Raw genomic sequence first — 72,089 nt, forward strand, 5'->3', positions numbered from 1 at the left:
AAACGGCACTGAAACACACCCATGAAAAATCAACCACTTGGAAGTCCAGTAGCTTCAACTAACTGTTCCATTGGATTCCAGAGAACCGCCTTTTAACTGATTTACAGAAAAAATGCATCTAAGTTAGTGTTCACAATGGATGGTTTTGAAAATCAACTAAAACACAAAACAGTAGTTTTACAATAGTTTAATTGTTTCAAAGAGTTCAGTACATCAGCTAATACGCCATGTTGTCATATAGCACTTAGTGTATAAGATGTCACAGTCGAGGCTCCATGCCTGCTATTATCTTCCACCCTATGTTTTAGAGTTGTGCCAGGGTTGCATAGACGATTCAAAAGTTTATGGCTAACAGAGTTACTATGAAGGAAACATTATGGGAGATTAATGTGATGAAACTGGAGCAGGCTAACTGAAGGTCTGGGTTTGTAATTTGGTGTCAACAAGTCTATGTGTAGTTCCTTGAGCTCTCTTAAAGAAACTGTAGCAGGGGTTTCTGTGTACACTGTTCATTTCTCTTTTAAGCTTGTTTGTAAGAACCAGAGTGGGTAACTTTGAACCATTCCTTAGCTTAACAATCTGGCCGTTGAGCCAATGGGCAGATGACCATTCATCACCTCAAGTATACTTGCCCCCCCTTTACCTTTTGCATTACTATATGTGGCATCTTAAGTGTTGGTACATCCACTTAGCTTGCCTATGTAGCTTGGCGCTTTGTTCATTTTGTTTCTGATTCTTAGCTAGCCCTTGAAAACATAGCTTCGTCTGTAGTGCTTTTATACAAAAAAATTTATGCTGCTAAAACCGTTTATTCTGTAGAGATAGATAATAAAAGAGAAGCAGAGTGTGACTTCTCATGCATAAACACAAGGTAAAGCCTTATTTCACCCAAAGATGTTATAGAGAGCTCAGCATAGGTCAAAGAACAACTGGGCTTTGCACAGTGTGGAGGAGAAGTGAAAAATACACACACACACACACACACACACACACACACACTCACCACACACACACTCACCACACACAGCACAGACACGACAGACTTTACATACTCATGATGTAGTTTTGTGTGCTAGAGAGAGACCTCAATAAACAGAAAGATGCCTTTGATCTACAAAGGAGTGTTTCGCATGCTAAAGAGGCACAGCCTGTGTTTTCACAGCATGAAGTTGTGTTATGTTTTTCACAGATGAGTATTGAAGACTTACAGATAAAGAATGGTTTCCATGGTGATGCTGGAAGGACATGACAGCCAGCCCTGACCTGACTGCACTGTGTTTTTCCCTGCTCAGAAATGAGCTTCTGCATCCTAGTCATTAGAATGCTCAACCTGAGTGAAACTTTATATCTGTCCCCTGTGGTGGCTATAGAGAGGTAATATGCAGCCAGGCATCCAGTAAGGGCCCTTGACCTTTGCCATGAGATGCCTGGGAGATCCTATTGGCCAGACAGAAAGATAAGAGTGGGATAATAGGCTGTGAGGAATTAACAGCTGCCTTTGTCCCTGTAAAACCTGCTTATCTGTGGGAAAGGGGATGAAAGGGTCTTGCATTATTACATAACAGGAATGAAAAGTATTTTCTTGCCCAGATGGATATTTGTAATGTGTCCCCTTGTCATGTTTGCTTCAAAACTCCACTTTACCCACCGTACCCCCCACCCCCCCACTTTACCACGGCATGCCGTATTAGCTCTAAAGCTGTTTGCTGTCGTTGAGCTAGCATAAGAATAAATGCATTTCATTTAAATTGGATCTAAGTCTCTGGTTTCTTCTGTGGAATCAAATGCCACAGCAATGCAACTAGTACTATGTAAAACAAAAAATATGTAGATGCATTTCTAAGCATTGTCCTTCCTTATATACTGCATGTCTTTACACACATTTTGTAACCCAAAAGGAAGAAACTGGAATGGGACCTTTATTACAACAGGAGGGAAGTCAGTATCCAAACCAACTAGGAATCCCAGGCTGTAAAACTATAGCAAGGGGGAGTGTTGGCATAGGTAGGAGAAGAGGCCAGTGTCCTGAGACTGCCTACCACAGGGCTTTACTGAGGTGCTCCTGCCATGGTGTATGCTCACCAGTGATGTCAGCTGTCAGTAAGTAGGTTAGCTGCTGCTGGTGGAACTTGTGCTGCTGCTGGTGTTGCTGGTACTGCTGATGCTGCTTCTGTTGTAGTGCATCCCAGTGGGGATGTTCACAGGCTGCAAATAAAAGCTTTGCTGGTTCTTGGAGGACAGGTGTGCAGCTCTAGCCCAGTCTTGTCTGTTTGTGAGGGCGTGTGGGCTCCTGTCCCACTGCAGCAGCTCATTGTACAGTTTTGTTGAGGCAACTGCAGGCTGCAAAGTGCCACTCTTCTGTGGCACTTTAGCCCTCCGATGAGGCTGATATTTATAGTTTGGGTACTTCTCTCTGTGTAGGGTCTTCAGTCTCTGTGCCTCCTGGAAAAAGGGCCTTTTTTCAGCTTCCGTAAGGCTTTTCCACCTGTATCCCAGCTGCTTGCTGATCTCTGTATTTTGCATGCTGGGATTCTGCTGGGCCAACTTGCGCCTCTCACCACAGGACCACACCATAAATGCATTCATGGGGCACTTGACATGGCTCTCCATGCTCTCAAGACAGTTGTCACCAGTCTCAAAGCTTGTCTCTTCTCCAGAGCTTAAGATATCCTGTGGCTGTGGGGCTGAACACTAACAAGCAAGATCTGAAATGCTGAATATAGTGGAAGAATTATGATTGCAACCAAGAACACACAAATCAGATGAGAGAGGCAGAGATTCACACACACACACACACACACACACACACACACACACACACACACAGAGAGAGAGAGAGAGAGAGAGAGAGAGAGAGAGAGAGAGAGAGAGAGAGAGAGACAGAGAGGAGCTAAAAGCTACTATCCAAAATGTGTTTGTAACAAAGATTTTAGTATTTAAAGTGTCTAAGAAAATACTTGTCCCTCCTCCCTCAGGACCTCCCTAGTCCAGCCCAACTAATCTACCTTGAATCCACCCCAACAAACCTACACATTGTCAACCAAAACCTCTCTAGTTTGTGAATGGTGTAGACTGCACTCCTTAAAAATCTGTCTCTTTCTCTTTGATCATTCTGTCGCAACAAGTATCATACTAATGAGTTCTTTTGCCCCGTAGTGTATATGATATTTAGGATGGACTACCATCAGAAATAAGCAAGCATGCAAAAGTAGTGGAGAGGGTTAAAGATAAGCATGAAACCTATCATTTGTCTCCTTGTCCACTAAGGCAGGCAGCATGGAAAACACAAAGAAATAGTCTATCCTGGATCAATAGCCCAGTATAAATACCTATGCCGTGAAAGACAGAAACAAAACAAAATAAAACCACTAGTAGTGCACAGACTGAGGTTTGGAGTTTGAAGCTACAAGAAATAAATATCAGCAAAGATTTCAAGACCTTTGCTTCTTTTCTTTGACGTATCTCAATGCATCATAAAAGTCATTGGTACAAATTTCTTACATAGTAATATTATAATTATTTTTTATTAGGATTGGTTTTCTTACAACCTACAGTTGTTGCTGGCAGTTTTCTAATGTTGGTCTGAGAACTCTATTATTTACAGATATGCACACACACACACACACACACCATAGACACATAACTACTACACAAGTACTGCAGAGAGACTCTGATCCCAGACGCTAGAGAGACATTTGCCTCACCTCTTTCCAGGTCCTTGTACAAGACCTCTGGCAAGACCTCTATGTGTGTGTGTTCTATTCAATTGATCTTCCTGCCTGTCTCTATACCAATATCAAACAGTTTTTATCACAATTGCTCTGTAGTAGAGCTGGAGCTCAGGGATGGTGATTCTGCCAGGAGATCTTTTGTTGTGGAGAATAGTTTTTGCTATCCTGGGTTTTTTGTTATTCCAAATGAATTTGCAGATTTCTCTTTCTAGCACTATGAAGAATTGACTTGGAACTTTGATAAGGATTTCATAGAATCTGTAGATTGCTTTTAGCAAGATGGCCATTTTTACTATATTAATTCTGCCAATCCATGAGCATGGGTAATCTTTCCATCTTCTGCGATCTTCTTTGATTTCTTCCTTCGTAGGCTTGAGGTTCTTGTCATACAGATCTTTCATTTGTTTGGTTAGAGTCACACCAAGGTATGAAATATTATTTGGGACTGTTGGGAAGGGTGTCATTTCCTTAATTTCTTGTTCAGCTTGTTTATCCTTTGGCAGTTTTCTAATGTTGGTCTGAGAACTCAATTATTTACAGATATGCACACACACACACACACACCATAGACACATAACTACTACACAGCTACTGAACTTTCTACTCTTAAAAAAGGGTCATGAGTCCTTCTGGACTGCAGAGGGACTCTGATCCCAGAAGCTAGAGAGACATTTGCCTCACCTCTTTCTAGGTCCCTGTACTAGACCTCTGGCAAGACCTCTGTGATTTGTTTGAGGTCTACGAAGGCTATTGATTCTTCACAAGGAGAATGTGACTGGCCCAGCAGATAATCGATTCTTTGAAGTGGACTCACTGACTGCAAACTCCTTTTTAAGAATTGCAAAGCTTTGCCTCATACTCACTTACATAATTACAACCTTCCAACAACATGCAGGTTTATATGGCTGTGTGTATGTGTATGAGGGTGGCTCTGACACTGGGGTATGGAAAGCACTGATTAAGTCAAGAGGCTTTTACAAGGTGAAAGCTAAATGCTAGATAAGAATTTCTCACAAAAACTTAAGACCCAGGGGGTATAAGAAACTTCAAACTCTTTGAAGGTTTACTGTAAACTACAAGTGACTCTGTATTCTACTCAGGAAGATTGATGACATCTGTAAATTGATCCTCTGAATCTGTTACATGAGAAACATTGTACCTGATTGATTTTGCATTTCCTTGTGCCAAATGGTTATGATAATTGTGCCTGCTTCACTGGTGACATTTTTGACAAGGTAATACCAACTCTTCCAGTATAAAAGTCCTTGCTTTACAGCTCCTAAATACATTCAGATTCAAACCACCTCTGTGTGTGGTTGTTTCTGTCTGTCACTGCTGAACCTGCTCCTCTCCTGAAATCCAAAGTTCCCCCTGGGATCTGCATCTTCCTGGCTGGGACTGTCCCTGGCAACAATTCACAGATGAGATGATGTCCAAGAAGAAGGAAGAACAAAGTATGGATACTCTGGTCCTTCACAGAAGGATACTTTCTCATAAATACTTTCTCAGTTCATGCTCCTGCATGTAGGCTGGGTGCTTCACCAGGGGCCTACTATCAGGTGTACCCACTGCTGAGAAACCCTGGGTTAGGAATGTTCACCCAGGGTTGTACAGGTACCTCGTCCTGTTCCTCTTCCTGTTCCCTCCCTCCCTCTCCCTCTCTGTCTCTCTCTGTCTCTCTGTCTCTGTCTCTCTCTGTCTCTCTGTCTCTCTCTGTCTCTCTCTCTGTCTCTGTCTCTCTCTCTCTGTCTCTGTCTCTCTCTCTCTGTCTCTCTCTGTCTCTCTCTGTCTCTCTGTCTCTCTCTCTCTCTCTCTCTCTCTCTCTCTCTCTCTCTCTCTCTCTCTCTCTCTCTCTCTCTCTCTTAAAGGGTCTGAGGCAGCAGAAGAAACTCGACTTTGTTCATAAGATTCCATTAGAAATGAACTTGCCCTAACAGAGGCATGGCCCTGTCCCTGGCAGCTGCAAAACAGAAACAGCAGGTGCAGCTGGCTGATAACCTAGTAGGCTAAGAAAACATAAGTCTTTCCCAGGTCAAGATGCTCCTTTTGATCTAGGTTCTCTCCCTGTGGTTTAACCAGGTGCTGTAAATCAATTAGCTTAAAGACCAGCATTCCTCTCCACTCTCCTGTAATGCCAAGTCTTGGAAATCCCCACCTGCAGTGTTTTTCTCCTTTATAAACCCCCTCCATTGCCATAAGTGTGACTTTTCCTGCTTTTTAAACCTACTTTCATTGTAATTTGTAGAGATGCCAAAGCATAAGACTTACATAGTGAGCTTGTAAAAAAAAAAATTAAGATTCTGAGATAATATTAAAGCACTGTTGGGTCTTAGCACAGGCTCAAAGGGAATCAGAAATTGTGACATTTGCTGAGAGACAATGAGGGTTCTGGGTGATCTGTGTGAGCTAAGTATTTAGTTGGTATAATTGGAAGTAAGGCCATGTCCATCTTTCTCTGAAAGAATTGCTCTTGATTTAACCCTTAGGTAACTGATGTTGGTGATAAATGAAGATAAAAGGAAAATAAAAAGAAAGGATATGAGTGTTCCTAGGTATGGTAGAAGAGAAGGTTTATTGTAGAAAGGGAGAGCCTGGACAGGGACAAGGAATCTGGGAGAGCCTAGATTAAACATTACCCTGGATGTGGCAATGTGATAAGACGTGGGAGTGCAGAGTGGAGGGGACCAAAGGCCAAGAAGGGAGGCAAAGGCCAAGAGATTGTCAACAAACTTGAACAGTCAAAATGGCATCCCAGAGGTTCTAGGAAGAGGGAATCCCAGCCCATTAACTGGGCTGCATTGGTACAGGGAAGGAGATGGGATATGCCAGTCAGAAACTCCTTCTAACAAGTACAGATTAAGGGAACCAGGGAGAACTTTGTATCCATCTTCTGCTTTGATATGTTGATGGGCAACTTACACATTTGTATCTGACTTGGAACTTAACAGGCGGGATCCTTACTTTTGCTAAATATGTTTCATTATAATTTCTTGAGATTTGCTCTGTGTTTTTCCACCAAATATTCAGTAGTGCTCGTATGTATGGCCAATTTAAGGACAGACTTAACTTTGTGTAGAATGGAATCTGGGGATTTATGTGTTTAGGTGTCTAGTTGCTTTCCAATTCTTTCTAGTTTTCTTTGTGAGTCTTCTAATTAGATGCTTCCTTTCTGAGGTTGTACCCACTGTTACATGACACATTTTGTTTTTTCTAGAGTTTTGAAAGTTTATATATCTGCTGGTTAATTATGCATGCACATTATCCGTTAGAGTTTTACTGAAGGCTTCCGTCTTAAGGTTTTACTGCTCTGAAAGACACCATGATCAAGGCAAGTCTTACAAAGGACAGCATTTAATTGGAATTGGCTTACAGGTTCAGAGGTTCAGTCCAGTATCACAAGGTGGGAGCAGGGCAGCATCCAGGTAGACATTGTTCAAGAGGTTGTAAGGGTTATACATCTTATTCCCAAGGTAAACAACACTAGACTGGGTTCCAGGCAGCTAGGACTGTGATCTTAAAGCCTATTCCCACAGTGACACATCTAGTCCAAAACCACACCACCTAATGGTGCCACACCCTAGGCCAAGCACATATAAACCATCACAGCTTCTTTCTTTCTTTCTTTCTTTCTTTCTTTCTTTCTTTCTTTCTTTCTTTCTTTCTTTCTTTCTTTCTTTCTTCCTTCCTTCCTTCCTTCCTACCTTCCTTCCTTCCTTTCTTTCTTTCTTTCTTTCTTTCTTTCTTTCTTTCTTTCTTTCTTTCTTTCTTTCTTTCTTTCTTTCTGTCTGTCTGTCTGTCTGTCTGTCTGTCTCTCTGTCTGTCTGTCTTTCTTTCTTTCTTTCTTTCTTTCTTTCTTTCTTCCTTCCTTCCTTCCTTCCTTCCTTCCTTCCTTCCTTCCTTTCTTTCTTTCTTTCTTTCTGTCTGTCTGTCTGTCTGTCTGTCTGTCTGTCTGTCTTTCTTTCTTTCTTTCTTTCTTTCTTTCTTTCTTTTTCTTTTATATTTTTGGATATGATTTTTCCAGACAGGGTTTCTCTGCATAGCCCTGGCCGTCCTGGAACTCACTCTGTAGATCAGGCTGGCCTCGAACTAAGAAATCCACCTGCCTCTGCCTCCCAGAGTGCTGGGATTACAGGTATGTACCACCACCCGCCTGGCTACCATCACAATTTCTAAATCAATTTTGACTTGGCATAGCTTCATAAAACATTTTCAAGAGAAAATATGTCCATTTCCTAGAATTTTGTTTTTCTTGTGATCTGTAGCTCTTAAATATCAGTTTAAAGACCAAGGCCAAGTAATCTGAAGTACAGCAACTGCCAGAGGAGTTAATTAGAAGTTTTCTTTTTCTTTAATATTTTTGGAACCCCAGAGTGCTGGGATTACAGGTATGTACCAAATCCGTAGTCTAGCTTTTTGTGAGACATCACTTGTATCTGGAAGTTCAAGACCAGTCTCGATAAGAGCTAGTGGCTGCTACCCCAAAATGTCAAGTTGCTAGATCTTAGTACAGACTTCAAAATCCTTAATCTTTCATGTCAAAGTAGGGTAATTTACTATTTTTAGATCAGCAAAAAATTATTGGGTTTCACAATCACATCTTTGTGCATATGAATCATCATATCATTTTCTGAATTATTCCCATTCTCTTCTGTATTCCCAGGTATTCCATCTTCTCAAGCTGTTTTCCTTTCAAGTTCCATAATTCAAAACACATATAAACACACATAAATACACACATATGCACACAAGCACCCATGCACACACACATGATACCACACACATACACATACACATGCCAGACACACACACACCTACCAGACACACACACACACACACACACACACACACACACTCACTCACATGCACACACACTTTTATCTACTTCTACATGTGAGAGAAAATCCATTTGTCTAAATCTGGCTTATTTGACTTACAATAATAATTTCTAGTGAATTTCATACACATTCCTGAAATCTCATTAATTTACTTTCTTTTCAAGGGGCAGAAATATAGGTTACATATGTATTTCATATATTCAATATTCTTTTGTCCATTGGTGGACATCTAGTCTGGATAGCCTGACAACTGGGAAGAGCACAGCAATAAATATAAATGTGTGGTGCTATCCTCCCCGGGTGCTCTCAGACAACCATTACACTAAGCACAGGGTCCCCACTGGAGGAGCTAAAGAAAGGTCCCCAGGAGCTGAAGAGGTTTGCAGCCCTATAGGAGGAACAACAATATGAACCAACCAGTACTCCCAGAGCTCCCAGGGACTAAACCACCAACCAAAGAGTACACATGGAGGGACCCATGACTCCAGCTGCATATGCAACAGAGGATGGCCTTGTCGGGCATCAATGGGAGGGGTGGTCCTTGGTCCTGTGAAGGCTCGATACCCCAGTACAGGGGAACACCAGAACAGGAAAGCAGGAGTGGGTGAGTTGGGGAGCAGGGGGAAGGGGACATGGGATAGGGTGTTTTCAGAGAGAAAAACAGAAAGGGGATAACATTTGAAATGTAAATAAAATATCTGATAAAAAACAAGTGCTATCCTCTCTTAACTCATAGGTTGCATTTCCTTGTAATATTTCAATTTTCTCTAATTACTAGAATGCTTTCTACCAAAAAATAGACCTGTTTCCTCAAAACTAGAATTAATTAAGTTAAAATTATCAGTGTTGTGTCATGAAGGATTAAAAAATTAGTGCCTTCCTTCTGTTGGTCAGCATGCAGAAGAATGTTCAGTGGATATTAATTAGCCCAGAAGCCCTGAATGCCCAAGGCACAAATTGCATAACAAATGACTCCCATGAAGAAGTATGGAGAGGGTCCTGATCCTGGAAAGGATCAATCTAGCATGGGAAGGGAATATAAGGACAGAGAAAAAGGAGGGAGGTGATTGGAGAAGGGATGGAGAGAAGAAGGTTTATGGGACATATGGGGAGGGGGGATCCGGGAAAGGGGAAATCATTTGGAATGTAAACAACGAATATAGAAAATAAAAATATTAAAAGAAAAAAAAAAAGGAGCCTGATATGACTGTCTCCTGAGAGGCCCTGCCAGAGCCTTACAAATTCAGAGGCAGTCAATCATTGGACAGAGTATAAAAAAAAGATGAATCATGGTATGCACTCACTAATAAGTGGATATTAACCTAGAAAACTGGAATACCCAAAACATAATCCACACATCAAATGAGGTACAAGAAGAACAGAGGAGTGGCCCCTTGTTCTGGAAAGACTCAGTGAAGCATATAGAGCAAAATCAGAACAGGGAAGTGGGAAGGGTTGGGTGGGAAAACAGGGGGAGGGAAGGGGACTGATGGGACTTTCGGGAAGTGGGGGTCCAGAAAAGGGGAAATCATTTAAAATGTAAATAAATATATCAATAAATTAAAAAAAAGAAAAGAAAAATATTTTTAAAAAAAGTGGGGTATGGAACTAAACAAAGAATTTTCATATGAAGAACTTCGGAGAGCTGAGAAACACCTTAAGAAATGTTCAACATCATTAATCATTAGGGAAATGCAAATCAAAACAACCCTGAGATTTCACCTCACACCAGTCAGAATGGCTAAGGTCAAAAACTCAGGAGACAGCAGGTGTTGGCTAGGATGTGGAGAAAGAGAAACACTACTCCACTGCTGGTGGGATTGCAAGATGGTGCAACCACTTTGGAAATCAGTCTGGAGGTTCCTCAGAAAACTGGGCATGTCACTTCCTGAGGACCCTATTATACCACTACTGGGCATATATCCAGAGGATTCTTCAGCATGCAATAAGGAGACATGCTCAACTATGTTCATAGCAGCTCTATTTGTAGTAGCCAGAAGATGGAAAGAACCTAGATGTCCTTCAGCGGAGGAATGGATACAAAAAATGTGGTATATTTACACAATGGAGTATTATTCAGCCATTAGAAACAATGAATTCATGAAATTCTTAGACAAATGGATGGAGCTGGAGAACATCATACTAAGTGAGGTAACCCAGTCTCAAAAGATCAATCATGGTATGCACTTACTGATAAGTGGATATTAGCCTAGAAACTTTGAATGCCCAGGACATAATACACAAACTAAATGAAGTCCAAAAAGAATGGAGGAGTGGGCCCCGGTTCTGGAAAGATTCAGTGCAAGAGTATAGGGGAATTCCAGAACAGGGAAGTGGGAAGGGGTGGATGGAAGAATAGGGGGACGGAAGAGGGCTTATGGGACTTGTGGGGAGTGGGGACCAGAAAAGGGGAAATCATTTGCAATGTAAATAAAAAAACATAAAAAAAATTAGTTCCTAAGATTCTCAGAGTGATTTTTGTTTTTGAAACTGGATATTCATAGAGTCAATACCTGACTGAATTTATTGTTCTGCCAGAAAGTAATTATTGGTAATCGGTAATTGTCCTTGTCTATTGCAATCCTATCAGCTCCCTGTTGTCAGGTGTTGGTATTGGAATATAATTATGTTTAACTAGCGACATTGTATTGATTCAAGTTTGGAAGAATTTAGATGGCATGGAATGGCATTGTTAGATAGCAGCATATTGTCAGGAGATACACAAAGCTTTCCCCAGATTACCATATCCTATAAATTGTGCCTTTAGAGTTTCTTAGAAATGCTTTCCCTCTGCTATTAAAGATAGGTTTTATGGTAGGCTTATACATGAGCAGTAATGATAAGAAATTACTGTCAGAAATGAGGATTTGTGTTTAACTTTGGATGACATATACAGTGTTATGTCTATGCATATGATTTAAATTTTCTTCATAATGACTGTAAATTTGCTTTATTCTGTTCATACTGAAGTTACAGTGTAACACACTTTAATGAATGTTCTTAAGAATGTGTGCTTCCAAATGTATCAAAGAAGCATTAGTCTTGATTGAAATGGTACTTTCCCTAAAAATGAAAATGTTTCAGTTTTAATTGCCATATAAAAGTAGTTATGTTTTAGATTATCAGCTTCCTGAGTCATACAATATATCTGAATTGAAAATAATAGGCAAGGCATTTATTTCTGAAGTGTTTGCCTGAGTCTATTATGATACAGTTCAATGTCATTCTGTCAAGAACATCAGACAAATGTTAGGTATTTTATGCAAGAGTTTTCCCTCTGTGTATCTATGTGCCAGGTTTAGAAGAGAGTGGGAGATTTCCCTGGAACTAGGTTTACAGGCCACTTTGTGTTGCCATGTGTTTGTTAAGAACAGAATACCGAACATGGTACTCTGTTAGAGCATCAGTGGCTTTTAAGTCCCTTAGCCTATTCTCTAACCCCTTAGGTATATTCTTTGAGCAGCCCCTGGTGCTCTGTAGGATGAGGTGACTTAGCCATGAAACCCCAATGTCATCCACGAAAGTTCTACTCTCTGAGGATTCTTTTTTTTCATTTTTTTCTATATTCTTTGTTTACTATGTTTTTATATATTCTCCCTCTCTAGATATCCTATATATATTTTTTCTATATTCCTTGTTTTCTATATTCTTTGTTATATTCTTTGTCTGTGAGCAGACACCATGACTTATAAGGCAAGACTTATAAGTACAACATTTAATTGAGGCTGGCTTACAGGTTCAGAGGTTCTTCTAGGTGGATCAGGGCAGCATCTAGGCAGCATGGCACAGGCAGAGCTGAGAGGTCTACATTTTTATCTGAAGGCTGCTAGTGGAAGATTGATCTTCAGGTACCTAGGGTGAGGGTCTTAAGCCCAAGCCCACAGTGACACATCTACTTCAATAAGGCCTCACTTTCTAATATTGCCACTCCCTGGGCTGTGCATACATAAACCAACACAGAAGGTTTCCATGCCATGTATGATTGCCAGATCTTTGAAGTCCATACAAATTTTGTGTGAAAGCAGGCCAGTACTCTGCTGAAATGCAGAGGGGTTTTAGCAGGTGGCATAGCCACCTGATTTCAGAGATTCCACATGGACCCTGTAGGACAGGGAGTTAAATCTTCCTTGCAACAACATGGGCATTATTAGGAGACTGGCTGATGGGACTCCAGTAAACACTCTAGCTTCACAGTTATTCAGGTAACTGCCATTTGTATGAGTAGGAACACCCCAGAAACACCTGTGAGTGACTAGCAAGGCTTCTAGGGCAGTACAGTGGAGTGTGGGGAGCTCACCTTAATGGAAGAGGTCCAGGAGCAATATGGGAAAGGCAGTAGTGCTGATATCCTAAACCCAATTGTCACATACTGATTATTGCCCACCATTCCTCAAGGCGGCCATGCTGCAACCTCTGAAGCCCTTGGCATGGGGCACCTCGGCAGCAACAAGTGGCAACATTCTGGGGATTTGAAGCACTCCCTGGTGAAGAGGCCTTACTGCTGATGGTGGAAGTCCAGGAGGTGGTGGAGGTGGACACCCAAGTGCAGGAAGACCAGAGGCAAGAAGAGGATGAGGCCAGAGACAAGGTTCAGGAAGGCCTGTGGGAACAGCCTGGGAGTGGTCCAGCAAAACACCATTACCCATGGAGGGACTGGAGCTACTGCAGTCCTAAATAGGCTCAGTCAATGCCCAAGCCAGCAGTGTGCAGGAGAGGCTCAAGAGACATGTAGCTGAGAGGAACAGTAGTCACCTGGGAAGCAGACAGGCTGTGATCCAGGGCATCCCAGGCTGCTGGGCCACATCAATATCCTTAGTGGTGTTCACACTTCAGGGGAGAGCAGATGTGTAAGAAGATATTGGGTAGGGCATCAGTGGAGATGGAAGGTCACCGTGTTTGCTGTTCATGGTGGCCTATGCTGTTGAATGACTGAGACCAGAGCACTTGGCATAAAGAAGACTTTCTCCGCAATCTTGCATGGCTTTGGATATCTTACAAATGTGATTATTATGGGGATAATCTGCTTACGTGTCTCTGAGTATAGGCATGCTTGCTTTAGTGCATGCCTGCATGGATGTATACGTGAATTTCTGCTTTTCCTTTCCTTCTGTGTGTGTTTCTGTGTGTGTGTGCATGCACACACTTGTGTGCATGTGAGTGCCTGTGTGCATACATTTGAGTGTGCACATGTTAACCTGTGTGACTGTGTTTGTCTGTTGTGTGTGCAATAGAGAAGGACATTGTCTTACTTAGGGTCTGACTGCTGTGAACAGACATCATGACCAAGGCATCTCTTAGGAGGACAACATTTAACTGGCACTGGCTTACAGGTTCAGAGGTTCAGTCCATGACCATCAAGATGGGAGTAGGGCAGCATGCAGGCAGGCATGAAGCAGGCAGATCTGAGAGTTCTATATCTTCACCTAAAAGCTGCTATCAGAATATTCACTTCCAGACAGCTAGGGAGAGGGTCTTAAGCCCACACCCACAATAACACGCCTACTCCACAAGGTCACACCTCCAAATAATCCTACTCCCTGGTTGAGTTTATACAACCCATGCCAGCCAGGTCAAGGAAAAACATTCAGACTTCCCAAGGAAATCTTGGAACATTATTTGGGAAATAAGGCCAGCTGCCAGGTTTCCTGATTCCTTCTCAAACACATGACTGATTTCATAAAATGTTCTTAGCTAGGCCCCTGCCACAATGGGCACCCTTTCCACAACTATATCCTATGTGGAGACTGCGAACAGTGCACTCTTCTGGGAGCTTCTAGGGGTCTCCTGCCTTTGCAAGGTCGATTTGACTAGCTTGTTTCTCCCAAGAGTCATGTGTCTTGGCCTCTCAAACTCCTGTCTTCCATCCTTGCTGCATATGGTCCAAGGACATTAGCATAATGCACAGGGAAGCACTTTTCAGATTGCTCCCAGGAAACTGTTTCTTAGCACAAGACCAAAGAGCTGAAGATTCCACATCCAAATAAACATTTTCTCAAAAAATAAATAAAATAAATAAATAAAAAAGAACGACCTTGTCTGCTGTAAAAATGGAAACCTGAGGAACTGGTACAGGAAAGAAAATAAACATATTAAAACACACACACACACACACAGAGAGAGAGAGAGAGAGAGAGAGAGAGAGAGAGAGAGAGAGAGAGAGAGAGAGAGAGAAAGAGAGAGAGAGAGAGAGAAAGTGTGGTGGGGGGAGAGGAGTTCTCCCTAGAAGAAAAGTTTAGAGATAAACCACTAAACCACTATTAAGCACTCTTGGAAATTTCCTGGGTAATAATACTTAGCTTCAAGGATTGGGAAAATGAAGAACTCTAAAAACACCTATCTCTAAACTGGTTTCTTTTGGGAACTTAACACAGTCCTAGGCAATGAAGTTTAGACATGACAAGGACACACTCTTAATGGACCTTCCTGGTCAGACCCAGGTGTAGTAAGAGAATGTTTTGGGTCAGCTGCAGTCTTGTTGCTTAATTCCTGCCTGTGACCCTCATAACCAAATGTCCATCATTCTTGTCCCCTTCCACTGCTACATTGGTTCTGGACAGCCTTGACTTTAACCTGAATATCCTTATCAACACTTCAGGGAATAAAACACCTGCCTCTGCAGTTCAGTGTACAGAGCAGCGGTTCATTGAAAGGTACACATATAGTTTACAATTGTGAGGGACCCTAGATAAACATGAATAAATGTGTTGTGAGGCCGTGTGCGTGTGCTTTTGTGTGTTTTCTGGGTCTGTGTGTGTCTATTTGTATGTGTGTGTGTGTTTGTGTATGTTTCTTACTGTGAAGGTTTGTTTATGTTTATTTTGCCCCCTTTCTCCCAAAATGTAGCTTGTCCAAGCTAGCCAGGGAGAACTTGTTTGGTAAACGTTTATGAACTGCTATGGGGATCAACTTTCTCAACTTGTACCATGAGGCCATCTTCTCCCAGTGGTCTCTGGATTATGCTGCAGATTTATCCAAACAAGTACTGGGCTTAAGACACTGGTTTTAGAAAATGACTCCACCATTTCTGCCTTCACTATTGATTTTACTATGGGTTAAAGAACGACAGGACAACCTCCATTCTCCTTATTGGTCAGCTTGCAGACTTGTTTCCAAAGTCTTGGTATTTGTATTTGTATTTCTCAGGTAAAATGGGATTTAAGTTCCTGTAGTTCAGACTGTTCTTCAAACCAAACAACCACAAAGTCCTTCTGAGAACCAGGTGGACTTCACTTGAGAAAGGAGACTCTCCCAAACTGGCAGACGACAACCTGGTAAAACAACACAAAGGAAAACACAACACAACACAACAAACTCAAAAATCCTGGTAACCATGTGTTTATACTAAACTCTAACAGCAAAAGTTAAGCTTTCCTGCCTTGCAAAAGTCAGGAAAGACCTACATAAGATTCTCCCTGCAGCAGCTGGGGGTGCCTTGCTCACTCCTGACCCTGAGGAGTGCAAGTATTGGGGCTGGTTGATCATTACAATTCTGGCTGTGTAGATTGTGGTCTCTAGAGGGCTTGCTTGGGTCTCCCCTCTGACACTACAACAACAGTGAGTGACCCATTCCTGGTAATGATACTCGGTGGCCCATAATGTGTCTTCATCAGCCAGTGAGTGAATTTCCTTCTGACCCAGAAATGGCTTGTGTTGGTTGGGTTTTCCTTGGAGGGAGACTGTTGTGTACATCCTAGGGTGTTCTCCTGACAGTAGCACAGTATTAAGTGGGAGGGAACAAGTGCCTTTTCTTCTCTTCAGGATCTTTTTTATCAGGCACTCATAAAATTCCCAAGGTTTTGTGGGTGTGGGTGTGTCCTTAACCCTCTGCTGGGAGTCTTTCCTAGCTACAGGAGGTGAGTGTTCAGGATCCACAACCATCCCCAGGGCTAGGAGTCTCAGCTAGGTTCACTCTCAGAGACTCCCTGGAGCCTCCCCCATACCAGGTCTCTGGTACATCCTAGAGAAGTCCACCCACCCAGCTCCAATTTCCTCTCACTCTCCTGGCCCTGTCTCCCCAGCTCTCCCTACATCTGGTCACCCTCCCTGTTCTCTTCCCCATCCCCTCTACACCTTCTTCCAGTACCTCCTACCAGTGATTCACCTATGATGACAATTTTATTTCCATTTCTGACTAAGATTCAAGCATCTTTCCTTAGGCCCTTCTTCTTCTTCTTCTTCTTCTTCTTCTTCTTCTTCTTCTTCTTCTTCTTCTTCTTCTTCTTCTTCTTCTTCTTCTTCTTCTTCTTCAGCTTCCATCAGTCTGTAGATTGCAGCGAGGATGCAGATTGTAGTGTGCATGTCCCATACTCTATGATGAGTAAATACCATGCATGTCCTTTGGGGTCTTGGATACCTCAACCAGGATATTATCTCTTTCTGTATTCTGTTTCTGTTTCTGATTTTATTTTTGTTTTTTGAGACAGAGTTTCTCTGTGTAGCCCTGGCTCTCTTGAGGCTCACTCTGTAGAGCAGCATGTCTCAACCTCAGAAATCCACCTGCCTCTGCCTTCCCAGTGCTGGGATTAAAGGACTGAGCTACCCTGCCTGGTCAGCATATTTCTCTGTGTGTATATATTTGTGAGTGTGTGTGTGTGTGTGTGTGTGTGTGTACATTGTTGATTGGAGGGCATCTAAGTTAGTTCCAGTTTCTGTAGTGGGTTAGCCTGATGCTGCTTGTATTCTAACACTAGTTCTGATCCCTTAGCAGCTGGTCTCCCCACCTCCCCAAGAGCAGATCATCAAGTACTCAAGTGATACCATTTCTCCCCATTTTAACTGCTGATTGAAGGACTGGAGCCTGTGATCTGGCTGTGGAGTGGAAAGGAGGGATTGGAGGCTTCAGAGAGGCCGGCAGGTAGAGAGAGACGTGGGAGAGAGGAAGAAGACAGAGTAGGAGGAAGCCTCCACCGACCAGAAACACGTGGTCAGGAGAAACAGCAAATAACAAGAGGCAGTACCACAGGGGGAATAAGTTAGTTAGTCCTAGATCTGCCCAATCTAGGCCTATGGCTAATAACTAAAGCATCTGGATTGTGTGTCTTTTATAAAGGCTTAGCAGGATGATAAAGGTCAGTAACAAACTGGCACATCTTATGTCTGGCTTGGAACTGAAAACTAACCTGAGATAAAAGCCTCCCCCCTCCTGACTATGAACAACTAGAGCTGAGTTCTAAAGCTGCAGAGGGTTGAAATCAAATGTGGATGGGGTCTTTGAGGTCTATAGAGAGATAGCTTCTACAGAGGCTCCCTCCCCACTGCATCTGCTCCAACAGGAGGCAGCACCAAGACATAAGGTGGTACCAGTGCCACAACACAGTCTGGGGTTCCCTGAGCCTGTGAGAAGGACCAGGGACCCTGGGTCTGACTGCCTGAGATGCAGCCTTCACAGCTGAGGATCAAGAGCTGTAAAATATGCAGCTAACTTTCCAAAGCCTTCTCACAGGCACAGGGATCTGATCTGGGCATCTCTGCTCCTAGTCAGCTTCAGGCTTCCCTTGCAGGTTTTCCTCCTCCCCGAGTTTGTATAGAGCACTGTGCAGCCAGACCCCTTCTCCCGACTGCTTCTATTATAGGCTGCCTGACATCGGCGGTACACATGCTGCAGGGAGCAGCCCGGACAAGAGACAAGCTAAAGCTCAGAGGTACAGAAGCCAAGGGTCTTTCTACAGTCAGCCTCTCACCCAGAATTAAAAGAATAGGAAAGGGCTGCAATGTCCTCAATCAAACACCAGAGGGAGGCAGACAAAGGAACAAGAAGCTCCAGGTCCAGGAATAAGAATTAGACATTGATAGGGCAGGGAGGAGGGGGTGGGTAGTGGGTGGAGGAACACCCTCATAGGAGCAGGGGGAGGGAGGATGGGATAGGGAGCTTCCAGAGGGGGGACCCGGAAAGGGGGTAACACTTGAAATGTAAATAAGGGAAACACCCAATTAAAGAACATTCAAGACAGCAAAAGATGACAAACTCCTCTCAGATCTCATGTCCTGCTACTTTGACCTTTTGAAAGGGATGCAATGAAAGGAAATTGACATTTTTCCACTTTTCATTACTACTAGGCTAAGTATTCAATTTCATCTTTGTTTGCTATGCTTTGCCAAAACAAAAACAAAAAAGCCAAAAACCTGGTGAAAATTTCATGAAGCTTAGAAAGGGAATTCAAAGATTTTGTGAGGCAGAATGAGAAGAGTGCCAAGGAGGAGACGGGAGAATATGAAAGAATTATAAGTCAGACTGTGGAGACTGTTCAGAAGGCTGGGAGACAGGAAGAGGAAGGGGCTGATAATTGGAGAAAGGAGCTGGAAACGAGCCTGGACCAAAACATACAGAATTTCATAGATCAGACTGAACAACAGACACATAGCAATAAACTTTGGAAGGTGAGCCTGGAGGTTAATATTAATGAAATTCAAGTGAGGTAGAGATTACACTATCAGAATTACAACATAAAGAAAAGCTATGGCAGCAGGGCCTAGAACAAAAGACACTGGAATTTATAGAGCAGAAGGAAGAGGACAGAGAAATTTAAGACGTGGCAACATGGCCTGGAGGAAACACTGGAACTTTTAGAGGTCACGCGACGCAACAGAGAGAGGAAAATGAAGGTTAGAATCAGGAGTTGAGAAAGACGCTAGACCAAAAGATGAAGAATGTCACAGGTTTCACTGAATGACAGAGTTTGCAAGCACCAGACAGAGACAAATTGTGGGGCATAGGCCTTAAGAGAGGAACTTAAAATATTAATCAGGGAAAATACTCAGGTAGAGACAACAGTCAGGATTAGAGAAAGACAAGCAAAGGTTGTTAGAATGCAGTTAAGTTTTCCCCCTCAGTATACAACAGAGACCAGTAGGCGATAATCATCCCCCAAATTATCAGGAATTTGCATGGATGTTTTAGAGCTAAAAGGTTTTGAGGAAAATGTCACAAATTTTGGAGTGCACTCTCCATCTGTAAAACACATCCTGGCTTCTTGGGCTATCAAAAATATAACTCCCCAAGGATGTGGCCACAGCAACATTAGACCCTGAGGCTCATTTACAATGGTTCTCGTGCTGGAGAGAAGAGGTGAAGGAGATAGCAGGACAATATAAAGTCAGAGGTGGTAATGCCTCCAAAGAGCAGCTGCTTGGTGAGGGTCATTTTGCTGAGCTAGAGGCACAGTCGGATATGATGAAGAAACCTCAACATTATGTCACTTGGCAGCCTTAAATGACTGGGACAAGGTATGAGAAACAGGGAAAAGGCTAAAACCTTTTCTCAGGTCCTTTTCTCAAGGTCCATAGGAAACATTCCTTAGTGCCACAACTCAAGCCTTCCCACATTCAGCAGTGTCAGCATTTCTACAAGTCTAGTATTGCATCTGATTCCCAAGAACTTAGACTGCCTATCTCCAATTGGAATCTATCAAAGTGCCACATAGGCAGATGGTGGTGTATAAAGGTACAAGGGGTAAAAACCTGTGTTAGAATGATGTAGACATGTTACTGTGCACTGTGTAGAGTTTACCCTTCTATTATGCAAATGATGATTTCTCTATCCCTCAGCCACTGCTGAAGCAGGTGCCTGGCTCCCAGTGCTTGGTTCCTCAGCCAAGGGCCAGGAAGCCACCGAAGGTGTAGAGTGTTCCCGGAGAGAGTGATGGTCTTCAAAATGAAAACTCTGCCCTCTGTATTTGTAGGGCTCTGGCAGGGCCCCTCTGCTGGACTGGGCTAGGGTTCCTCAATGGAGGATCTGGAGGGTGATGTGGAGGAGCTAAAGGGGTTTACAGCCCCATGGGAAGAACAATCACTTCGGCCACCCAGACACCCCAAGACTCCCAGGGACTGAACCATCAACCAAGGGGTACACATGGTTGCAGCCAAAAATGTGGCAGAGGAATGCTTGTTGGGCATCAGTGGGAGGAGTGGTCCTTGGTCAGGTAAAGGTTCAATAGAGGCCCCAACAAAAGGAAACTGAGGTTGGGGGGGAGGGGGCGGGCGGTTAGGGGGAGGTGGGAGTGCATCCAGAAGAGGGGCATATAAGTGGAGGAAGGGGGTGGGAGGAGGGGTTGGGAATCTGTGGGGAGGGGGCCTTATCGGAGGGGGGAACTTGGGAAAGGTTTTACTGTTAGCAATGTAAATGAAGAAGATCCTCAATTAAAAAAAAAAATGCTGGAAAATTTAAGTTCCTGTTAGGAACTACAGCAACTGAAGGACAAAAACTTTTAAGAAGGAAGTTGTTCTGAAAGCACTGACACTATTGACTGTTCTTTTTAAAATAATAAGGCACTTTTATGGTAAAAGGAAACTGGACTAAAGGTGAGGCCCAAGACTTTTCCTGCCACAAATTACTGTGGAAATAGCTGGCAGTGATCGAAATCAAGAGATCCCAGAGGGTCGTCCCACGGGCTGCTCATGGGACCAAACAGTGACACTTCCTTGGATGCCCTGGGGAGCAAAGATGCCTCCAGGCAGCAGCAAATGAGAGCCACCCCAAAGTTTGGACCATATCAAAAAGCGCTCAGGGAAATCCGATATTCCCTCCTGCCTTTTGCCAATGAGTCAGGCACTCAGCAGCTGCAGAGGTGAACCCGCAGATGTTTCAGGACTTGGTGAATGCAGGATGTGACCAGGAGAGGGCTGGCAGAGCTCTCAAGCAGACAGGCACTAGGAGTATTGAAGCCACCTTGGAATGCATCAGGAAGATGGGCGCCCTGGACTCCTGGATAGAGCAGATTGTGTGAGTCATCCAGCAGATCTCCCCATGAAAGGGCCTGGTGCTCACCCACCCCAGTCACTAGGCAGTCCAGTTTTGAGGCACAGGGGAAGCAATCCCATCCTGCCACCAGCTGGGTGGTGCAAACTATGAGGGCCCTGCCGCACTGGTGGAGAGGACATGTCAATATTTAGATTTCCTTCCCACCCACCCTCATCCCCCGCCCCTGTCAGCACGCACCCAGGGCGCCCCAGCTCACCAACATCCTCCCGAAGTACTGTCGATTCAGTGAAGCCAGGGTGCACACTTCCCAGGCACACTATGGTCTTGGTCATCTACTATCAGAGCAGCCTGGGTATGGGGTGCAGCCCACCCCTCCGTCCAGAGCAGGATGCCACCAGATGCCTATTCCAGATGCCTACTCCAGCCTGGCCAAGCGTCACTACCACCAGCGTCACGTTCCCTGCCCATACTGGGCTGTACACCACTTCCGACCACAAGCCGGTGGCTACAGCACCTGGGGCGCACCCATTACAGGTGTTGGGTACCCGGGGTCCCACGTTTACTGGCGACGGGTCTGTCCAGGCTGTGCTGGCAGGGTCCAGGAACAGCCTCAGTGCTGACTTGTTGGAGCTGGGCTCCGAGGTGCCCTGGTCTGCAGCTCCACTGGCACACAGCAGGGACTCGCTGCAGAAGGCTAGTCTAGAGGCCTCCTCTCAGCACGTGACTTTCTGGGCCGGCCCCAGCAGGACCAACTCTTCAGCAGTGGCCCAATCAGAGCCCTCAAAAATGCAGGTCCCCAACATGGTCACCGCTGCGAGGTGTGCCGCACACATCCTTCACTATGGGAAGAGTGCGCATGTGCTGCGGAGCCCCAGACAGCTGTGGGGCCCTCGCACCCCGCACAGCACCAGCCACCGAGGGCCTGGAGACGAAGGAGGGCAGTGCAGGCCCACACCCGCTGGATGTGGACTATGGCGACTGGCTCCGAGTGCAGGTGCCCTCCACCTGCTGATCTAAAGCACTTGCTGCTGCCCGGTAAGTCTGGGCAGTACAGCAGCAGCGTGGACCTGGACAGCCTGTGCACCAGTGTGGAGCAGAGTCTGCGAGGGGCCACTGAGCAACACAGGAATGACATGAGCCACAAAGGTGCCAATGGAGACAAAGCTGGCAGGGACAAAAGGCAGATCCAGACCTTCCCGGTGACTGTCCACAAGAATAGCTGGGATGAAGAGAAGAGAGAGTCTCAAGACTTACTCCCCATATGCCTTCCAATTCTTCATGGAACAACACGTGGAGAATCTCATCAAAACCTACCAGCAGAAGGTCAGCAGGAGGCTAGAGCTGAAGCAGGAAATGGCCAAAGCTGGACTCTGTGCAGGTATGTTGAGTATTTGGCTGTGAGGTAGACAGCTTACAATAGAGGGTTAGAATGGAATTATAATGCCTGGTTTTTGTGCACTGAACATACAGATGGACCTTGGCTTCTCTGTGTCATTGTTGGAGAACTAGCTAGGATAAAGGAAAACAGACACTGTATTAATTCAATGCATTCATTTATATTAATTTTCATTTTTACAGGATGTTTGATTCCAATTTGGGCATGACAAATGCCCAATTTAATTAATTAGGCCAGACAAAGTAGGCTTTTGTTTGCTGGACTTCGTTTGGTAGGTTGACATCTGGACCTTGCTAGTCAGTCTCAGGAGGAGGAAGTGGCCGTATGAGGAAGTAGATCTTGTTGGCTTGCTTTAGGAAAGGTAACCTAATGAGTTTTAGCAAAGCGGAGGGAATGGGGGGGGGGGGGAAGGGTAAGCCTGTCACAATACCCTTCAGTATCTGTCTCCGCAAACTATGGCTTTAAGCTGTCCAGAGCACATAATTTCAAACTTTCGGTCTACTTACAGTGAACTGTAGTGAGGGTCCAGACCCTCAGCACTCAACTAGCCTGACCCCACAGAGCTCTACTCAACAGAACGCACATGTTTCCCTATCTAGAGTACAAAGTGTCTGAAGGTCCTCTGACATCCTGCATCTCACTACTTCTGGTTGTCCCAGGCTGACAGCATCTGATGGTCCAAAGGACACAGCATGTTTCTTCCCAGAGCTGTCAGTGTCTAAATCAGTAAGAAAATCCACACTGTCAGACTGTAACACGTCTGAACAACTAACTGACTGAGGCCATACTATCTCAACTTGTGATTTGGACAGTAGAGCCCTTTGACCACTACATAGTGGACCTAGGGGGCAAGTTAATGCAGTGTTTCAGAAAAGTCAGATACTTCTGACTGTTTTCAGTTAAGCACTGTGGAATCTGCACAGCCAAGCACTCTCAACTCTCAACTGACAAGCCCTTGGCCTTGCTGCTCCCATTTACCAGCAGGAACCCTGGAGGCTAACTTTCCTGGACTGGTTGTTTGCCCACAATTTCCTAGGAGATAACAGGCTGGCTGAAGTGGTGTGCTCTGGTCGTCTTATTCCCAAAAGGACTGTCATGTGTCCTTAAAGGCCCTTAGGCTGGCGAGGGACTCTGACCCCAGAAGCTAGAGAGACACTTGCCTCACCTCCTTTCAGGTCATTGCAGAAGACCTCTGGCTCAATCTCCTGCAGTAATTCTTGTCAGACAGAAGAAGACTGGAAGGAGAGCACATGAGACCCTGCCTGAGCTGCCTTGCTTATGAGAGTGTGCAGAGCTCCTGACACATCCGGACTTGACCACATTGTCCAGAAGATGTGCAGTGTGTTCAGGGGCCATGTAGGAACCAGTTTTATCACAGGCAGTGCACCTTCAGAGAGTGCAGTGCCATTGGGCAAAGAATCTCTTAGTTCAATGGATAGCGGATGGCCTACCAAGTTGGCCTCTAGAGGTATAGAGTGTTTTGGTGTGGGGAGCAGAAGGTGCATAACCCTGGGTCAGGGAAAACACATTCCTGATTAGTGTCTCCTGGGAGTTACCTGGACAACCATTCATCCATGTTCAAGGCCTGGCCTCATGCCTCTCTCAGTTTGCCTCAAGAACATACCAAATCATCTGTCAGTTTCCCATCTGGCCAATCATTGGTGTCTACATACACAAGCTGGTTGGCATTCAGCAAGTTGAAATGACTTTTACTTCGGTTACTTGGCCCACAAAACAGAAAGCAATTAAGAAGATGCTTCTGACTGGTAAGCTGAATATAATAGGGTGAATGTTCTCCCAAAGATTTAGATGCTAATAGCAGTGTGGTAGTGGATATTTCAGAGGCAAGATCTCTTAGTAAGCACTGACTGCTTACTGGTCCTTCTCTAGCTATTGTGATCCTTCTTGTGTGAATTCCTACCAGCGTGACAAGATGGCCATGAGGCCAATACAGCTACATGCCTTTGTATGAGCCATTCCCATGCTGCTTGGACTTTCTGCTTCAAAACTGCAAGGAAAACAAAAGATATATTTTAGTAAATAGTCAGTCTCACACATTTCCTCTTACTAACAAAACATAAACTAATACAGGGAATCTCCTAATCCCTCTGGTTTTTCCTAGACGGTTTCCCATTTCTACAATGGAAAATAATTCCTTTGCTCCATACTACCTGACAGTGTTTACAGTCACTTCCATAGTCCACATAGCTCACAAACACAGCCAACCACTTTAATAAGAGGTCCAAGAAATCAGTAATCTCTTCTCAGTTTCCTCAGAGTTTGGGGTAAATCCTCCCGTGCCTGACTGTAAGGCAGAGTTCCTCTCTCTGTACCAGAACTTCCATCTCCCTATTTCCTGCCTATGTTAATAGGCCAACAGCGTTTTTGTGTCATAGTAATCGGTACGTGCATACCATGCATGTCCTTCTAGGTCTGAGTTACCTCACTTAGGGTGATATTTTCTAGTTCCATCCATTTTTCTGAAAAATTCATGAAGTGAAGTGCTTTGTGCAACTGACAACCTGAGCATACCCTCAAGTAAAGACAACACAGTGAAGTTCAAGGAAACCCCAGACTTCCATATATAACATTTATGTGCTTGTTAATTAATGCATTAGCACACCTGCCCATAGACTCTGTTTGCAAAGCATTTTGCATCCTTGGCTTCTTTAAAAGCAAAGGCATCCCCAACTAATATGTCTTTATTCTTTGGCTTCCCTTGATGTTAGGAGTTAAAATCTGCAGCACTGCAGGAGCCAGACAAGAGTTTTACTATTGAGCCCCCCATCCTAACCTTATGAGTGGTACTTTTATGAACTGTCATTTTCAAAGAGTCTGCCTGAATGTATGTATGTATGTATGTATGTATGTATGTATGTATGTATGTACGTACGTATATACGTATATATGGTGTGTGTGGCACCCAGAACACAACTTTCCAAATCAGTTTTCGACTTCCATACATGCATATCCCTGGGATCAAACTCAGACTAGCTACTATGCTTTATCCTTTGATCCATGTTTCAGGAATCTGAAGAGATTCTGAAGAATCTAGACTCCTAGCTCATGAGAACATCATCCTTTACACCACACCAAAAATTTCTTTAAGGGAATAGAAAGATGGCTCAGTGGTTAAAAGCACTGGCTGCTCCTGCAGAAGAACTAGGTTCAGTTCCAAATTCCCTTGTGGTATGGTGACTTAGAACAGTCTGTAACTCCTATTTCGGAAGATGATTAAAATATAGTACCGCCCTGCCTGGCCTCTGCTCCAAGTCCCTGGTGGGTCTCTGGCTCCCGCCCAGCACCCACTCCTTCCAAGTAACCAGCAAAGCATGATTCTTAAACTTGAGTAGTTAACCAAATATATTTGTGTATATGAAACTCCCAATTACATAATGCCAAATTACAATGATAAAGTTTTATCCCAATATTTGCAACCTCTCAACACACCAGAAACACACGGATGCCACCTGGATCTGTGTGTCTCCTCCTCTTCTCCCTCATGCAGCTCCCAGGCTCCCTTTCTCTCTCTCTGCCCCTCCCTCTCTTAGCTCCCCTCCTCTCTGCCCTCCCTCCAATCACTGGCCTCTCACTGCCTCAGTGTGAATGGATAGGAAATATCTTGTATCACCCTCAGGTCTCCATGAGCATGAAGCATGAATATGGTATGCATATTCATATTCTCTCTCTCTCTCTCCCTCTCTCTCTCTCTCTCTCTCTCTGCAATCACATACACATAAAATAAAAAAATTAAATCTGTTACTTTTCAGTAACTAAGAACACCAATCAATATAATCATATAGGTAAAAGTAAAGTTTTTTCAAAAAAAGTTTAAAATGTGGATAATGATTACTTACTGGAGTCTGCAGAGTAAATTAGCAAGTACTAACACAACTGTTCCTGCTAACACTTTTCACAAATGTTTAATGTTCTTCATGATACTTATAAGTGGGCAGGTGCTCTCTTGGTAATCCAAGTTTATATGGTACAGTCAAAGCCAAATTATAAACACATGACAACATAAATTTTCAATCATTGTCTTCATAATTTGGACATTCTGAACTCAGGAAAGAAGAGAGGGAGGGAGGGAAGGAGGGAGGGAAGAAGAGAGGTAGAGGGGGAGGGGAGGCAAATAAACTAGTTAATTATAGGAGTCAATATTCAGTGACTGTAACATGTATACAAATAAAATATGTGGCAATAGGTCAGGACTAGAGGTAGATATTCTGGTTATTATGATATGGCAATATAATACCAGATATAGAGGATTACAAAGATTATAGCTACTAACACTGGAAGTATATACCAAGAAATGAGAATTGTAAAAACACCTAATTCATAAACATATATAGTTGGGGAGCTCAGTGGTTAAGAACTCTGGCAGCTCTTCCAGAGGACACTGGTTCAAGCCCTAGCACCCATATTGTTAGTATTCTGTCTAAGCTCCACCCCACAATTACCTGGCAACAGTCAGGTATGCCCCTCCCCATAGACCTGGCCCACTATAAAAGGGGCTGCTTGCCTCTCCCCTTTCTCTCTCATCACTCTTGCCTCTTGGCACTCTCACTTCTCTGCCCCTCTTGGGCTCTCCTCCCCTCCCCACTCTCCTCTCTGTCTCTCTCTGTCTCTGTCTGTCTGTCTCTCTCTGTCTCTGTCTCTCTCTCTCTCTGCCTCCACTACCTTAACTCCCATCCTCTGCCCTGAATAAACTCTACTCTATACAGTGTCTGTGTGTGTTTGGTCCCTCAGGGGGAAAGGCCCTGGGCATGGGCCCACCTAGTCACCCCTTCCCCATAGTGCCTCATACTGTTCTCTAAACCACTCTGTCTTCTTATGAACCCGACACATATAGCAGCAAACAACACCCTGTAAACCCAGGTCCTGGGGATCTGTACTCTTCCTGCACATGCTACACAGACGTACATGCAGGCAAAAGAACCATCCACATAAAAAAATAAATGAGTTTAAAAATCAATAGAGTAAAGGGACTTTAACTGGCCTGAACATGGCAAGCATGGCTCTGGTACTCCATACAGCTTGAACTTGGTGAGCATGGTTCTGGCATTCGGTGCCCTTCTTCCCCATTCCCTCTGCCTTGCTAAAAGTCATTAGATTATATTCCTAAAACAAGCCACCAAGGTCTATTGCCTTATTTGGTCACTTCTTCCTTCCAAGGCTGATTACCAAGAGCCAACTATCAAAGTATTGAAGTCCAGCAATAAAAAGTCTCTTTGGCTCATCTAATTAACCTACCCTGTTAAGATTAAGCACCTCATTCAAACATGGGGCTTCCCCTTATACCCTTATAAACTGCCATTTGTCTAAGCCATGTCTGACTCCTTTATCCAGAAGTAATCCTTTGTCCTGCTCCCTTCTGGGACAAATACTCCTCCTCCCTGCTCCTCTATCTCCTGTCCTTTCTCTTTTCCCCTGCCCTTTGTTTCTCTGGGCTAAATAAATCTTTGGGCTGAGAATTTAATCTTGAGGGTCCTGAGCTGTTTGTTACTGTCCCTATCTGGTAGGGGATGGAAGGAATGAATGCAGAAAATGTATAAGTGGGTGATAACAAGCCAGATCCTCTTTCAATCCCAGGACATGAGTCTGAGAGGCCTAGTTAACATATCAAAGGAGACCTGGTCTCTAGGTTCTCCCAGCATCCCTCAGTCCCTACCCATTAAAGGGTATGGCTGATGTACACCACCCTTTATTTTGACCTCTCTTTTTAGCCTGGGGGGATTGGCTTGCCCTTCCCTGACAGGCGTTTGCTCCCTCCTTCTCTCTCTCTCTCTCTCTCTCTCTTCCCTCCCACCCCCATCACACACACACATACCAGCACACACACCAGACATTCAAATATTTTGGCTACAAAATTGGCTTTGTGTGTGTGTGTGTGTGTGTGTGTGTCTTTGTCCTCCTGGCTGCTATACTTGGTTCCTCTCCCTCTCTTCCTCCCTTCTTTCTCCCTCAAAAGGCTCAGGGTCATGAGTACTCACAACATTCCCAGATATCCCTGCCTCTGGCTATGCTCTCCCTTTTATCTACAATAAACTTTCTCATTAACCATACCTAGAAGCAGTCATGCACTTCCTTTTCTTTTTTATTTCTTTTTTCTTCATTCATCTGCTGCCCAAACTGGGAGTCGCTCCACCCACCAGATTTGATTCTGGAGTCTACCTCTTCAGCTGCTTCTTCCCTCTACCTTTTCTAACTCTATCTCTCCTCACCTACACCCTTCCGGGCTGCCCACTGCATGAGCATCTCTCATTCACACCCTTTAGGACCACCTGCCTATGGGCATATCCCTACTACTTCTTTGTGCACCTGGATAATTCTTCACACTAAGACAATTGCACCTCTCCAGTTGTTTTTTCTACCTGCCACTGTCCCCTTGTCTCTCAAGTTCTACTGGTTGTCACTACAAAGCTCCCTGCTTGGTCTACTTTCACTATGAATGCCACACCACTGTACAAGAAAGCTTCTTCTTACCCTCCCAGGGCCCCATCATCTGGAAAAGGATGCTTTTCTTCTGTGATTTGGGACAATTCTCTCTGAGAAATCTCTCTGGGACCCAAAGACAGAAACAGAGAATTTATTCTTACAAGTTATCCTCTGTAACTTGGGAGGCAGAGGCAGATGATCTCTGAGTTAAAGGCCAGCCTGGTCTACAGATTGAGTGCTAGGACACCCAGGGCTACACAGAGAGACCCAGTCTCCACAAACAAACAAACATAAAATAAAACAAACCAATAACAATAATGACAAAAGAAAGGAAACCGCAAGCTACATGCTGCTCCTGGTTTCTAACACCTATGCTCTGCCTAGCATGCACACACACACACACACACACACACACACACACACACACAAATATACTTTTCCAAAAATGATGCACTTTCTCCCCAGTAAGTATTGTTACTGCTTGGTATCAAATACAATAAACACTTATTAACAGGAAAACAATCTGATTTTATTTCTCTATGTTACTCTCAATACACATGTACAGTATCCCTTCTTTTAAGCATTTTGCTGTATTTCAGAATGTGTACAAAGATAAGATGGAATAGTTAACAGGCAATTTCAAATTCATTTCCTTGAAGACTTTGTATTTTTAATAAAGTTTTGGCTAGAACAAGTCTTCTACCTTTGGTAATCATTAAAAGAAATAAAGCAATACTGTCACAGTAAATTAAGTAAGCACAATCCATATCTATATCCATATCTATGTAAATATATCACATCTACATTGCCAAACTTTTTATCACTTTTCAAAAGTCTAATATACTTAAAAATAAAACAATTAAGTGTAACTATGGGAAATACAAAAAAAGTGTTGTTTTAAGCTTAAATTCTTCCAGTTAACACTTTCACCCAAACATACTTTTATGTTACTTCAGGAAAAAGCAAAATGAACAGATTCTTCGATATAAAGAACAGAGTTTTACAGAATACTACTCTGAATAGCAATTAAATTCCGAAGAGGATAAACAAAGGTGTTAGAAGGGGGGCGGGGTTTCAAAATCCAGTCTGGCCTTCGCTTAGCAATAACCAAATTCCTATGTACCTAAATAATTTTAGCACTGAACTTAAATCTAGCATATTTCAGAGGATGTCAAGCATCAATTACTTAAAAGTTCTAATCATATGAATATAACTTCTGATAATAAGTATCACTGGCACAAAAATAAAAGTCGCAGCAGAAACAGAATATTAAGTACTGTAAGAGACAAACGTGCTGCTTATCAAATAGGAAACTTCTTCCCACATACCAGTAGCTTAGTAAAGGAAAAAAAATAAATGTTTTCTTAAATATTTGCAATAGGTAAATCCAGAGCTGGATTCATTATATATGAATTACAAGTAGGAATACCTTTAAAATGTTACTTCTCAAAAAATAAAATAATCAGTTTTTATTTCCTAGTGAATACCAATATATATGCTACCAAAGGGGAAAAAAAGCTAAGAAAAATAAAAAACTGGCTGAAATTGCCAATTCTGTATTCTTAGAGAACTTACTAAGTTTGTAAAATGATTCCATAACTGCCTCTATGTTTTCCTTTCCATTAAAGACAAGATTTAAAGAAAAATAAAGTCCTGTGTTATAGCTTTCCAGAAAAATTCACATACAATTCTGAAATTGTATTAAAATATTCTAGCTATAAAAAAGCTTTAGCCTCTGCTTTTCAACTATCAAGGTTAAGTAGAATACAATTATTTTTAGTAAGCTCCTTATTTCCCCTCTACTTCTCCACCTGAGTTTTAATTTTTCAGAATATCAAGTAAACAAATGATACCATATATCTATGGGTTTTTCCAGGTTATTGTAAATTAAATAATTTCTTTTTAAAGATGGTATTTTAAACAAGGAACAAATATACCTAAAATTTAAACTGCATTCCAATGCCAAACTGATAAAGTACTCCTCTATAAGCCACAACAGACTTCTACAAATCTGCAAAGTTTAATCTACAGTAGTTCTTGTTTATAGAACAAAACAATTACAAACTATTGCTTCAAGACAATTACAAAACAAGAAAAAGCAAATATTCCCATTAAAATTATCCAAAATTCTGCTATATAAGAGGAAAAATACTATAAGCCAAATGAAAATGATGATTAAAGAAAAATGAAAACTAAGCCCAAACCCAGTCAACATCTTATAATCAGCAGTGGTAAACACTCAAATAGGAGTTGCATTGTCAAAAATCTAAAAATAGTAAGACAAGGGAATTATTTCCCTATTTTCATAGTGAGACATCATAAAAATCTCTCATTTATGTCAGCGGTATCTCTAATGTGCATATTTTGTATCAATGTTACATTTCATGTTACTTATATTACTTTTTTTCTCAGAAAAATGCCACCAAGATGAGTAAGGTGTGATAGCTAAGTTTCTAAGACTAAAATCTCAACACAAAATCAGGATTATGTTGCTAAAATTTGTTTCTCTCACTTCATAAGTCTGTAAAGGATATATAGAATACCCTACTTAATAAAACAAAGCTCTAAATGCCTCAGGGATGCTATACATTGAAAAGAGCACTAAATGTGTCAGGGGTGCTATACATTTAACAGAGAACTAAATGCATCAAGGATGCTAACCACTTAACAGGGCACTAAATGCCTCAGGGATGCTATACATTGAACAGAGCATTAATGACTCAGGGATGCTATACATTTAACAAAGCAGTAATTGCCCCAGGGATGCTATACATTTAACAGAGCACTAAATGCCTCTGGGATGCTAACCACTTAACAGAGCACTAAAAGCCTCATGGATGGTATACATTGAACAGAGCACTAAATGCCTCTGGGATGCTAACCACTTAACAGAGCACTAAAAGCCTCATGGATGGTATACATTGAACAGAGCACTAAATGCCTCTGGGATGCTAACCACTTAACAGAGCACTAAAAGCCTCATGGATGGTATACATTGAACAGAGCACTAAATGCCTCAGGGATGCTATACATTTAAAAGAGCACTAAATGTCTCAGGGGTGCTATACATTTAACAAAGCACTAATTGCCCCAGGGATGCTATACATTTAACAGAGCACTAAATGCCTCAGGGATGCTAAAAATTTAACAGAGCACTAAATTGGCCAGAGATGCTATACATTTAACAGAGCACTAAATGTGTCAGGAATGCTAACCATTCAGCAGACCAATAAATGCCTCAGGAATGCTAACCATTTAACAAAGCACTAAATGCATCAGGGATGCTAACCATTTAACAGAGCACTAAATGTCTCAGGGATGCTAACCATTTAACAAAGCACTAAATGCATCAGGGATGTTAACCATTTAACAGAGCACTAAATGCCTCAGGGATGCTAACCATTTAACAGAGCACTAAATGCCTCAGGGATGCTAACCATTTAACAGAGCACTAAATGCCTCAGGGATGCCAATCCTTTAATAGAGCACTAAATGCCTCAGGGATGCTATTCAATTAACAGAGCATTAATGCCTCAGAGATGCTATATATTTAACAGAGCACTAAAATGCCTCAGGGATGCTATACATTTAAAACAGCAGTAAATGCCTCAGGGATGCTAACCATTCAACAGAGCACTAAATGCCTCGGGATGCTAACCTTTAACAGAGCACGAAATGCCTCATGGATGCTATACATTGAACAGAGCACTAAATGGATCAGTGATGCAAACCATTTAACAGAGCACTAAATCCCTCAGGGATGCTATACATTGAACAGAGCATTAAATGCATCAGGGATGCTATGCATTTAACAGAATATTAAATGCATCAGGGATGCTAACCATAGAACAGAGAACTAAATACCTCTGGGATGCTATACATTTAACACCACACTAAATGCCTCAGGGATGGTAACCATGTAACAGCACTAAATGTCTAGGGATGCTCACCACTTAATAGAGCTCTAAATGCTTCAGGGATTCTATACATTTAAAAGACCACTAAATGTCTCAGGGATGAAAGACATTTAAGATTGCACTAAATGCATCAAGTATGCTAACCATTTAACAGAGCACTAAATGCATCAGGGATGATATACAATTAACACTGCACTTAATGCCTCAGAGATCCTAACCATTTAACAGAGCAGTAAATACATCAGAGATACTATACATTGAACAGAGCACAAATTGCCTCAGGGATGCTAACCATTGAACAGAGCACTAAATGCCTCAGGGATGTTATACATTTAACAGAGCACTAAATTCATCAGGGATATTAACCATTTAACAGACACTAAATGTCTCAGGGATGCTAACCATTTAACAAAGCACTAAATGCTTCAGGGATGCTATACCTTTAACACAGCATTAAATGCATCATGGATGCTATACATTTAACAGAGCACTAAATGCCTCGGGGATGCTAACCATTTAAAGAGAACTAAATGGCTCAGGGATACTATAAATTTAACAGACCACTAAATGCCTCAGGGACATTATATATTTAACAAAGCACTAAATGCTTCCTGGATGCTATACATTTAACAGAGCACTAAATGCCTCAGGGTTGCTAACAATTTAACAGGGCACTAAATGTGTCAGGGATGCTATACATTTAACAGAGCACTAAATGCCTCAGGGATGCTAGCCATTTAACAGAACACTACATGCATCAGGGATGCTAACAATTTAACAGAGCACTAAATGCCTCAGGGATGCTAACTATTTAACACAGCACTAAATGCTTCAGGGATGCTATAGATTGAACAGAGCACTATATGCCTCAGCGATGCTAACCATTTAACAGAGCACTAAATGCCTCGGGGATGCTAACCATTTAACAGAGCACTAAATGCCTCAGGGATGCTAGACATTTAACAGAGCACTAAATGCCTCAGGGATGCTATACATTTAACAGAGCACTAAATGCCTCAGGGATGATAACCACTTAACAGAGCACTAAATGCCTCAGGGATGCTATACATTTAACAGAGCACTAAATGCCTCAGGGATGCTATACATTTAACAGAGCACTAAATGCCTCAGGGATGCTATACATTTAACAGAACACTAAATGCCTCAGGGATGTATACATTGAACAGAGCACTAAATGCATCAGGGATGCTAACCATTTAACAGAGCACTAAATGCCTCAGGAATGCTATACATTTAACAGAGCACTAAATGCCTCAGGGATGTATACATTTAACAGAGCACTAAATGCATCAGGGATGCTAACCATTTAACCGAGCACTAAATGCATCAGGGATGCTATACATTTAACAGAGCACTAAATGCCTCAGGGATGCTAAGCATATAACAGAGCACTAAATGCCTCAGGGATGCTATACATTGAACAGAGCACTGAATGCATCAGAGATGCTATACATTGAACAGAGCTCTAAATGCCTCAGGGATGCTAACCATTTAACAGAGCACTAAATGCCTCAGGAATGCTATACATTTAACAGAGCACTAAATGCCTCAGGGATGCTAACCATTTAACAGAGCACTAAATGCCTCAGAGATGCTAACCATTAAACAGAGCACCAAACGCCTCAGGAATGCTATACATTTAACAGAGCAGTAAATGCCTCAGGGATGTATACATTTAACAGAGCACTAAATGCATCAGGGATGCTAACCATTTAACAGAGCACTAAATGCATCAGGGATGCTATACATTTAACAGAACACTAAATGCCTCAGGGATGCTAAGCATATAACAGAGCACTAAATGCCTCAGGTATGCTATACATTATACAGAGCACTGAACGCATCAGAGATGCTATACATTGAACAGAGCTCTAAATGCCTCAGCGATGCTAACCATTTTACAGAGCACTAAATGCCTCAGGGATGCTAACCATTTAACAGATCACTAAATGCCTCAGGGATGCTATACATTGAACGAGCACTAAATGCCTCAGGGATGCTAACCATTTAACAGAGCGCTATATTTCTCAGGGATACTATACACTTAAGAGAGCACTTAATGCATCAGGGATGCTCTACATTTAACAGAGCACTAAATGCCTGGGGAATGCTATACATTTAAGAGAGCACTAAATGCCTCAGGGATGTTCTACATTGAACAGAGCATTAAATGTGTCAGCGATGCTATACATTTTAACAGAGCACTAAATGCCTCAGGGATGCTAACCATTTAACAGAGCACTAAGAGAACCAGAGATGCTAAACATTGAACAGAGCTCTAAATGCCTCAGGGATGCTATACATTTAACAGAGCACTAAATGCCTCAGGGATGCTATACATTTAACAGAGCACTGAATGCTTCAGGGATTCTAACCATTAAACAGAGCACCAAATGCCTCAGGAATGCTATACATTTAACAGAGCAGTAAATGCCTCAGGGATGTATACATTTAACAGAGCACTAAATGCATCAGGGATGCTAACCATTTAACAGAGCACTAAATGCATCAGGGATGCTATACATTTAACAGAGCACTAAATGCCTCAGGGATGCTATACATTGAACAGAGCACTGAATGCATCAGAGATGCTATACATTGAACAGAGCTCTAAATGCCTCAGGGATGCTAACCACTTAACAGAGCACTAAATGCCTCAGGGATGCTATACATTTAACAGAGCACTAAATGCCTCAAGAATGCTAACCATTTAACAGAGCACTATATGCCTCAGGGATGCTAACCATTAAACAGAGCACCAAACGCCTCAGGAATGCTATACATTTAACAGAGCACTAAATGCCTCAGGGATGTATACATTTAACAGAGCACTAAATGCATCAGGGATGCTAACCATTTAATAGAGCACTAAATGCATCAGGGATGCTATACATTTAACAGAGCACTAAATGCCTCAGGGATGCTAAGCATATAACAGAGCACTAAATGCCTCAGGTATGCTATACATTGAACAGAGCACTGAATGCATCAGAGATGCTATACATTGAACAGAGCTCTAAATGCCTCAGGGATGCTAACCATTTAACAGAGCACTAAATGCCTCAGGGATGCTATACATTTAACAGAACACTAAATGCCTCAGGGATGCTAAGCATATAACAGAGCACTAAATGCCTCAGGTATGCTATACATTGAACAAAGCACTGAATGCATCAGAGATGCTATACATTGAACAGAGCTCTAAATGCCTCGGGTATGCTAACAATTTAACAGAGCACTAAATGCCTCAGGAATGCTATACATTTAACAGAACACTAAATCCCTCGGGAATGCTATACATTTAACAGAACACTAAATCCCTCGGGAATGCTATACATTTAACAGAGCACTAATTGCCTCAGGGATGCTCTACATTGAACAGAGCACTAAATGTGTCAGAGATGCTATATATTTAACAGAGCACTAAATGCCTCAGGGATGCTAACCATTTAACAGAGCACTAAATCCATCAGAGATGCTATACATTGAACAGAGCTCTAAATGCCTCAGGGATTCTAATTGTTTAACAGAGGACTGAATGCCTCAGGGATACTATACACTTAACAGAGCACTTAATGCAAGAACTTCCTTGTCTGCTGTAAAAAATGGAAACCTGAGGAACTGGTACAGGAAAGAAAATAAACATATTAAAACACACACACACACACACACAGAGAGAGAGAGAGAGAGAGAGAGAGAGAGAGAGAGAGAGAGAGAGAGAGAAGAGAAGAGAAAGAGAGAGTTCTCTCCAGAGGAAAAGTTTAGAGATAAACCACGATTAGGCACTCTTGGAAATTTCCTGGGTAATAATACTTAGCTTCAAGGATTGGGAAAATGAAGAACTCTAAAGACACCTATCTCTAAACTGGTTTCTTTTGGGAACTTAACACAGTCCTAGGCAATGAAGTTTAGACATGACAAGGACACACTCTTAATGGACCTTCCATTAAATGTGTCAGCGATGCTATACATTTTAACAGAGCACTAAATGCCTCAGGGATGCTAACCATTTAACAGAGCACTAAATGCCTCAGGGATGCTATATATTTAACAGAGCACTAAATTCTTCAGGGATGGTAACCATTTAACACTGCACTAAATGCATCAGGGATGCTACACATTTAACAGAGCACTAAATGCCTCAAGGATGCTAACCATTTAACAGAACAGTAAATACCTCAGCGATGTTGTACATTTAACAGATCTCTAAATGCCTCAGGGATTGTAACCATTTAATAGAGTATTAAATGCCTCAGGGACGCTAAGCATTTAACAGAGGACTAAAGCCTCAGGGATGTTATACATTTAACAGAGCACTAAATGCCTCAGGGATGCTAACAATTTAACCGAGCATTAAATGCATCAGGGATGCTAACCACTTAACAGAGCAGTAAATGCCTCAGGGATGCCAATCATTTAATAGAGCACTAAATGCCTCAGGGATGCTATTCATTTAACAGAGCAGTAAATGCATCAGGGATGCTATACATTTAACAAAGGACTAAATGAATCAGGGATGCTAACCATGTAACAGAACTCTAAATGCATCAGAGATTCTAACTATTTAACAGAGCACTGAATGCCTCAGGGATGCTATACACTTAACAGAGCACTTAATGCATCAGGGATGCTATACATTTAACAGAGCACTAAATACTTCAGAAATACTATACATTTAACAGAGCACTAAATGCCTCATGGATGCTATACATTTAACAGAGCACTATATGCCTCAGGGATGCTAACCATTTAACAGAGCACTAAATGCCTCAGGGATGCTAACCATTTAACAGAGCACTAAAAGCCTCAGGGATGGTATATATTTAACAGAGCACTAAATGTGTCAGGGATGCTATACATTTAACAAAGCACTATATGCATGAGGGATGCTAACCATTTAACAGAGCACTAAATGCCTCAGGAATGCTAACCATTTAATAGAGCAATAAATGCCTCAGGGATTCTATACATTGAAAACAGCACTAAATTCCTCAGATATGTTACATTTAACAGAGCACTAAATGCCTCAAGGATGCTATACATTTAACAGAGCACTAAATGCTTATGGGATACTAACCACTTAACAGAGCACTAAATGCCTCAGGGATGCTATACATTGAACAGAGCACTAAATGCCTACGGGATTCTATACATTTAACAGAGCATTAAATGCTTCAGGGATGCTAACAATTTAACAGAGCACTAAATGTATCAGGGATGCTATACCTTTAACAGAGCACTAAATGCCTCAAGGATGCTAAACATTTGACAGAGCACTAAATGCCTCCGGATGCAAACCATACAACAGAGCACTAAATGCCTCAGGGATGTTATACATTCAACAGAGCACTAAATGCCTCAGGGATGCTAACCATTTAACAGAGCACTAAATGCCTCAGGGATGCTAACCATTTAACTCAGAACTAAATGCCCCAGGCATGCTATACACTTAACAGAGCACTAAATTACTCGTGGAAGCTATACATTTAACAGAGCACTAAATGCATCAGGGATGCTATACATTTAACAAAACACTAAATGCCTCAGGGATGCTAACCATTTAACAGAGCACTAAATGCATCAGTGATGCTATACATTTAACAGAGCACTAAATGCATCAGGGATGCTATACATTTAACAAAACACTAAATGCCTCAGGGATGCTAACCATTTAACAGAGCACTAAATGTCTCAGGAATACTATCCACTTAAGAGACAACTTAATGCATTAGAGATGCTCTAAATTTAACAGAGCACTAAATGCCTCAGGGATGCTAACCATTTAACAGAGCACTAAATGTCTCAGGGATGCTATGCATTTAACAGAGCACTAAATGCCTCAAGGATGCTATACATTCAACAGAGCACTAAATGCCTCAGGGATGCTAACCATTTAACAGAGCACTAAATGTCTCAGGGATGCTATACATTTAACAGAGCACTAAATGCATCAGGGATGCTAACCATATAACAAAGCACTAAGTGCCTCAGGGATGCTAACCATTTAACAGAGCACTAAATGCCTCAGAGATGCTAACCATTTAACAGCACTAAATGCCTCAGAGATGCTATACATTTTTTTTCTTTTTAAAAATTATTCTTTTATCTTTCTTTTACAGTTTAGTTGTAACCTTCCTCCCAGTCTGCCCTCTGACTCTTCCTCATTCCATATCTCCTACTGCATTTCCAAGAGGATGTCTCCCCTTACCCCCCCATCTCCATCCCACTAGACCTCTCTACTCCCTGAGGTTTCAAGTCTCTCAAAGATTAGGTACATCTTCTCTTACTAGGTCCATACCAGGCAGTCCTCTGCTATATATGTGTCAGGGGTCTCATATCAGCTGGTGTATGCTATCTGGTTGGTGGCTCAGTGTCTGAGAGATCAGAGTTTAAAAAGCTTTCAATGAGGTGGTATCCTCCTTTGGTTTAATTTTAATTCTAAAATAAGATTCATATCCTGTGATGCCAGAACACCATAGTATGGTCCTAGACTTTGTCCTTCTCTCAACAGGAAATACCCCTGAGCATCAAGACTGCCTTGATTGGAAGGTCCTCCTAGTTACTGCTAGCCTGTTTGAGTACCTCATATAAATAAATCACTGACTCTTGGCCATTAGCTTGCTTATATGATTGACCCAAGTCTCCCCCGGTATAGGTCTGATTACCTTTCTAACAGCTGCTCACCACTAGACCTATCACTCCATTCACTTGTCTCTCACCAACTAAATGATTCGTTCACTAAATGCCAAGTCCCCACTTGCAGAAGTTTCTTGAACCAATTTTTCCTCCAACAGTTATTGTGACTTCAGCTACATGTGGAAGTAGATAGTACCTATAATGAAAATCCATTGTACTTTTAAGCTTTCTGACCTTGGGCAAATTTCTTTTTTTTTTTTCGATATATTTTTTATTTACATTTCAAATGATTTCCCCTTTCCTAGCCCCCCCCACTCCCAGAAAGTCCTGTAAGCCCCCTTCTCTCCCCGTGTCCTCCCACCCACCCCTTCCCACTTCCCCGTTCTGGTTTTGCCTAATACTGCTTCACTGAGTCTTTCCAGAACAAGGGGACACTCTTCCTTTCTTCTTGCACCTCATTTGATGTGTGGATTATGTTTTGGGTATTCCAGTTTTCTAGGTTAATATCCACTTATTAGTGAGTGCATACCATGATTCACGTTTTGAGTCTGGGTTACCTCACTTAGTATGATGTTCTCTAGCTCCATCCATTTGCCTAAGAATTTCATGAATTCATTGTTTCTAATGGCTGAATAGTACTCCATTGTGTAAATGTACCACATTTTTTGCATCCACTCTTCTGTTGAGGGATACCTGGGTTCTTTACCATACACATACCACATAACTACACTGAGCAGAGCTATCTTTTTTAATCAATGAAACTCTACATGACACCTTCCAAGGTAAGTATAAACAACCATTCATGAACAGGAGGTCAGAACTGCAGAAAATAAGGCAATGCAAATATCCAGATGAGGAAGCAAGGTACCTGAAATCACAACACCTCAGGAGTAAAAACCTTTCACAAAAGTGTCCAACTAGGAAGCCTTCAGACATTTCTACTCAATAACCCCAAAGTCATAAGGAGAATAAGAAACATACAGTTCTGAGCCAAGCAGTGAAAAGGGGCACGTAAGGGTGGGAAGCCAGTTGTCAAGGGCCAGCACCCATGGCCTAATAATGACCTTAAATGTAAAGAACTGTCCAAAGTAGAGGAGGCATGTTATGGGAAAGCCTAGGCAAACCTAACATATTCAATAATAATACATGTGTTAAGCAGCAACCAATTTTAAGGCCCTTAGTTATAGTAACAACCTTTTATGCCCTTATCTCACATGAACAACTGGCAGGGGAAAAAATACCAGTGCCAGGCCCAGTGTGGAGGTTCTTCTTTCTTGTAGGTTCTTCTTGAGGCAGTGGAGGGGGAAGAGCATCGGTGGAGGGTAGGACTTTCTCTCATGAGATATTTAGGGTTGCTGTATAATAAAAAGTTTACTTGCCCAAGTCTCAGTTTCTATGCTGTGGTAACTGACCTGCCTTCCATGTTCCTCTGAGGCCAGAGACTGAAGTCTCACGTGCAAGCAACTCAACCTAAAACAGTAGGGGATTAAATCAAGGATTAATTGTCCAGATGCCTCTTGTTTGTCTGGCTAGGGGGAAGTTTGGAACTTCTATTGAACCAGCAGAAGAGAATAACACTTGTGGAAGAAAAAACTTTTACATATGCAAATATGCATAATCTCTTATTAAGATCTTATAGATTCATGCATATACATTCATACATTTCCATTCAAACCAGTTGGGCCCGACTTGCATGCAGGTTCACAATTACACACACACACAAGCACACACACACACTCTCTCTTCTCACAATTACACACTTATACACATGCATTCTCACAATTACATACTTTCACACACATCCATACTTACATATGCATATGAAGCAAAAGAACAAGTACCAGTGCAGAAAGAACTCACTCATTCTGGATGAAAAATGAGCTCCAATCTTTAATGCATAGAGAAAGAAAAATCGTCCACCCTTTTAATGCTAAATGAATTAAACCCACATTTGTAAGAGAAAAGCTTTGTTCCTTTTAATAAGACTAAGCCTGCCTTGTTCTAATGAAATGACCTGTTCTGTCCCATGGTAAGGAGAAGCCTGTCTGGCTCCTCTGCTTTCTGCTTTTTTCCTTTTCCCTCTGCATTCTGCACACTGCTCTCTTAGGTTTTCTGTTTCTTTAGTGTTACCTATAGTTTCTAAGTTATTCCACTCTGCATTCTCCTTCTAATCTTACTCTCTCCTCCTGCTCTGAAGTCACAAATGCTCTTACTCTCAATGCCTTTTTTCTGAAAGCTGTGCCTATAGTTCTAAGTTCTTCTTGAGTTCAGTTCTGTCTAAAAACTTCTCCTCAGGTCTGTTCCTCTCACCTCTGTTCTCTTCTCTTTCTCTTCAACACCTAAACATCTTTCAGGATACATGATCACATGTTACAAAGTTCATCCCAAGTTCACAAACACACCCACACAGAAATCAAATCATAACTGAAAGAGAAGTTTACAACAGAGAATGTTTACACGCATATCCATTAGGAGGAATTATCTAGATAGTAACATCTATCACTAACATCTTGTCTTCTCTACAGGTTGGTAGAAAGTTTAAAACCACAACTAAGTTATAAGTGAAGTTTTATATAGGTGAACCCAGTCAGTATTTTATCTTCTGTCCTAGCACGTAAAATAAACCATTAGTTCCCTTTTTATGACCTTTGGGTAATTCTTTTACCAGGTCTTGGAACATGCTCTGAGTAGGATTGAGTCTGGTTGCCATCTAAGAATAAATTAACTTGTGACACTTGGGAGACTGGCAGAGTTCTCATTGCAGTTTGACTATAGAAAAGGACCTGATAGCAGGCCCATTATAAAAGAGCTTAAGAATCACAGATATAATTTTAGGAATTCTTATAGGATCATCATTAAAACTTAAATCCTCTATTTGTCTACTCAGCATCACTACAAGACAGTACATCTTTGTGGATCTGCAGAGATCTGCTCCAAAGGGGTGTGCTATTACTTATTAATTATTATAGATGTATGATGATAACAGATAAAGCATGTTAATAGCAGGAATCTTTCCTAGAATTAGTCCCCCACAGCCTTGCAGAATGCGGGCTCACCTGGCACAGATTATATAATAATCCGAAGCAGGCATTTCAGGATGATCATCTGCTAGTACATTAGTTTGTCCCATTATGGCTCCTGACAAGGAGTACAGGAGTCACAGATTCAGCAGGGTACGGGGTGACCCTTCCATCGTCCCTGTGGCACTTCTCTCAGAAGTCTTGTCAGCTGGGTCCTCAATTGCTGGATCATCTCTATCGTGGCAGGCTTAATGTGGGATTGATGTATTCATGTCCTGTTCCAATGCACCTTATCAGCTGTCTGCGTGGTCAGGATCACGCAAGGTCAAGGTGTGAGGCCCTTTCCAGAAACGGTTCAGAATCTGCTGTTTTGTCTCTTAATCCAGATACATTACCTGGTTCAAAGCAGTGGGGGTTAAGAGAAGCAGCAGACTCATAAACCTGGCAGATGGAAGGCCAGAGTTGATTCTGAACCCTATGGAGGACACCCAAGGATTTTAAAACCATGTTTGGCTCATATTCAGCTAAGATAGCAGACTGAAGCTTAGGCAGCATGGGAGGTGCGGGGGCTCCCATATAGGATCTCAAAAAGGGGGTGGGGGGACTTAAAGTATAGGAGGTGATCCTAGCCTTATATAAGGCATAAGATAGGAGAGGTGCCCAGTCACCGCCTATTTCAGGTGTTAATTTGGCCAGGGCCTCTTTCAGGGTCCGATTCAGAGGGGTCTGCTTGCCGTGAACTCTGGGGTAGGTATGCGTAATGTAATTTCAGGTGGTCCCCAGAAGCTATGGTAGAGATTGAGTTACCTGAGAGATGAATGCTGGCCCACTGTCAGACCCAAGCAGGGTAGGCAAACCAATACCTGGGTATGATGTCTTCCAGAAGCTTCCTGGCTATTACATTGGCAGTCTCCTTTATAGGGTAGGAGACTTCTACCTATCTTCTTCCTATCTTGAAAAGGTATCTATAAAAACTAGCAAATATTTATATCTATATGCTCTTGGTTCTATTTTTGTATCATCTATTTCCCAATTAGACCCTGGCTGTTGACCCATGATTCTGTTTTCTGGAGCAGCTCCTTGACTGGGGCCTGAGGAGTTCACAGCCTGGCAGGTGGCACAGCCTGAGATTACCTGATGAACCAAGTGTCCTAAGTCAAATATTTTGTACCTTGGCCCTCTTAGCAATTCCTTCAGTTTTCCTTGACCAAGTGTGAAGCTTGATGAATCTGATGAATGAGAGGCTTAGCCAAGTCCTTAGGTAGGATGGTGCAGCCTTCAACTCCTTAGCCTTCAGAGGTCAGCAGCCATCCATCTCTTCTGTAAACTCCTTGGCATTTCACCCGATATCGTTTGTCTTCAGGAGTATATTCGGGGCTGGCTGGGAGTGCAGGAGGTGGCCAAACCACCAGAAGTTGACAGCTTCGATGGCTTCCCTTTCGGCTTTATCAGCTAGCTAGCCTGTTCCCTCAGACAGCATCTGAAGTCCTTTTCTGATGCCAGAGGTGATGAACCAGGCGTTTTGAGAGGGCTTGAATAAAGCGAGTATATCTTCCTTATTTTTGATGGTTTGTCCTTCAGATGGTTATTTCCTTCCATAATCCCATCTGCTGTCCGTGCAACTGTTAGCACTATGGATCCTTTTGCCAGTTTTAAAGCCTGGGTGAGACCCTTTAGTTCGGCTTTCTGGGCTGAAGTTGCTGGCAGCAAAGCAGTTGTCCAAACAACAGAGTCCAAGACCATTAGGGCCGCCCTTGCGTACTTGATTCTGTTCTGGATGCCGCTGTTCCTATCCATGAAGTATATTCGTTCCCCGTCCGACCAGAGAATGTCAGACAAGTCCGGCCTGACATTCTGCGAGTGCCCCACAAGTATAGAGCAGTCATGCTGCACGTCCGAGGGTGGGGCAGGAAGCAGGGTGGCTGGGGTTAGGGCAGGTGATGGGTTATATCTTATGTGAGGGGAGTTCAACAGTATAGCCTGAAGGTGCACCACTCTGACTTTGGACAGCCGCTGGCTGGGTGGACTCTTGAGGGTCCCCTCAAGAGTAGCCTTGGGGTGGTGATAACAAGTCTGCCACATGGTTTTATTTTGTCAGCATCCTTGTCTTGCAGGACTCTGGACGCTCTGATCCAGAAGCACACTGGCCATGCTGGGGCCACCGGGTCCAGCTTCTTAGATAAATAAGCCACAGGTCTTTTCTATGGCCCCAAAGTTTGGGTGAGCACCCACTTTGCTATCCCCTTCCTCTGATCCACATACAGGTGAAAGGTTTGTGACTCTCCAGGAGGGCCAGGGCCGGCATCTCCAATAAGGCTCTTCTTAGAGTCGTAAAAGCCACGTAAATAAAGAACATCTCTAATAAAAAGAAGAAGAAAAGCCATGTCCATCTCAGGGGCCCATTCTACTTTGTCTTCTTGGCCCTGGGTCTCCTCATATAACAGTTTGGTTATGTCAGTGAAGCCTGGTCCCCAAAGTCTTCAAAACCCATCAGATCCCAGAAGTGCCTGTACTTGCCTCTGGGTTGATGGAACTGGGATGTTAAGGATGGTTTGCTTCCGGGTGTCCGACAGCATGTGTTGGCCGGTCCCCTTTGAATATGTAGGCGACCTCAACTTGACAAAGCTGGGCCTTCTCAGCAGACACTCAGTAGCCAAGTTGACTCGGTTCCTGTGGGAGGTCTCTTGTGGTCTCTGGCATGTCTCCAAGTCGGCGTGGGGTCGGGGTGGGGCCTCTCAATTCATAGTGGGACACAGTTATCTCGGGGAGAGCCCCAGTCCTCATGCAGTGTGCCTCTTCAAAGTTGGTAGGTTGAGATGCCAAATCTTTTCAGTTCAGACTCCCATTTTAGAGAACCAGACCTAAGTTTGAACTCAGGTAAACTAACAGGCCCGTACCCAGCATTAGATTCCAAGTTACCTCCTCCCAACAAAACCCAAGCCTACTTCTAGTCTCTAAGCTCACCCCAACAAGCCCTGTGTCTCCAGGTTACATCCCCGACAAGACCAGAGGCTCCAGGTTATTACCCCAACAGATCTGCACCCCCAGGTTACAAGCCCAGGCCAGGCCTAATGACCACCAATACCGAGGGAAATCAAAATTAACTTTAGGTTTTGACTCCCAGCACCAGCCAGTTATGCTAAAGACCATTGTAGCTTTCCAATTAGATGCTTGCACACGTTCCCCACCCCTCATCCCAACCCACCGCCTGCTGCTTGCTATAAAGCCTTGCTTGGATAGATGTTCAGGGCTCCTGTCTCCACCAAAAACTGTCCTGCCTGTCTGAGGTGAGCTGAAGGGCTGAGCTAGCTTAACTAGAATAAAGACCCTGCTGCTGTGAGATTGCATCAGACCAGCTCCTGTCTGGTTTAACCCTCTCCTGGCACTACAGGATGAGTTTTTGAATCCTTGAGGCAGGTGTGTTCAAGTCATTTGTCCCTTGAAGCCTCTCTCCAAGTCTTGCCATTCAAGGGCAAATAGAAGCTGGTTTTTAGTGCCAGAGAAAGGCCACAAAGCCATTCACTCACTGAAGTGTCCAAAGGATGTCAGGGGCAGTTTGGTTAACAAAGGCCATGTTCACAGCTGACTGGTGATCTCTGGCTTCTGAGTCAAAAGCAGTGTACATACAATAGGTTTCAAAGAACTGTCTAGATACTCCCTGGGGCTCTCATTCTTTCCTAGAATCACCTGGCTCACTTTAGATAAATTCCTGGGCCCTCTGGTGGCCTGTCAGAGCTTCCCCCGCCTCCCGCCCCCATGGCCCTGTGGGCCTCAGAATCATGGTAGACACAGAGCCTCTCCTTACCTTTAACAAGCAGTGTTAAAATCCCAGTCCAAGGAAAGGCTGGATCTATATCTGCCTGAACTTGAGTGGGCAGGCCATTGGTTCCCTGAACCAATTTCAAGGTGGCTCCCCCCACCCCATCCTCTCTCTCTCTCTCTCTCTCTCTCTCTCTCTCTCTCTCTCTCTCTCTCTCCTCTCTTGTGTAGAAGAACTGGAGCTGACACCTGGGATGGCAGACACTCATTTCAGGTGAGTTGCAGTGCCAGGAAAATGTCAGTTATCCTGCCAAAAAAACAGACAGGAGCCAATCTGATGCAGTGCACAGCAGGGTCTTTATTGCATTGGAGCTAGCTCACCAGCCTCCACCACAACACCACCATCCCCTCAACTCCCCCCACTCCCCCCAATCGCCCTAACCCCATACCCCCAGTGCACCACAGTCAGGCAGGTTGTTTTTGGTGGTGGAGGTGGGGCAGCCCTGAATGTGCAAGCTTCTAATTGGAAAGCTAATGTGGCCTGTAACATAATTGGCTGGTGCTGGGGGACGTTTCAGAAGCTTAATTTCTGTTCCCTTCTACATTGGTGGTGGTTAGGCAAGGGGCTGGCCACCAGGCCATCTGAGGGTGCAGCTCTGTTGGGCGAATAACCTGGAGATGCTGGTCGTGTTGCGGGTGTAACCTGGAAATGATGGTCTAGCTAGTCTAGAGACTGGAGCTAGACTCAGGTGTTGTTGGGGGGCCGACTTGAAAACTAATGCTAGGCACCAGCCTGTTAGTTTACCTCAGTTCAAACTTAGGTCAGGTTCTCTACCATGGAGTCTGAACTTAAAAGATTTGGCATCTCCAGTCGCCATGATCGAATCTAGAAGACCCGTGAGGGCTGATGATCTAAGTAAACATGGGGGTGGGCGTTCTGCAACTTCCTGGCAAAAGGCACATATGTCATGAACTGTCTCCCCTGAGCATCTGGGGGCCCCTTAGCCCAGAGGGGGCAAGGCCTCAGTAGAATCTGTCTCCTAGGGAGTATGGGCCAGAATGTGAGGAGGACTCCAAGGGGAGTCAGAGGAGTCAGGGGCTGATCTTCCCTCTGCCTGTGCTGGTTGGGCAGCGGGCAGAGACAGAGGTGGTACGAGCAGGAACATAAGGAGGCAGACAGAGATCCTCCCCGGGAGCAGAAAGAGGAAACAAGACAAGAGGCCAAGGCAGACCCTCCTTTAGAAGAAGAAGAGTGGGGAACAGCGAGACCTGTAACAAAAAAGGTCTCATCCAAACAGGAGGCCTCTCAACCAGGTATTGCCACCTGGCACTTGGTCCAGATGGCCCCAAGCCTTCTTCACCCTGTAAATGCTGGGGAGATGGAAAGTCCCCTCCTCAGACCATAGGTGGGCCATTCATTCCTGTGTGTGGGCATGAACAACCAGACTCGGATCTTCTGTGCCGCTGCCTTTTAAGTCCTTAAAATGGTTCGGGACCAGGCAGTGGTGTGCTTTATGCCTGTCCCATCCTAGGAATTAAAGAAAAATTCGTACAAGAGGACACAAAGCACAAACACAATACACACAGACAGACACAGAAGGACATTTCCAGAAAACCAAACCAAAACGAAAAGCCTGTCTCAGACAGTCTTCCTCCCTGCTCATGGGAGGCCCATAGACTCACAGCCAGTTCGGGATCCAGATGAGAACTAGCCAGTTCTGCTTCTGTTAGGGAATGGGGGTCGGGGGAAGCAATGGGGCAGTGGGGAAGGGGAGTCCTCCACTACGCCTGGCCAGGTAACAAAATAGGAGCCCATTCTTGCCCCTCTTAGCCTTCAGATTAAAACTGTAGCAGAATTAACCGAGAAATAGAAGCATAGATATGGACAAGATAAAAGACAACCAGGTGCCTGGACATACTGATCAGAAAAATCCTCCACTGTAACGGTCAGGGGGTCTCCAGTGAATCACAGAATGAGTACCTAAATGTACGGGTCCATGATTCACTGAAGGATGATAATAAACAGTATATAAATGCAAAGGTTGTTTCATTCTGCAGAAGTCCTGCATGCTGAGGTCTCCCATTATTAAGATAGACAGGTGCTGGAGTGAGCTAGCAGCCCTGATTTAAAGCCCATTAGGGGAATTCCTGGGTAGCTGACCTTATCCTGCTCTATCTCTTAGGGACATTCCAAACCATTATCAGGGCATGGGACCTGGAATCTGTTGCTGAATAATTCAGGGGTAGGTGACTCTATCACTTAGGGACATTCCAGAAGTATTACCTGGGTGCGAGGGCTGGGAACTCTTGCTGACACATTGTCCTTACTTCAGGCCAGGTGGTGGGGCAGTTTCTGACTAGATGCCTAAGGCCTGGGTTTTTAGGCATAATCCCCTGAGCTGCCTACTTGAAGCCTGTCATGGAGTCAGCCTGCCTCATCACATTTAAGTGCAGCTAACTTTTGTCCTGCCTCTCACTGCTGTTCCAATAAGCCAGCGTCGGCCTGATGAAATTGAGTCTGTATGCCTCCCTGCCTCATTTTCCTTATGCTCCTCTGCAGTCATTCATATGGAAGCACACACAGCCTCTGAGCACATTACATAGGCTAATGGCTACCTTAGTGCCCTGAGACCTCTGTCCTCTTGTGGCCTCTGCCTTCCTGTGAAGGTATAATTTCAGTTCCTGGGACTTCATTAGTACTCTCTGTCAGCCCAACGTCTTCACAGTCCCTTCAGCTTTCCTTTGATTCCACTCCATCCATCTCCCTCAGACTCTTCCTCTGACCTCCCAAGAGTCTGTGGTCCTCAAGATAAGAGAGCTTTGGATTGCTTTCGTCACACACACAAATTCTGCATGGCAAGGTAACCAACCGTCCATCCTGGTCGGATTGAGATGATGAGCCCTGACCAGAACCCAGAAGCTGTGGGAGCTTCTCATTCCTTCTCTGGATCTCAAAGTCTTGGAGGTTCTAGGCACCTCCCTGCTTTTGACTGACAAGACAAGTCCCTCCATAGTCTTATGAGTTTGGGGATGCCATACTGGGCTCATATTCATCTTTACTAAACCTGGGTGGCAGTGGGATAAAACACCCTACCAGTCCTGCCTGCCATGTCAAATTTATGCCAAATTTAAAAATGGACTCTAAAGCTCTGTCTTGACAAGTTACAGCCCAGCAAACTCAGTTATCCACTCAAACGTGGCCGCATTCTCGGAAAAATGGCCACCTCTGGCCACAGTTTTAAACGTTCAATTTTAAGGTCTCCAAGACCTATGATAATTTTCACAAAGAAAATGGCAAAGGGCCTGGGCCCACTCCCTGATCCACCTTCCTGAGGCACTCAATCCTTCCCCCACTAAACTACTAACCCCTCCCTATCCTTACACCCTTCCTCCCAGTTCATTTTAAGCCCTCTCAACATAGCCATCCAGCTCCAAGTTGTAAGATTATATATAGGCAGGCCCAGAGCCTGAGCTTAACAGAGCTGGGAGGGAAACTGCAGATGATTTCCACACTGAGTCCTAATGCCTGCAGTTTCTACTGTGTCTCAAACCTGCTCTTCCTACACAAAATAGGATAGTCCTTCTCCCCACCCCCACCCCTGCCCCCATGGTACATCTTTACCTTATTACTACACTGAGAATGCACCCTCTTGCTTTTATTTCTCCTTGCAGTTAGTTGCTATGCTTTACAGATTGTGTGTCTATCTGATTCATGTGTGTGTGTGTGCACATGCACACACATGCACACACATGCACACACACACACACACACACACACACACACACACACAAGTGTTTATAGATATGTAGATCACTTGGTACATCTTACAGAGATTCAGATGTCTTTTGGATATGGATAAGTGCTAGCAGTGACTGTTGCTTGTGGGGATCCAGATGTGGGTCCACTCTTCCTTTGGGTTGCTTCAGACCTACCAACCAACACCGCCCCTATATCCAAAGCCTCAGCAGGCACCCCAGGCCTGGGATCTCTTACAAATGGCACAGTTCTCAATTCCAGAATACCTCACCACTAACCCAACATGGATTTGGAGGGGTTATCAAGGAAAGTCTCCTACATGGCTCAGTTTCTCAGGGATTTGTTCTAGACAGAGGCAGGCTCTATGTCAACGTATTTCTCATACCTGCATTCCACAGGTACACATACCCGCTGCCCTTGGACAGCTAACATTCTGATCTTTTCTCAGAATGAAAGGGAAAGCAGAAGTCTCGAATCTCCCAAGAATGGGCAGTGCAAAAGTCTCCCTGCAAAGTTGAAGGTCACATAGGCTAATAGAAATGTCCAGGTCCTGGGCTACATCGACCTGGGGACCCTGGGTGTTTCCTCTATGCCCATCAGCCTCACTCTTCCCAAGAAGGCCACAGACAAAGGACAATCATGCCCTTTATTGCCTTCTCAGCACAGAACAAATGCCAGCCTCACTTGTGTGACTAGTGCTCCTTCCTCCTTGCTCTGTTTCCCTACAGCAGCTCTCAGGCAAGAGGGTGATGGGTTTTCCTGGCGATCATCTGACTTCTCTCTGTCTTGCCAACTCTCAACATGGCATGACCCCCTCATGCTCCTAGTATCAAAGTTGAGCACAGAGCAAGCACACTGGCTTTCCTAGAAATGTATCTTGGTCACAAGGGCATCAAGCTCTCAGGGCCTTACATTTCTTTACTTGGCTGAACAGAGGTTGTATGTGTGCAGATCCACTCTCCTGGGAATACACACGCCTCCTGTTTTGTTGACCTCCATAAATACTTTATGTTCCAATTTTAAATGCTCACTGGCCATCACCCGAACGGAGTCCCCCTTTCCCTGCCCACATAATGAGCCCCTCACCACTTTCTTTGTCAACCTCACTGTATTTGGAAATCAAAGTTTGCCATCACTAACGTTTTGGAAATCCTTTATTAGTGGCATTTGAACTATTTCTAAAGATGAACAACTGAGAATGACATAATCATAAGCTATGGTTCTGGCTCAGTAGGAAAGAGCTCTTGGACTTCATTTAGAGTTTTCTCTTATCTTTATAATAAGCAGATGTGGTGTTGAAAGCCAGGTGTTATGAAAGTTTTCCAGAAAAGCAGAATCCTAGAGAATCTTTTCTAATAGAGAACGTCAGAGACAGTGACAGAGAGAGAGAGAGAGAAACAGAGAGAGAGAGAGAGAGAGAGAGAGAGAGAGAGGGTTTGTGTGTGTATTGTGTGTGATGGTGATTGGCTTTGCTTTGCTTTGCATTGCTTTGCTTTGCATTGCAAGTATCAGAGAACAAAGGATCTTACAGTCCATGGACAGTAGGAGGTTAATATCCAGGAACCAACAGCTGCTTATTTCAGAGATAAAAGAAAGTTCTTTAGTTAAACAAAATTAGCTAATACCAGGTTAATTTCACAGTTTGTGCCATTAAATGCTTTGAAACCCTGGACACATTTTGGTTCAAAAGGCAAAAATAATGCTTCTCGTCACAATTCCAAAATTTCAATATACTCTTTGTGGAAATACAATACAAACAAACAAAATAATAAGGATACTTGGTACTTACATTGTAGTTTATCCTGTCTGGTTTAGATTTTCAGTGAAATCTCATGCAATTTGCTTGCAACTCTCCTCCTTTCTATGACTTCTTCATGTGTGTATATCTGTTTGCTCTATAGCTTTAAAAGTTGGGTGATAGAACAAAGTATGTCAGGACTCCTTGAGCTGTTCCTGTTATGTAAGCCCCAATTTCACCATTATTGTAGAAGTTTCTCCCAGATATTGGTGCTGTGGTCAGTGCCTTGGTTGGGACTTCTTGGTGTGGCCATGAAAATGTTCATAGCAGGAAGTATCAAGCAGAGGTGTGGGGATGGTAGCTAACAAAAAACCAGCATCTCACAAGCTCTCCAAGAATAGCCATCAATTCCAGTACTCACCTCTAAGCAGCTAGTGGGGTGAGCATTCTGGAGAAAAGAGCTATAATTATATCCTAGACAGCGCACTGCTTGCAAAACTCAAGCCAGAATTAACTCAAAAGCTTTCTTGCACAAGTATACTCTGTGCACAAAGAGGAAGGACAGAGAGAGGAGGATAGAGAAGCAGAGGAGGAGGAGGAAGAGAAGAGGAGGAGGAGAATGAGGAGGAGAATGAGCAGAAGGAGGAGAAGGAGGAAGAGGAAGAGGAGGAGGAGGTGGAAGAGAAAGAGATGAAGGAAGATATGTAACAAGTAGGTCCAGGTGAAGAAGAGAAAGTTTATGTATGGCCAAAGGCCATATGAAGGAAACAATGAGGTCCTTGTCCTGTATCTATGGCTCTCTGCATATAATTCACACAAAGGAGAAAAACAAAACAAAACAAAAATCAACCACAAATGACATGGAGAACCCTGTAGAAACTCTCCAGAGAAAGATACAGAAGCATCCATTGGAATGGATATATTTGTCTTCATTTGTATTAGGACCCTTTGTTGATTATTTGCATTGAAACGGCACTGAAACACACCCATGAAAAATCAACCACTTGGAAGTCCAGTAGCTTCAACTAACTGTTCCATTGGATTCCAGAGAACCGCCTTTTAACTGATTTACAGAAAAAATGCATCTAAGTTAGTGTTCACAATGGATGGTTTTGAAAATCAACTAAAACACAAAACAGTAGTTTTACAATAGTTTAATTGTTTCAAAGAGTTCAGTACATCAGCTAATACGCCATGTTGTCATATAGCACTTAGTGTATAAGATGTCACAGTCGAGGCTCCATGCCTGCTATTATCTTCCACCCTATGTTTTAGAGTTGTGCCAGGGTTGCATAGACGATTCAAAAGTTTATGGCTAACAGAGTTACTATGAAGGAAACATTATGGGAGATTAATGTGATGAAACTGGAGCAGGCTAACTGAAGGTCTGGGTTTGTAATTTGGTGTCAACAAGTCTATGTGTAGTTCCTTGAGCTCTCTTAAAGAAACTGTAGCAGGGGTTTCTGTGTACACTGTTCATTTCTCTTTTAAGCTTGTTTGTAAGAACCAGAGTGGGTAACTTTGAACCATTCCTTAGCTTAACAATCTGGCCGTTGAGCCAATGGGCAGATGACCATTCATCACCTCAAGTATACTTGCCCCCCCTTTACCTTTTGCATTACTATATGTGGCATCTTAAGTGTTGGTACATCCACTTAGCTTGCCTATGTAGCTTGGCGCTTTGTTCATTTTGTTTCTGATTCTTAGCTAGCCCTTGAAAACATAGCTTCGTCTGTAGTGCTTTTATACAAAAAAATTTATGCTGCTAAAACCGTTTATTCTGTAGAGATAGATAATAAAAGAGAAGCAGAGTGTGACTTCTCATGCATAAACACAAGGTAAAGCCTTATTTCACCCAAAGATGTTATAGAGAGCTCAGCATAGGTCAAAGAACAACTGGGCTTTGCACAGTGTGGAGGAGAAGTGAAAAATACACACACACACACACACACACACACACTCACCACACACACACTCACCACACACAGCACAGACACGACAGACTTTACATACTCATGATGTAGTTTTGTGTGCTAGAGAGAGACCTCAATAAACAGAAAGATGCCTTTGATCTACAAAGGAGTGTTTCGCATGCTAAAGAGGCACAGCCTGTGTTTTCACAGCATGAAGTTGTGTTATGTTTTTCACAGATGAGTATTGAAGACTTACAGATAAAGAATGGTTTCCATGGTGATGCTGGAAGGACATGACAGCCAGCCCTGACCTGACTGCACTGTGTTTTTCCCTGCTCAGAAATGAGCTTCTGCATCCTAGTCATTAGAATGCTCAACCTGAGTGAAACTTTATATCTGTCCCCTGTGGGGGCTATAGAGAGGTAATATGCAGCCAGGCATCCAGTAAGAGCCCTTGACCTTTGCCATGAGATGCCTGGGAGATCCTATTGGCCAGACAGAAAGATAAGAGTGGGATAATAGGCTGTGAGGAATTAACAGCTGCCTTTGTCCCTGTAAAACCTGCTTATCTGTGGGAAAGGGGATGAAAGGGTCTTGCATTATTACATAACAGGAATGAAAAGTATTTTCTTGCCCAGCTGGATATTTGTAATGTGTCCCCTTGTCATGTTTGCTTCAAAACTCCACTTTACCCACCGTACCCCCCCCCCCACTTTACCACGGCATGCCGTATTAGCTCTAAAGCTGTTTGCTGTCGTTGAGCTAGCATAAGAATAAATGCATTTCATTTAAATTGGATCTAAGTCTCTGGTTTCTTCTGTGGAATCAAATGCCACAGCAATGCAACTAGTACTATGTAAAACAAAAAATATGTAGATGCATTTCTAAGCATTGTCCTTCCTTATATACTGCATGTCTTTACACACATTTTGTAACCCAAAAGGAAGAAACTGGAATGGGACCTTTATTACAACAGGAGGGAAGTCAGTATCCAAACCAACTAGGAGTCCCAGGCTGTAAAACTATAGCAAGGGGGAGTGTTGGCATAGGTAGGAGAAGAGGCCAGTGTCCTGAGACTGCCTACCACAGGGCTTTACTGAGGTGCTCCTGCCATGGTGTATGCTCACCAGTGATGTCAGCTGTCAGTAAGTAGGTTAGCTGCTGCTGGTGGAACTTGTGGCCCCCTCCCCACAGATTCCCAACCCCTCCTCCCACCCCCTTCCTCCACTTATATGCCCCTCTTCTGGATGCACTCCCACCCCCCCCCTAACTGTATAGCATCCGTGAGGCATTTACTGCTCTGTTAAATGGTTAGCATCCCTGATGCATTTAGTGCTCTGTTAAATGGTTAGCATCCCTGAGGCATTTAGTGCTCTGTTAAATGTATAGCATCCCTGAGGCATTTAGTTCTCTGTTAAATGTATAGCATCCCTGAGGCATTTAGTGCTCTGTAAATGGTTAGGATCCCTGAGGCATTTAGTACTCTGTTAAGTGGTTATCATCCCTGAGGCATTTAGTGTGCTGTTAAATGTATAGCTTCCCTGTCGCATTTAGTGCTCTGTTCAATGTATAGCATCCCTGAGGCATTTAGTGCTCTGTTAAATGTATAGCATCCCTGAGGCATTTAGTGCTCTGCTAATGGTTAGCATCCCTGAGGCATTTAGTGCTCTGTTCAATGTATAGCATCCCTCAGACATTTAGTGCTCTGTTAAATGCATAGCATCCCTCAGACATTTAGTGCTCTGTTAAATGCATAGCATCCCTGACGCAATTAGTGCTCTGTTTAATGTATAGCATCCCCGAGGCATTTAGTGTCCTGTTAAATGGATAGCATCCCAGAGGCATTTAGTGCTATGTTAAATGGTTAGCATCCCTGATTCATTTAGTGCTCTGTTAAATATATAACATCCCTGAGGCATTTAGTGCTCTTTTCAATGTATAGTATCCCTTAGGCATTTAGTGCTCTGTTAAGTGGTTAGCATCCCTGAGGAATTTAGTGCTCTCTTAAATGTAGAGCATCCCTGATGCATTAAGTGCTCTTTTAAATATATAGCATCCCAGATGCATTAAGTGCTCTGTTAAATGGTAGCATCCCTGAAGCATTTAATGCTCTGTTAAATGTATAGCTTCCCTGATGCATTTAGAGCTCTGTTCAATAAATAGCATCCCTGAGGCATTTCGTGCTCTGTTAAAGGTTAGCATCCCGAGGCATTTAGTGCTCTGTTGAATGGTTAGCATCCCTGAGGCATTTACTGCTGTTTTAAATGTATAGCATCCCTGAGGGATTTAGTGCTCTGTTAAATGTATAGCATCCCAGAGGTATTTAGTTCTCTGTTCTATGGTTAGCATCCCTGATGCATTTAATATTCTGTTAAATGCATAGCATCCCTGATGCATTTAATGCTCTGTTCAATGTATAGCATCCCTGAGGGATTTAGTGCTCTGTTAAATGGTTTGCATCACTGATCCATTTAGTGCTCTGTTCAATGTATAGCATCCATGAGGCATTTCGTGCTCTGTTAAAGGTTAGCATCCCGAGGCATTTAGTGCTCTGTTGAATGGTTAGCATCCCTGAGGCATTTACTGCTGTTTTAAATGTATAGCATCCCTGAGGCATTTTAGTGCTCTGTTAAATGTTTAGTATCCCTGATGCATTTAGTGCTGTGTTAAATGTATAGCATCCCTGAGGCATTTTAGTGCTCTGTTAAATGTTTAGTATCCCTGAGGCATTTAGTGCTGTGTTAAATGTATAGCATGCCTGATGCATTTAGTGCTCTGTTCTATGGTTAGCATGCCTGATGCATTTAGTGCTCTGTTAAATGGTTAGCATCCCTGATGCATTTAGTGCTCTGTTAAATGGTTAGCATCCCTGAGGCATTTAGTGCTCTGTTAAGTGGTTAGCATACCTGATGCATTTGGTGCTCTGTTAAATGTATAGCATCCTTGATCCATTTAGTGCTCTATTAAATTGTTAGCATCCTTGAGGCATTTAGTGCTCTGTTAAGTGGTTAGCATCCCAGAGGCATATACTGCTCTGTTCAATGTATAGCATCCATGAGGTATTTAGTGCTCTGTTAAGTGCTTACCATCCCTGAGGCATTTAGTGCTCTGTTAAATGGATAGTATCCCTGAGGTTTTTAGTGCTCCGTTAAATGTATAGCATCCCTGATGCATTTAGTGCTGTATTGAATATATAGCATCCCTGAGGCATTTTAGTGCTCTGTTAAATGTTTAGTATCCCTGAGGCATTTAGTGCTCTGTTCTATGGTTAGCATCCCTGATGCATTTAATGTTCTGTTAAATGCATAGCATGCCTGATGCATTTAGTGCTCTGTTCGATGTATAGCATCCCTGAGGGACTTAGTGCTCTGTTAAATGGTTAGCATCCCTGAGGCATTTAGTGCTCTGTTAAGTGGTTAGCATACCTGATGCATTTGGTGCTCTGTTAAATGTATAGAATCCCTGATGCATTTAGTGCTGTTTTAAATGTATAGGTTCCCTGATGCATTTAGTGCTTTGTCAAATGGATAGCATCCCTGAGGCATTTAATGGTGTGTTAAATGGTTAGCATCCCTGAGGCATTTAGTGCTCTGTTCAAAATATAGCATCGCTGATGCATTTAGTGCTCTATTAAATGGTTAGATTCCCTGATGCATTTAGTGCTCTGTTAAATGGTTAGATTCCCTGATGCATTTAGTGCTCTGTTAAAGGTATAGCATCCTTGAGGCATTTAGTGCTCTGTTCAATGTATAGCATCCCTGAGGCATGTAGTGCTCTGTTCAATATATAGCATCCATGAGGCTTTTAGTGCTCTGTTAATTGGTTAGCATCCTAGAGGCATTTAGTGCTCTGTTAAATGTATAGCATCCCTTGGGCAATTAGTGCTGCTCTGTTAAATGTATAGCACCCCTGAGGCATTTAGTGCTCTGTTAATTGGTTAGCATCCCAGAGGCATTTAGTGCTCTGTTAAATGTATAGCATCCCTTGGGCAATTAGTGCTGCTCTGTTAAATATATAGCATCCCTGAGGCATTAATGCTCTGTTAAATGAATAGCATCCCTGAGGCATTTAGTGCTCTATTAAAGGATTGGCACCCCTGAGGCATTTAGTGCTCTGTTAAATGGTTAGCATCCCTGAGGCATTTAGTGCTCTGTTAAATGGTTAGCATCCCTGAGGCATTTAGTGTTCTGTTAAATGGTTAGCATCCCTGAGGCATTTAGTGCTCTGTTAAATGGTTAGCATCCCTGATGCATTTAGTGCTTTGTTAAATGGTTAGCATTCCTGAGGCATTTAGTGGTCTGCTGAATGGTTAGCATTCCTGACACATTTAGTGCTCTGTTAAATGTATAGCATCTCTGGCCAATTTAGTGCTCTGTTAAATTTTTAGCATCCCTGAGGCATTTAGTGCTCTGTTAAATGTATAGCATCCCTGGGGCAATTAGTGCTTTGTTAAATGTATAGCACCCCTGAGACATTTAGTGCTCTTTTAAATGTGTAGCATCCCTGAGGCATTTAGTGCTCTGTTCAATGTATACCATCCATGAGGCTTTTAGTGCTCTGTTAAGTGGTTAGCATCCCAGAGGCATTTAGTGCTCTGTTCAATGTATACCATCCATGAGGCTTTTAGTGCTCTGTTAAGTGGTTAACATCCCAGAGGCATTTAGTGCTCTGTTAAATGTATACCATCCATGAGGCTTTTAGTGCTCTGTTAAGTGGTTAGCATCCCAGAGGCATTTAGTGCTCTGTTAAATGTATAGCATCCCTGGGGCAATTACTGCTTTGTTAAATGTATAGCATCCCTGAGTCATTAATGCTCTGTTCAATGTATAGCATCCCTGAGGCATTTAGTGCCCTGTTAAATGGTTAGCATCCTTGATGCATTTAGTTCTCTGTTAAATGTATAGCACCCCTGACACATTTAGTGCTCTTTTCAATGTATAGCATCCCTGAGGCATTTAGAGCTTTGTTTTATTAAGTAGGGTATTCTATATATCCTTTACAGACTTATGAAGTGAGAGAAACAAATTTTAGCAACATAATCCTGATTTTGTGTTGAGATTTTAGTCTTAGAAACTTAGCTATCACACCTTACTCATCTTGGTGGCATTTTTCTGAGAAAAAAAGTAATATAAGTAACATGAAATGTAACATTGATACAAAATATGCACATTAGAGATACCGCTGATATAAATGAGAGATTTTTATGATGTCTCACTATGAAAATAGGGAAATAATTCCCTTGTCTTACTATTTTTAGATTTTTGACAATGCAACTCCTATTTGAGTGTTTACCACTGCTGATTATAAGATGTTGACTGGGTTTGGGCTTAGTTTTCATTTTTCTTTAATCATCATTTTCATTTGGCTTATAGTATTTTTCCTCTTATATAGCAGAATTTTGGATAATTTTAATGGGAATATTTGCTTTTTCTTGTTTTGTAATTGTCTTGAAGCAATAGTTTGTAATTGTTTTGTTCTATAAACAAGAACTACTGTAGATTAAACTTTGCAGATTTGTAGAAGTCTGTTGTGGCTTATAGAGGAGTACTTTATCAGTTTGGCATTGGAATGCAGTTTAAATTTTAGGTATATTTGTTCCTTGTTTAAAATACCATCTTTAAAAAGAAATTATTTAATTTACAATAACCTGGAAAAACCCATAGATATATGGTATCATTTGTTTACTTGATATTCTGAAAAATTAAAACTCAGGTGGAGAAGTAGAGGGGAAATAAGGAGCTTACTAAAAATAATTGTATTCTACTTAACCTTGATAGTTGAAAAGCAGAGGCTAAAGCTTTTTTATAGCTAGAATATTTTAATACAATTTCAGAATTGTATGTGAATTTTTCTGGAAAGCTATAACACAGGACTTTATTTTTCTTTAAATCTTGTCTTTAATGGAAAGGAAAACATAGAGGCAGTTATGGAATCATTTTACAAACTTAGTAAGTTCTCTAAGAATACAGAATTGGCAATTTCAGCCAGTTTTTTATTTTTCTTAGCTTTTTTTCCCCTTTGGTAGCATATATATTGGTATTCACTAGGAAATAAAAACTGATTATTTTATTTTTTGAGAAGTAACATTTTAAAGGTATTCCTACTTGTAATTCATATATAATGAATCCAGCTCTGGATTTACCTATTGCAAATATTTAAGAAAACATTTATTTTTTTTCCTTTACTAAGCTACTGGTATGTGGGAAGAAGTTTCCTATTTGATAAGCAGCACGTTTGTCTCTTACAGTACTTAATATTCTGTTTCTGCTGCGACTTTTATTTTTGTGCCAGTGATACTTATTATCAGAAGTTATATTCATATGATTAGAACTTTTAAGTAATTGATGCTTGACATCCTCTGAAATATGCTAGATTTAAGTTCAGTGCTAAAATTATTTAGGTACATAGGAATTTGGTTATTGCTAAGCGAAGGCCAGACTGGATTTTGAAACCCCGCCCCCCTTCTAACACCTTTGTTTATCCTCTTCGGAATTTAATTGCTATTCAGAGTAGTATTCTGTAAAACTCTGTTCTTTATATCGAAGAATCTGTTCATTTTGCTTTTTCCTGAAGTAACATAAAAGTATGTTTGGGTGAAAGTGTTAACTGGAAGAATTTAAGCTTAAAACAACACTTTTTTTGTATTTCCCATAGTTACACTTAATTGTTTTATTTTTAAGTATATTAGACTTTTGAAAAGTGATAAAAAGTTTGGCAATGTAGATGTGATATATTTACATAGATATGGATATAGATAAGGATTGTGCTTACTTAATTTACTGTGACAGTATTGCTTTATTTCTTTTAATGATTACCAAAGGTAGAAGACTTGTTCTAGCCAAAACTTTATTAAAAATACAAAGTCTTCAAGGAAATGAATTTGAAATTGCCTGTTAACTATTCCATCTTATCTTTGTACACATTCTGAAATACAGCAAAATGCTTAAAAGAAGGGATACTGTACATGTGTATTGAGAGTAACATAGAGAAATAAAATCAGATTGTTTTCCTGTTAATAAGTGTTTATTGTATTTGATACCAAGCAGTAACAATACTTACTGGGGAGAAAGTGCATCATTTTTGGAAAAGTATATTTGTGTGTGTGTGTGTGTGTGTGTGTGTGTGTGTGTGTGTGTGTGTGCATGCTAGGCAGAGCATAGGTGTTAGAAACCAGGAGCAGCATGTAGTTTGCGGTTTCCTTTCTTTTGTCATTATTGTTATTGGTTTGTTTTATTTTATGTTTGTTTGTTTGTGGAGACTGGGTCTCTCTGTGTAGCCCTGGGTGTCCTAGCACTCAATCTGTAGACCAGGCTGGCCTTTAACTCAGAGATCACCTGCCTCTGCCTCCCAAGTTACAGAGGATAACTTGTAAGAATAAATTCTCTGTTTCTGTCTTTGGGTCCCAGAGAGATTTCTCAGAGAGAATTGTCCCAAATCACAGAAGAAAAGCATCCTTTTCCAGATGATGGGGCCCTGGGAGGGTAAGAAGAAGCTTTCTTGTACAGTGGTGTGGCATTCATAGTGAAAGTAGACCAAGCAGGGAGCTTTGTAGTGACAACCAGTAGAACTTGAGAGACAAGGGGACAGTGGCAGGTAGAAAAAACAACTGGAGAGGTGCAATTGTCTTAGTGTGAAGAATTATCCAGGTGCACAAAGAAGTAGTAGGGATATGCCCATAGGCAGGTGGTCCTAAAGGGTGTGAATGAGAGATGCTCATGCAGTGGGCAGCCCGGAAGGGTGTAGGTGAGGAGAGATAGAGTTAGAAAAGGTAGAGGGAAGAAGCAGCTGAAGAGGTAGACTCCAGAATCAAATCTGGTGGGTGGAGCGACTCCCAGTTTGGGCAGCAGATGAATGAAGAAAAAAGAAATAAAAAAGAAAAGGAAGTGCATGACTGCTTCTAGGTATGGTTAATGAGAAAGTTTATTGTAGATAAAAGGGAGAGCATAGCCAGAGGCAGGGATATCTGGGAATGTTGTGAGTACTCATGACCCTGAGCCTTTTGAGGGAGAAAGAAGGGAGGAAGAGAGGGAGAGGAACCAAGTATAGCAGCCAGGAGGACAAAGACACACACACACACACACACACACACACAAAGCCAATTTTGTAGCCAAAATATTTGAATGTCTGGTGTGTGTGCTGGTATGTGTGTGTGTGATGGGGGTGGGAGGGAAGAGAGAGAGAGAGAGAGAGAGAGAGAGAGAGAGAGAGAGAAGGAGGGAGCAAACGCCTGTCAGGGAAGGGCAAGCCAATCCCCCCAGGCTAAAAAGAGAGGTCAAAATAAAGGGTGGTGTACATCAGCCATACCCTTTAATGGGTAGGGACTGAGGGATGCTGGGAGAACCTAGAGACCAGGTCTCCTTTGATATGTTAACTAGGCCTCTCAGACTCATGTCCTGGGATTGAAAGAGGATCTGGCTTGTTATCACCCACTTATACATTTTCTGCATTCATTCCTTCCATCCCCTACCAGATAGGGACAGTAACAAACAGCTCAGGACCCTCAAGATTAAATTCTCAGCCCAAAGATTTATTTAGCCCAGAGAAACAAAGGGCAGGGGAAAAGAGAAAGGACAGGAGATAGAGGAGCAGGGAGGAGGAGTATTTGTCCCAGAAGGGAGCAGGACAAAGGATTACTTCTGGATAAAGGAGTCAGACATGGCTTAGACAAATGGCAGTTTATAAGGGTATAAGGGGAAGCCCCATGTTTGAATGAGGTGCTTAATCTTAACAGGGTAGGTTAATTAGATGAGCCAAAGAGACTTTTTATTGCTGGACTTCAATACTTTGATAGTTGGCTCTTGGTAATCAGCCTTGGAAGGAAGAAGTGACCAAATAAGGCAATAGACCTTGGTGGCTTGTTTTAGGAATATAATCTAATGACTTTTAGCAAGGCAGAGGGAATGGGGAAGAAGGGCACCGAATGCCAGAACCATGCTCACCAAGTTCAAGCTGTATGGAGTACCAGAGCCATGCTTGCCATGTTCAGGCCAGTTAAAGTCCCTTTACTCTATTGATTTTTAAACTCATTTATTTTTTTATGTGGATGGTTCTTTTGCCTGCATGTACGTCTGTGTAGCATGTGCAGGAAGAGTACAGATCCCCAGGACCTGGGTTTACAGGGTGTTGTTTGCTGCTATATGTGTCGGGTTCATAAGAAGACAGAGTGGTTTAGAGAACAGTATGAGGCACTATGGGGAAGGGGTGACTAGGTGGGCCCATGCCCAGGGCCTTTCCCCCTGAGGGACCAAACACACACAGACACTGTATAGAGTAGAGTTTATTCAGGGCAGAGGATGGGAGTTAAGGTAGTGGAGGCAGAGAGAGAGAGAGACAGAGACAGAGAGAGACAGACAGACAGAGACAGAGAGAGACAGAGAGGAGAGTGGGGAGGGGAGGAGAGCCCAAGAGGGGCAGAGAAGTGAGAGTGCCAAGAGGCAAGAGTGATGAGAGAGAAAGGGGAGAGGCAAGCAGCCCCTTTTATAGTGGGCCAGGTCTATGGGGAGGGGCATACCTGACTGTTGCCAGGTAATTGTGGGGTGGAGCTTAGACAGAATACTAACAATATGGGTGCTAGGGCTTGAACCAGTGTCCTCTGGAAGAGCTGCCAGAGTTCTTAACCACTGAGCTCCCCAACTATATATGTTTATGAATTAGGTGTTTTTACAATTCTCATTTCTTGGTATATACTTCCAGTGTTAGTAGCTATAATCTTTGTAATCCTCTATATCTGGTATTATATTGCCATATCATAATAACCAGAATATCTACCTCTAGTCCTGACCTATTGCCACATATTTTATTTGTATACATGTTACAGTCACTGAATATTGACTCCTATAATTAACTAGTTTATTTGCCTCCCCTCCCCCTCTACCTCTCTTCTTCCCTCCCTCCTTCCCTCCCTCCCTCTCTTCTTTCCTGAGTTCAGAATGTCCAAATTATGAAGACAATGATTGAAAATTTATGTTGTCATGTGTTTATAATTTGGCTTTGACTGTACCATATAAACTTGGATTACCAAGAGAGCACCTGCCCACTTATAAGTATCATGAAGAACATTAAACATTTGTGAAAAGTGTTAGCAGGAACAGTTGTGTTAGTACTTGCTAATTTACTCTGCAGACTCCAGTAAGTAATCATTATCCACATTTTAAACTTTTTTTGAAAAAACTTTACTTTTACCTATATGATTATATTGATTGGTGTTCTTAGTTACTGAAAAGTAACAGATTTAATTTTTTTATTTTATGTGTATGTGATTGCAGAGAGAGAGAGAGAGAGAGAGAGGGAGAGAGAGAGAGAGAATATGAATATGCATACCATATTCATGCTTCATGCTCATGGAGACCTGAGGGTGATACAAGATATTTCCTATCCATTCACACTGAGGCAGTGAGAGGCCAGTGATTGGAGGGAGGGCAGAGAGGAGGGGAGCTAAGAGAGGGAGGGGCAGAGAGAGAGAAAGGGAGCCTGGGAGCTGCATGAGGGAGAAGAGGAGGAGACACACAGATCCAGGTGGCATCCGTGTGTTTCTGGTGTGTTGAGAGGTTGCAAATATTGGGATAAAACTTTATCATTGTAATTTGGCATTATGTAATTGGGAGTTTCATATACACAAATATATTTGGTTAACTACTCAAGTTTAAGAATCATGCTTTGCTGGTTACTTGGAAGGAGTGGGTGCTGGGCGGGAGCCAGAGACCCACCAGGGACTTGGAGCAGAGGCCAGGCAGGGCGGTACTATATTTTAATCATCTTCCGAAATAGGAGTTACAGACTGTTCTAAGTCACCATACCACAAGGGAATTTGGAACTGAACCTAGTTCTTCTGCAGGAGCAGCCAGTGCTTTTAACCACTGAGCCATCTTTCTATTCCCTTAAAGAAATTTTTGGTGTGGTGTAAAGGATGATGTTCTCATGAGCTAGGAGTCTAGATTCTTCAGAATCTCTTCAGATTCCTGAAACATGGATCAAAGGATAAAGCATAGTAGCTAGTCTGAGTTTGATCCCAGGGATATGCATGTATGGAAGTCGAAAACTGATTTGGAAAGTTGTGTTCTGGGTGCCACACACACCATATATACGTATATACGTACGTACATACATACATACATACATACATACATACATACATACATACATACATACATACATTCAGGCAGACTCTTTGAAAATGACAGTTCATAAAAGTACCACTCATAAGGTTAGGATGGGGGGCTCAATAGTAAAACTCTTGTCTGGCTCCTGCAGTGCTGCAGATTTTAACTCCTAACATCAAGGGAAGCCAAAGAATAAAGACATATTAGTTGGGGATGCCTTTGCTTTTAAAGAAGCCAAGGATGCAAAATGCTTTGCAAACAGAGTCTATGGGCAGGTGTGCTAATGCATTAATTAACAAGCACATAAATGTTATATATGGAAGTCTGGGGTTTCCTTGAACTTCACTGTGTTGTCTTTACTTGAGGGTATGCTCAGGTTGTCAGTTGCACAAAGCACTTCACTTCATGAATTTTTCAGAAAAATGGATGGAACTAGAAAATATCACCCTAAGTGAGGTAACTCAGACCTAGAAGGACATGCATGGTATGCACGTACCGATTACTATGACACAAAAACGCTGTTGGCCTATTAACATAGGCAGGAAATAGGGAGATGGAAGTTCTGGTACAGAGAGAGGAACTCTGCCTTACAGTCAGGCACGGGAGGATTTACCCCAAACTCTGAGGAAACTGAGAAGAGATTACTGATTTCTTGGACCTCTTATTAAAGTGGTTGGCTGTGTTTGTGAGCTATGTGGACTATGGAAGTGACTGTAAACACTGTCAGGTAGTATGGAGCAAAGGAATTATTTTCCATTGTAGAAATGGGAAACCGTCTAGGAAAAACCAGAGGGATTAGGAGATTCCCTGTATTAGTTTATGTTTTGTTAGTAAGAGGAAATGTGTGAGACTGACTATTTACTAAAATATATCTTTTGTTTTCCTTGCAGTTTTGAAGCAGAAAGTCCAAGCAGCATGGGAATGGCTCATACAAAGGCATGTAGCTGTATTGGCCTCATGGCCATCTTGTCACGCTGGTAGGAATTCACACAAGAAGGATCACAATAGCTAGAGGAGGACCAGTAAGCAGTCAGTGCTTACTAAGAGATCTTGCCTCTGAAATATCCACTACCACACTGCTATTAGCATCTAAATCTTTGGGAGAACATTCACCCTATTATATTCAGCTTACCAGTCAGAAGCATCTTCTTAATTGCTTTCTGTTTTGTGGGCCAAGTAACCGAAGTAAAAGTCATTTCAACTTGCTGAATGCCAACCAGCTTGTGTATGTAGACACCAATGATTGGCCAGATGGGAAACTGACAGATGATTTGGTATGTTCTTGAGGCAAACTGAGAGAGGCATGAGGCCAGGCCTTGAACATGGATGAATGGTTGTCCAGGTAACTCCCAGGAGACACTAATCAGGAATGTGTTTTCCCTGACCCAGGGTTATGCACCTTCTGCTCCCCACACCAAAACACTCTATACCTCTAGAGGCCAACTTGGTAGGCCATCCGCTATCCATTGAACTAAGAGATTCTTTGCCCAATGGCACTGCACTCTCTGAAGGTGCACTGCCTGTGATAAAACTGGTTCCTACATGGCCCCTGAACACACTGCACATCTTCTGGACAATGTGGTCAAGTCCGGATGTGTCAGGAGCTCTGCACACTCTCATAAGCAAGGCAGCTCAGGCAGGGTCTCATGTGCTCTCCTTCCAGTCTTCTTCTGTCTGACAAGAATTACTGCAGGAGATTGAGCCAGAGGTCTTCTGCAATGACCTGAAAGGAGGTGAGGCAAGTGTCTCTCTAGCTTCTGGGGTCAGAGTCCCTCGCCAGCCTAAGGGCCTTTAAGGACACATGACAGTCCTTTTGGGAATAAGACGACCAGAGCACACCACTTCAGCCAGCCTGTTATCTCCTAGGAAATTGTGGGCAAACAACCAGTCCAGGAAAGTTAGCCTCCAGGGTTCCTGCTGGTAAATGGGAGCAGCAAGGCCAAGGGCTTGTCAGTTGAGAGTTGAGAGTGCTTGGCTGTGCAGATTCCACAGTGCTTAACTGAAAACAGTCAGAAGTATCTGACTTTTCTGAAACACTGCATTAACTTGCCCCCTAGGTCCACTATGTAGTGGCCAAAGGGCTCTACTGTCCAAATCACAAGTTGAGATAGTATGGCCTCAGTCAGTTAGTTGTTCAGACGTGTTACAGTCTGACAGTGTGGATTTTCTTACTGATTTAGACACTGACAGCTCTGGGAAGAAACATGCTGTGTCCTTTGGACCATCAGATGCTGTCAGCCTGGGACAACCAGAAGTAGTGAGATGCAGGATGTCAGAGGACCTTCAGACACTTTGTACTCTAGATAGGGAAACATGTGCGTTCTGTTGAGTAGAGCTCTGTGGGGTCAGGCTAGTTGAGTGCTGAGGGTCTGGACCCTCACTACAGTTCACTGTAAGTAGACCGAAAGTTTGAAATTATGTGCTCTGGACAGCTTAAAGCCATAGTTTGCGGAGACAGATACTGAAGGGTATTGTGACAGGCTTACCCTTCCCCCCCCCCCCATTCCCTCCGCTTTGCTAAAACTCATTAGGTTACCTTTCCTAAAGCAAGCCAACAAGATCTACTTCCTCATACGGCCACTTCCTCCTCCTGAGACTGACTAGCAAGGTCCAGATGTCAACCTACCAAACGAAGTCCAGCAAACAAAAGCCTACTTTGTCTGGCCTAATTAATTAAATTGGGCATTTGTCATGCCCAAATTGGAATCAAACATCCTGTAAAAATGAAAATTAATATAAATGAATGCATTGAATTAATACAGTGTCTGTTTTCCTTTATTCTAGCTAGTTCTTCTGCAGCAAGTCCCTGCTGTGTGCTTTTATCTCAGGTTAGTTTTCAGTTCCAAGCCAGACATAAGATGTGCCAGTTTGTTACTGACCTTTATCATCCTGCTAAGCCTTTATAAAAGACACACAATCCAGATGCTTTAGTTATTAGCCATAGGCCTAGATTGGGCAGATCTAGGACTAACTAACTTATTCCCCCTGTGGTACTGCCTCTTGTTATTTGCTGTTTCTCCTGACCACGTGTTTCTGGTCGGTGGAGGCTTCCTCCTACTCTGTCTTCTTCCTCTCTCCCACGTCTCTCTCTACCTGCCGGCCTCTCTGAAGCCTCCAATCCCTCCTTTCCACTCCACTGCCCGATCACAGGCTCCAGTCCTTCAATCAGCAGTTAAAATGGGGAGAAATGGTATCACTTGAGTACTTGATGATCTGCTCTTGGGGAGGTGGGGAGACCAGCTGCTAAGGGATCAGAACTAGTGTTAGAATACAAGCAGCATCAGGCTAACCCACTACAGAACCTGGAACTAACTTAGATGCCCTCCAATCAACAATGTACACACACACACACACACACTCACAAATATATACACACAGAGAAATATGCTGACCAGGCAGGGTAGCTCAGTCCTTTAATCCCAGCACTGGGAAGGCAGAGGCAGGTGGATTTCTGAGTTTGAGACCATGCTGCTCTACAGAGTGAGCCTCAAGAGAGCCAGGGCTACACAGAGAAACTCTGTCTCAAAAAACAAAAATAAAATCAGAAACAGAAACAGAAACAGAATACAGAAAGAGATAATATCCTGGTTGAGGTATCCAAGACCCCAAAGGACATGCATGGTATTTACTCATCATAGAGTATGGGACATGCACACTACAATCTGCATCCTCGCTGCAATCTACAGACTGATGGAAGCTGAAGAAAAAGAAGAAGAAGAAGAAGAAGAAGAAGAAGAAGAAGAAGAAGAAGAAGAAGAAGAAGAAGAAGAAGAAGAAGAAGAAGAAGAAGAAGAAGAAGAAGAAGAAGAAGAAGAAGAAGAAGGGCCTAAGGAAAGATGCTTGAATCTTAGAAATGGAAATAAAATTGTCATCATAGGTGAATCACTGGTAGGAGGTACTGGAAGAAGGTGTAGAGGGGATGGGGAAGAGAACAGGGAGGGTGACCAGATGTAGGGAGAGCTGGGGAGACAGGGCCAGGAGAGTGAGAGGAAATTGGAGCTGGGTGGGTGGACTTCTCTAGGATGTACCAGAGACCTGGTATGGGGGAGGCTCCAGGGAGTCTCTGAGAGTGAACCTAGCTGAGACTCCTAGCCTTGGGGATGGTTGTGGATCCTGAACACTCACCTCCTGTAGCTAGGAAAGACTCCCAGCAGAGGGTTAAGGACACACCCACACCCACAAAACCTTGGGAATTTTATGAGTGCCTGATAAAAAAGATCCTGAAGAGAAGAAAAGGCACTTGTTCCCTCCCACTTAATACTGTGCTACTGTCAGGAGAACACCCTAGGATGTACACAACAGTCTCCCTCCAAGGAAAACCCAACCAACACAAGCCATTTCTGGGTCAGAAAGAAATTCACTCACTGGCTGATGAAGACACATTATGGGCCACCGAGTATCATTATCAGGAATGGGTCACTCACTGTTGTTGTAGTGTCAGAGGGGAGACCCAAGCAAGCCCTCTAGAGACCACAATCTACACAGCCAGAATTGTAATGATCAACCAGCCCCAATACTTGCACTCCTCAGGGTCAGGAGTGAGCAAGGCACCCCCAGCTGCTGCAGGGAGAATCTTATGTAGGTCTTTCCTGACTTTTGCAAGGCAGGAAAGCTTAACTTTTGCTGTTAGAGTTTAGTATAAACACATGGTTACCAGGTTTTTTGAGTTTGTTGTGTTGTGTTGTGTTTTCCTTTGTGTTGTTTTACCAGGTTGTCGTCTGCCAGTTTGGGAGAGTCTCCTTTCTCAAGTGAAGTCCACCTGGTTCTCAGAAGGACTTTGTGGTTGTTTGGTTTGAAGAACAGTCTGAACTACAGGAACTTAAATCCCATTTTACCTGAGAAATACAAATACAAATACCAAGACTTTGGAAACAAGTCTGCAAGCTGACCAATAAGGAGAATGGAGGTTGTCCTGTCGTTCTTTAACCCATAGTAAAATCAATAGTGAAGGCAGAAATGGTGGAGTCATTTTCTAAAACCAGTGTCTTAAGCCCAGTACTTGTTTGGATAAATCTGCAGCATAATCCAGAGACCACTGGGAGAAGATGGCCTCATGGTACAAGTTGAGAAAGTTGATCCCCATAGCAGTACATAAACGAGCACCAAACAAGTTCTCCCTGGCTAGCTTGGACAAGCTACATTTTGGGAGAAAGGGGGCAAAATAAACATAAACAAACCTTCACAGTAAGAAACATACACAAACACACACACACATACAAATAGTCACACACAGACACAGAAAACACACAAAAGCACACGCACACGGCCTCACAACACATTTATTCATGTTTATCTAGGGTCCCTCACAATTGTAAACTATATGTGTACCTTTCAATGAACCGCTGCTCTGTACACTGAACTGCACAGAGGCAGGTGTTTTAAGGATATTGATGTGGCCCAGCAGCCTGGGATGCCCTGGATCACAGCCTGTCTGCTTCCCAGGTGACTACTGTTCCTCTCAGCTACATGTCTCTTGAGCCTCTCCTGCACACTGCTGGCTTGGGCATTGACTGAGCCTATTTAGGACTGCAGTAGCTCCAGTCCCTCCATGGGGAATGGTGTTTTGCTAGACCACTCCCAGGCTGTTCCCACAGGCCTTCCTGAACCTTGTCTCTGGCCTCATCCTCTTCTTGCCTCTGGTCTTCCTGCACTTGGGTGTCCACCTCCACCACCTCCTGGACTTCCACCATCAGCAGTAAGGCCTCTTCACCAGGGAGTGCTTCAAATCCCCAGAATGTTGCCACTTGTTGCTGCCGAGGTGCCCCATGCCAAGGGCTTCAGAGGTTGCAGCATGGCCGCCTTGAGGAATGGTGGGCTAATCACAATATATGACAGTCAGCTCAGAGGTCAACTCTGCTGCAGGTTCCTTCCCCCACTTCAGGTTCCTGATGCTCTACCATCACAATAGATTTCCAGTCTCCACACTCTCTTCTACTGTCTGTGATGCTAAGAATTTTACTTAGTACTCTAAGGGGCACAGTGTCTTCCTGACAGCAGCTCACTGAATGGTGTCTTCCTGACAGCAGCTCACTGAATGGCTGTGAAGCCAGTGTCTTTCCTTAGGAGTTAGATCAGGGTCCTCCTTCTGTGCAAGCTCATTCAAGGAAGACTTGATTCCCTGTAGCTCAGGGTCTTTTTTTTTTTTTTTTTTTTTTTTTTTTTTTTGAATCCCTAAACCTAGTGGGCTCTCCCAACAGCTACAAAGCCTGTGTAAATCTGGCACAGATGCAGAGCAGTACCGTGCTTTCCCTCGGAGTCTGTGAGAACCTCAAAGATCTGGTCATCAGACATGCTATTGAACTCCTCTTAATGCACCTTTCTGATCAGACCCTGATCTAGGCCCTTGGTGGCTTAGCAGGACTCCAGGGTCTCATTGGCCTATAGCTGGTCCCCCTGCCTAGCTCCAGCCTGTGGCCCTCAAAACCTTTGGGGAGCATACTTGTCCCCTCTGCTGCTTGCTTGGTGCTGGGGCAGCATGGTCATTTACATGAATATTTATCAGATATTCCTATCTCCATTTCAGGCTCTCCAGGGGAATTTCTTTCCAACCCACACTTGTATTTTACAATTCTGAATGTGTACTCATAAAGTTTAGGTAGAAGGAGATATGTACAACAGCAGCAGAGTCACTGAAAGTGGAGATGTTGGGGTGTAATTGTTGGTGATAAGTTTGCTGTGTAATTAGGTAGGTATAGCCTCAGGTGCTTAGGTTGTTGTAATTTATTTATACTGTCTGGGTGAGTAGTGTCTGATTGTTTGTGCGTGTGAGTATGAGTGTGTGTCTGACTGTGTGTGGGAGAGAGAGAAAAAGAGACAGAAACAGAGACACACACACACAGAGAGAGAATATATATACAGAGAGAGACAATGTGAGAATATATGGGTACTTTCTTTCATTCCCTCGGTCTATGGGGGTTTATAGCAGACATGGACTTCCTTCTCCTAGAGAAGTTTTTGATTTGAATGTGGTATTTGGCCTCACCACTTCCATTTTGTGCTACACAAAGATTCCAGGGATCATCCTGAAAAGTGCTTGCTTCCCAGTGCCTCTTGCAGATATCCCTTTGAGTGTATCCTCCATGCAGCGAGGCAGTTAGCGAGGACAGAAGACAGAAGCTTGAAAGGCTAAGCT

The 72,089-nt window shown here is 43.0% G+C and overlaps 1 long non-coding RNA gene and 2 pseudogenes across 1 annotated transcript; 1 reads left to right on the forward strand and 2 right to left on the reverse strand.

Annotated features, from left to right (window-relative positions):
• Window positions 1-2,035: 2,035 nt before the first annotated feature.
• LOC127676077 (sex-determining region Y protein-like) lies at window positions 2,036-2,679 on the reverse strand (annotated as a pseudogene).
• A 2,993-nt stretch (window positions 2,680-5,672) lies between these two features.
• On the forward strand, window positions 5,673-22,664 carry LOC127676062 (serine/threonine-protein kinase LATS2-like; annotated as a pseudogene).
• A 135-nt stretch (window positions 22,665-22,799) lies between these two features.
• On the reverse strand, window positions 22,800-29,285 carry LOC127676078 (uncharacterized). Its single transcript, XR_007975651.1, has 2 exons — window positions 29,146-29,285; window positions 22,800-24,667 (listed from the first exon to the last, which is right to left on the reverse strand). It is a non-coding gene; the product is annotated as an uncharacterized LOC127676078 (long non-coding RNA).
• Window positions 29,286-72,089: the final 42,804 nt, after the last annotated feature.

The sequence above is a fragment of the Apodemus sylvaticus genome (assembly GCF_947179515.1).
Source record: "Apodemus sylvaticus chromosome Y unlocalized genomic scaffold, mApoSyl1.1 SUPER_Y_unloc_2, whole genome shotgun sequence".
Lineage (NCBI taxonomy): Eukaryota > Metazoa > Chordata > Mammalia > Rodentia > Muridae > Apodemus > Apodemus sylvaticus.